At 40.9% G+C, this 71,881-nt stretch overlaps 3 protein-coding genes across 8 annotated transcripts in view; 1 reads left to right on the top strand and 2 right to left on the bottom strand.

Moving 5' to 3' along the window:
* LOC117881375 (C-type lectin domain family 2 member B-like) overlaps positions 1–13,232 on the bottom strand; it is a 15,320-nt gene extending 2,088 nt beyond the window's left edge. The window contains exons 1-5 of one of the 3 annotated variants that reach the window (XM_034778541.1): positions 12,867–13,232; positions 10,533–10,607; positions 3,276–3,436; positions 979–1,082; positions 531–683 (exon numbers count right to left, since the gene is read on the bottom strand). In XM_034778541.1, the coding sequence (XP_034634432.1) occupies positions 566–683; positions 979–1,082; positions 3,276–3,436; positions 10,533–10,607; positions 12,867–13,203 (795 nt within the window). In that variant the 5' untranslated portion in view covers positions 13,204–13,232 and the 3' untranslated portion in view covers positions 531–565. Of the gene's footprint in view, positions 1–301; positions 684–978; positions 1,083–3,275; positions 3,437–10,532; positions 10,608–12,866 lie in introns of those variants that run through there. The other 2 variants (XM_034778532.1, XM_034778552.1) reach the window with 2 other exon arrangements.
* Positions 13,233–26,218: 12,986 nt separating this feature from the next.
* Positions 26,219–49,115, top strand: HCFC2 (host cell factor C2). Of its 2 annotated transcripts, XM_034778509.1 has the most exons (16): positions 26,219–26,404; positions 28,714–28,862; positions 29,285–29,445; positions 31,736–31,944; positions 32,551–32,635; positions 34,941–35,044; positions 35,540–35,728; positions 36,663–36,842; positions 37,562–37,611; positions 38,685–38,844; positions 39,597–39,797; positions 41,278–41,354; positions 42,224–42,364; positions 43,764–43,949; positions 44,933–45,218; positions 46,069–49,115. In XM_034778509.1, exons 1-16 carry the CDS (start codon positions 26,230–26,232, stop codon positions 46,092–46,094), a joined length of 2,379 nt encoding a protein of 792 aa, XP_034634400.1. In that variant the 5' UTR covers positions 26,219–26,229; the 3' UTR covers positions 46,095–49,115. The 2 variants fall into 2 exon arrangements, with proteins under 2 accessions (XP_034634400.1, XP_034634393.1); XM_034778502.1 differs by lacking the exon at positions 46,069–49,115 and having other exon boundaries at positions 44,933–46,058.
* An 8,198-nt stretch (positions 49,116–57,313) lies between these two features.
* The window catches only part of NFYB (nuclear transcription factor Y subunit beta), a 20,801-nt gene continuing 6,233 nt past the window's right edge, over positions 57,314–71,881 (bottom strand). For all 3 annotated transcript variants that reach the window (XM_034778473.1, XM_034778481.1, XM_034778489.1), the window contains 6 exons: positions 66,429–66,522; positions 65,396–65,526; positions 62,568–62,765; positions 60,238–60,319; positions 58,696–58,775; positions 57,314–58,483 (listed from right to left, as the gene is read on the bottom strand). In XM_034778473.1, coding sequence (XP_034634364.1) covers positions 58,451–58,483; positions 58,696–58,775; positions 60,238–60,319; positions 62,568–62,765; positions 65,396–65,526; positions 66,429–66,522 — 618 coding nt within the window. In that variant the 3' untranslated portion in view covers positions 57,314–58,450. The remainder of the gene's footprint in view (positions 58,484–58,695; positions 58,776–60,237; positions 60,320–62,567; positions 62,766–65,395; positions 65,527–66,428; positions 66,523–71,881) is intronic.

Here is a 71,881-nt window from a genome sequence, read left to right as displayed (position 1 = left end):
TGACCTTAAGTTCTGGCTTCAGCTGCTAACTTGCAACACACGCATTTATGTCACGCGTACGTCATTCATACTAGCCCTCAATGACCTATAACATATTACATGATATATGAATCACAATGTGTGCGCGCACACACACACAATTTTGGGTGCTGACTCTTCAGGACAATGTCTTCATATGAGTTTATACAGCATCTAGCATAATCCAGATCTTGACTTTGAACATTATCATAACACATACGTGTGTGTATATATATATATATATATATATATATATACACACATACATACACACACACACACACACACAGAAATAAATAAGCGCAGATGTCCACAGGAGCCGGATTTTGCTTGTCATGGCACATCAGCCACAGGCATACCCCGATGCACCATGCAACAGGCCTCCAATCACAGCACTTTAGATCTTATGATTCAGGAGAGCTCCATCTACTACATTTCTCTAAAAACTCTTGTTAGAATTTATAGCAAGTTGTAATAAACTCCACTGGAAAAAAATCAGATTATGTTTGTACCTTGCACTACTAACTTCACTGGAGATGAAGACGACTCATTTGGACTCTTTGACACAGATCCAGCGTCTTGAAGATGTGCAATCTACAGTAACAATTTTGTCACTGTTTAGGAAGGAACACTTCAGCTTTGCGTCTTCATTTTCCAATTGGATGCTAGGGAGAAGAAAAAAATAAATGGAAATGAATCACTTCCATTCTGAAGATAAATGTTTGTGAAAAGCCAGGATCACCAATCATTTCTACAGCTCCAGATTTATGCAACTAAAGACAGAAGGAATCAGCAAACAACCTATTTTTTGCTGTTGCAGAAGTTAAATGTCTTGGTGAATTAAAAATAATCACATACAACTTCTCTCAACTCTGCTTTGACAGCAACTCATTTTCTTTCTGATTTCAGACATATGCCAATACCCCCCACCACGTTTCTAGTTACAGCTGAAAAACATACACATCATTAGTAAATAGAGATCCATCGTCCCACTGCCATCCTGCTGCTTCCTTTCTTAGCCCAATCCAGTAGTAATGGTTCTGTCTCAAGCGTTTGATGTTCTCCTGTAATTGAGAATAGCAGAAAATATTTTTCTTCGTGGCCCATCCTAAACTGAACCTTCCCTCTTATGCAATTTGCTCTACACAGGACAGGAATAGAAGCTTTCACTGTTGATTTGAATTAAAAAAAAAACAAAAAACAAACAAACAAAAAAAAAACCTTACTCATTACCATCAAAACAATTATTCCTTTGGGGAAAAAGGGACCCCAGGCCTCAATACATGAATATACTTAAGAAAACTAGATTCCAGGCAGTTGACAAAAAGACGTGCATGAACATTTACAAAGCAGGAGTCAACCAATACCAAGTTAAGTCTCTGCATTTCCCTGTGTAAGCTGCTAATAAACTTACTATTTTCACTGGGGATCGGGCGGGGGGGGGGGGGGGAAGCGTGTCAACTATGGCAGCAAAAAAACTCACTGGATGCTATTCAATCATCCAAGAAGCCACTGTCAACATGGAATATTTCCCCCCCACCACTCACTGCTATGGATCCCTGGGGGAATGACACTCCCTCACAAATCCTACTCTAGGTTCATGAGTAAGACTAAGGTTTAGTCAAGGGTATTTTTAGTAAAAAAGTTATAGACAGGTCACGGGCAATAAACAAAAATTCGCGGCCTGTGACCTGTCCGTGACTTTTACTACAAATACCCATAACTAAACCGTAGCTGCTCTGGGGGCCCTGGGGGCCAATGGCTGGTCCCTGCTCCAGCGGCAGGGGCTGACTGCCACCAGCCACCCACTACTCTGAGGCCCTGGGGCCGCTGCTCAGGCAGTCCCTGGGACCAGCGGCTCTGGGATCAGCCACATCGGCCACTGTGGAAGTCCCGGAGGTCCTGGAAATTCACGGAATCTGTGACCTCCATGAAAGACTCACAGACTTATTCATTATGTATTGATTATTGGCATTATGACTTGAAGAAGTGGTATTTCAAACGAAGTAGTCTACTTATTAAAAAAAGACAGCGGATTAACTTCTTTCTGTTCCTAATCTTAAATCCAAAGGAGATTTCTATTGAAATCCATTTGCTTCCTCCTTACTCTTTTCAGTATTTTATAGGGCTTGTAGATAAAAACGTGTCAGCTCAACTCGGGATAAATGCAGTCTTTGAAGGCCGGCATTGTCTCTACAGATGGAATTAAAAAGACCTATTTTGAAGGGGAAGACTTGCACAGTATGGAACTAACTTCCACCCTAATTCACAAAAAGACATGTCATTTCTATCAACAGAGAGGCTAATGAGATTGTTTCCACATAGTCACCAGTTTATTCTAAAAGTCCTCGGAAAGCCCCAGCTTCAGGTCTCTCACTACCATTCTTTCCTGCACATCTCCACAAATTCCTCTTACTTACCCTATTCAACTGCCATTATTCCTAAATTTGCATCCCATTGCCCATACTTATCTCTTGTCTGCACAATAAACTTTGATTGTCATTTTATCACCAATGCATGGGAAGGAGATAAATACATGGAAAAGCCCAGTGGCTAAGAACAGATTTTCAGCAGGCACTCACTCTTTAAATAACAAAGATTTTCTTGGTTGACTGATCCCGTAAACACTATTAGGTCATTTACTGCATCTCCAAAGGTCCAGTGAAGGACTATTCCCTATAGTTCATTTTCTAGTGTTTTGTCAACTCTAGTTTTGAGGTTTCCAAGCAATGGGGTTGCCATCATTTCCCTTGGGGAAAACTATTTCATATCCTATTATACCCCATACCCAAATATTCAATCTCCACTTTCTTTTTTATGTTCATTCTATTACTATTGGCTCCACTCTGAGCCCCAATTGTCCCATAAGTCCTTGATTTCAAGTGGAATTATTCATATCCTGCAGTGGAAGAATAGGGCCCCAGCTTAACATATTTTCTCCTCTGAATATTTGTTCCATTATTTTACTAGTGACTGTGAAGATAAATGGTCCATCCCAATTACCTATTAATCCTCTCTCTGACGTGCCACACACTGACTTTCTGAAACATTCCCCACCCCCTCTATCTCTAGAGGATGATAATGTAATATTTTACCATTAGTTTACCATTGTCTTGTCTATAATTCTCCCACAGACATTTATATTGCTGTATAAATAATCAATATAGGAAACCTCCAGAACAGACTTCATTGGGTACAGAAGATAAGTCAGTAATGGGATGTTTGTTAAAACAGGTAAAATAGTTTCACATTCTCACCAGTTGCAGTTTCTCTTTTATCACAGGAAGTGTTGCGCCATGTGAGGCGCAGTACTCCTTACTGTCTTCCCAGCTCTTTGTATCAGTGGAAAAGTAATAACAGTTCCCTCCAAAACCTATCCAGTCTTCCGGACACTGCCTGACCTTTGGAGAGAGAGTTCCTGGGAGACATAAGGCAAACAACATAGTCACATTCTAAGACATGTTATATTCTCCTTAGCCATCATATTACAGGTTGCTGAGATAGAGCAGAACAGCTGAATATCACTAAACCTTAGTCTGAGTATCATTGAAATTCCAGCTGAAGTTTTAGAGTGCCAGTTGTTCTGGACAAACTAAATTGGAATAGGTACCTACTGCAACCAACCTACCTTTGTCTTGCAATTTCAAAAGGACACAATGTTCTTCACTAGGGGCTCTGCTACCCCAGTGATAAGGTGTGCTATGAAAACCATAAAAAGATAGACCCACTTTCTGTCCCAAATTTTCTGCAATGTTGCTGTGTATTGTTAAACAGCTGCCACATAATATAGCTGCATTTCCCTGGTGGGAGAAGTGATTCCTCTCTCTATAGGCTGTAAAGCACTAGTTTGTGATAGCTTCAAAAATCCAGATAGGACATTGTCTTCACAGGGAGTTATTCCAAAATAGCTATTCCTGATTAACTCCATGTGTGGATGTTCTTATTCCAGAATAAGAGTGCCTAATTTTTCAGAATACTTAGCTTTTTTTTTTTTTTTTTAATAAATAGTGCTTTATATGTTCAAAGCACTGTGCATATATTAATTAATCTTCACAACCCTAGGCAGATGGGCGAATATTATCTCCATTTTGTAGATAGGGAAATTGAGACAGAAGGGCAAGTCATTTTCCCTAAGGCCAGAAGACAGCAAGTCAGTGGCATAGTGCTCCCTCTTCTCCTTCTGAAGCTAGTAGCAGTGCTGCTCTCTGCTGGCAGTTAAGTGACAGTCATTCCCTCTGTGCTGCACACAGGATGCAGAAAGAACAAAATGCTGCATTTGACAACCTGGAACTGCAGCTAAGTCTTGACTTGTGTCCTCACAGACTAAAGGAGAAGGAAAGCAGCTTTTGGTTTTCCTCTGAATACAACATTTGCAGTAGAGGAGGAGGAGGAGGGAGCATGGAGTGAGGAAGAAGGGACAGGAATGGAGGGAAAAAGGACAGGAAAAACTGGTTAAAGGTGACATGCAAAGAAAAGGGTGGGGAAGTGGTCTTTAGTTTCTTATGACATATAAAAACCTAGAAAAAATTTTTTTTTTAAAGTTATTCCTCTGGCAACGTATCTTATGCCTAGAGTTCACAGTGTTTTCCCGAGAAGGTAAGATCTGAAGTTTTAATTTAAAAAAAACAAACCAACAAAAAAAAAAAAAAAAACAAGCAGAACAAACCCCTTTATTTAAAAATAATCTCATAGTCCTTCTCTATAAATCATAATGCAGCAGGGAATAAGGTGCCCATACCCCTTATTTTAATTTTGCAGTTTACCTCTAAAGCTAGAAGGGGGGAAAAAATGAAGAAGCACAGTGGAGAGTAAAGAGTAACGTGAGAGAGAAAGAAAGTAGCTAATGAAAGGAAAGAAAAGAAACAAAGTGTTACAAAAGAAAGCATCAGATGGGACAGAAAAGCGAATACACTGAAAAAAATGAAGCAAGAGACAGGGACCAAATTCCGATCTCAGGCCTTGGCTACACACGGGACTTCACAGTACTGCCGCGGCAGCGCTGTGAAGCGCGAGTGTAGTCGCGCCGCCAGTGCTGCAAGAGAGCTCTCACAGCGCTGTATGTACTCCACCTCTCCGAGGGGAATAGCTTGCAGGGCTGCGAGCGAGCGTGCAGCGCTGCAGGCTCGGATTACACTGGCGCTTTACAGCGCTGCACGCGCTGCGCTCAGGGGGTGTGTGTTTTTTCACACCCCTGAGCGCAGCAAGTTGCAGCGCTGTACAGCGCCAGTGTAGCCAAGGCCATAGTCATACCCACATACCTCCACTGCAATTCCCAGTTGCTTTCATGTAGCATAATGCTTTGGTTACCAGCTCTGATAATTTGACATAGCAGCTACTAAAATCAGTTCAGAATTGAGAACTAGGAAGAAAAGGGATTATATTAATGAATCGTGTGATTTAAAGGCTTGTATCTACAGCGATGGCATACAACATTTGTTTCCGGCTTTCCACTAACATATGCTGTTTATTTAGTACAGTACTGCTACTCAGCTGGAGAATATTGTGCTTCGGTGTGATTAAGCTCTCCCTGCACAACGCTAGTTAATGTGCAATTGAATCAGACAATGAGAACCAAAAAAGGGCTATGAGACCAACCAGTACAGAGTGGCTGCCAGTCCTTTCAAATATTCCATCACCTAATTCAGGCATTATATTGCAGCAAAACCCCTCTTTGACACCACAACTGCCACTTTTCAAAGATATGTGGGAGGCACCTTGTCACAACTCATCAGCAGAGCACTAATCTGTACTACTTTATCAACCATCTCCCCAGCAGATGCTATCACACTGTGGTGAGCAGAATGGGAATAAGGCCTTGGCTACACTTGCGAGTTACAGCGCTGTAATGCCACCCCCAGCGCTGTAACTCACTCCCCGTCCACACTGGCAAGGCATTTGCAGCGCTGTATCTCTGTGACTGCAGCGCTGCATGTACTCCACGTCCCCCGAGAGGAATAGCGTGTATTGCGCTGCTGCTGCAGCGCTGCCGCTGCAGCGCCAGTGTGGCTGCCCAATGCGCTGTGACTAGCCTCCAGAAGCATTCGGCAGTATCCCACAGTGCCTGTTCTAGCCACTCTGGTCATCAGTTCAAACTCTACTGCCCTGGCCTCAGGTGGCCAACCATGTGACCCACCCTTTACATTCCCTGGGAATTTTAAAAAATCCCCTTCCTGTTTGCTCAGCCCGGCATGGCGTGGAGTGCTATCAGTGAATCTTTCCAGGTGAACATGTCTCCACGCGCCAGGTGAGCCCCAGCATGGAGCAATGGCGAGTTGCTGGACCTCATCAATGTTTGGGGGGAGGAAGCTGTACAGTCCCAGCTGCGCCCCAGCCGTAGGAATTACGATACCTTCGGAAAGGTATCAAAGGACATGATAGAAAGGGGCCATGACCGGGACGCCCTGCAGTGCAGGATTAAAATGAAAGAGCTGCGGAGTGCCTACCGCAAAGCCCGCGACGCAAACAGCTGCTCGGGTGCTCCCCCCGCGACCTGCCGATTCTACAAAGAGCTGGATGCAATACTTGGGGTTAACTGTTCAGTGTAGGTGCCCCCTGAAGCTGTTGGCTCTCCACAAGGCACAGAGACCCAGAGGACAGTGCAGCCCTGAAACAATCAGTCCCCCTTGCTCACCATTTTGAGGCTCCCGTGGGATGTGTGTGCTCTGTTTCAGACGGGAAAATTATGCAATTGTGTAGACCCTGTGTGTTTTCTACTCCTTAAGTGTGGAGGAAATCATTACTCTGTCTGGTATAAACAATGCTGCCTCTGTTAAATGTTGCATTTTGCCTATACAGCTGCATCAAACTTGAGACCTCAGCTGTCACTCTTATCACCTGCTCAGAGACTGCAAAGACTCAGGAAGAGACCGCAAAAAAGCAAAGAAGAGATGCTGCAAGAAGTGATGCAGCAATGTATTAAGGAGAATGAGAAAGCACAGAACTGGAGGGAGAGAAAAAGCAGGATCCGCCAGGAAAACGCAGCGCGCCAGCGGCAAAGCATGGAGCACCGGCAGCAAAGCACTGATAGGCTCATAAGCATCCTGGAGCGCCAAACAGACGCTATCCAGGAGCTCATAGCCATGCAGAAGGAGCAGTATGGCAAACGCAAACGCCACCCCCCCCCTACAGCCCTTGTCCCAAAACTCTTTTCGTTGTGCCCCACTGTCACCTCCAACCCACTTTCCCCAACTTCCGTGTTCTTCACGCCACCAGCTGCCTCCAACACCAGTATCTTCACCACCCAGCCCTGAAAACCACGACCCTTACCCTCTGCACTCAACCCCCGTCACCATGCAGTATAGCTATCCTGAAGTGCAGCACTCACTGCACAGCACACCAGACAGGACATATGCGAATCTGTGATTGTACTGTTCCCCACTCCACCCCCTTGTTTCTTTTCAATAAATGGATTTTTTGGCTTTGAAAACATTCTTTATTATTGCATAGAATAAAAGACTCCTTAGCCCAGGAAATAAACAGGCACTGCAAGTCTGCTTAGCAAACACTGATTCCTAAAGATTGGAACTACTGCACTTCACTCCCCTGCCGGGCACCCGATATCACTGCTGGTTTTCAGCCTCAAATTGCTCCCTCAAGGCATCCTTAATCCTTGCAGCCCCAGGCTGGGCCCCTGTGATAGCCCTGCTCTCTGGCTGTGCAAATTCAACCTCCAGGTGTTGAATCTCGGCGGTCCATGGCTGAGTGAAGCTTTCACCCTTCCCTTCACAAATATTATGGAGGGCACAGCATGCGGATATAACCGCGGGGATGCTGTTTTCGGCCAAGTCCAGCTTCCCATACAAGAGATTGCCAGCGGGCCTTTAAATGGCGAAAGGTACACTCCACAGTCATTCGGCACCAGCTCAGCCTGTAGTTGAACCGTTCCTTGCTGCTGTCAAGGCTCCCTGTGTAGGGTTTCATGAGCCACGGCATTAACTGGTAAGCGGGGTCTCCAAGGATCACAATGGGCATTTCAACTTCCCCTACCGCGATCTTCCGCTCTGGGAAAAAAGTCCCAGCCTGCATCTTCCTGAACAGCCAAGTGTTCCGAAAGATGTGTGCGTCATGCACCTTTCCGGGCCAGCCTGTGTTAATGTCAATGAAACTCCCACGGTGATCCACAAGCGCCTGGAGAACTATAGAGAAATACCCCTTCCGATTAACGTACTCAGATCCTAGGTGGAGTGGTGCCAGAATAGAATGTGTGTCCCATCTATCACCCCTCCACAGTTAGGGAACCCCATTTGTGCAAAGCCATGCACTATGTCCTGCACATTACCCAGAGTCACGGTTCTTCTGAGTAGGATGCGATTAATGGCTCTGCAAACTTGCATCAACACGATTCCAACGGTCGACTTTCCCACTCCAAACTGGTTTGCGACTGACCGGTAGCTGTCTGGAGTTGCCAGCTTCCAGATTGCAATAGCCACCCGCTTCTCCACTGGCAGGGCAGCTCTCAATCTCGTGTCCTTACGCCACAGGGTGGGGGTGAGCTCCTCACACAGTCCCATGAAAGTGGCTTTTCTCATCCGAAAGTTCTGCAGCCACTGCTCATCATCCCAGACTTCCATGACAATGTGATCCCACCACTCGGTGCTTGTTTCCCCAAGCACAAAAGCGGCATTCCACGGTGCTGAGCAGGTCTGTGAATGCCACAAGCAATTTCGTGTCGTACGCGTTACATGGCTCGATAGCATCATCGGACTCCTTACTCTCACTGTCACTTTAGATCTTAAGGAATAGTTCGACAGCCAAATGTGATGTGCTGGCGAGATAAGTCAGCATACGCCTCAGCAGTTCAGGCTCCATTTCCCACAGACAGATCGCGCTGCACAGAAACCGTTGAAAGATGGTGGACGGAAACAAAGGGATTTCTGGGATGCGAAGCGATGCATCACGGGGCGTTGGGACAGGATCCAGAATGCCCTGCACCCACACCCCCTTCCCACAACGCCAGAATGGGAAGAGGTGCTCTGTGGGATAGCTGCCCATAATGCACCGCTCCCAATGGCGCAGCAAATGCTGCAAATGTGGCCACGACAGTGTGCTGGGCAGCTGTCAGTGTGGACAGACTGCAGCGCTTTCCCTACTCAGCTGTATGAAGTCAGGTTTAACTCACAGCGCTGTACATCTGCAAGTGTAGCCAAGGCCTAAGTTGCTCCCTTTGTAAGAAACTCCTTCCACATCACACATCCAGATCAGAAACTGCCTGGCTTTGAGCTGCCATGCTATCTCTGAGGCAAGCTCAACCAGTTCAGATGCAGGGTGAAGTGCAGGAAAGATCACATCTGGGGACTCAGGAACAGCCATCTGTGAAGCTGAGGTGCATATGGAGACGCCATACATCTACTGAATGGCTGCTCATCTTCTGCTGGTCTATCAGGAGGACTTTTCATACTCCATACTGATGACCCTGAAGCTATCGAATGGCTAAAATGTGTCATGTCTACCTAGCCCTTTTGACTTTTTTTTATTAATACATTTCTGTTTTATCTCTCTCCTTTATATTTTGAACCTTTTCCCATCTTTATTGTACCACTTATGCATTTGCTAATAATGGGCACAACCTTAAAATACATAGCAGAACTCTCTAGCCCTGCTGGTTTTCTAAGGTATCAGACCTCAGAACTGTGACTTGATTGGTTTCTTAGACTATCATTGTTTTCTAGGCATTTTTCGGGGGAGGGATAGCTTAGTGGTTTGAGCATTGGCCTGTTAAACCCAGGGTTGTGAGTTCAATCCTTGAGGGGGCCATTTGGGGATTTAGTTGGGGATTGGTCCTGCTTTGAGCAGGGGGTTGGACTAGATGACCTCCTGAGGTCCCTTCCAACCTGATATTCTGTGATTGATTCAGGATTTTATATCAGTTACCAGACCTTGTAACTTTGTAGTTTTCAATCCTTTCTGGTTAGCTGCACACAGAACACTATAAAACAGTTAGAGGGGACAAAACGACTACTGAATCCAATTAAACTAATGAGGGGAATTTCAGAGAAAGAAAATATAGTAATTCAAATTGGATCTAGAATACTTTAAATATTTTGGATCATGAACTGATAAATCAATTTGAATTCTGCTGCTGTTTAGAAAGAAGTATACAAAAGAAAAGAAAATGCCAAATTTGAACTCTCCTGGAGTGAGCACACAATACAAATTAACAGGGAACTGCTACAGTAAGAATTTAGCGATCTCAAAAAAATCAACTTATTTTAGTGAATTGAGTATGGGGTAGAACAAACATAAGGCTGAGAAGCTTGAATAAAATGGAAATACCGATACTTAACATGAGATAGGTGTTCAGATTTTAAAAGTGCATCCGATAATCATGAAGTGTCATGCAAGTGCTATACATTACTTAATGTATCATCAGGAGTTTTGACCAAGGATGCAAGGGAGAATCTAAGCCTTCTGCATATTGTGAGCATTTGCATTAGTTTCACTCCCACAGTTCTATAAACAAGCCAGAAGATGAAAATGTCCAAGGATATGTTCTCCCCTTATTCTAAAGCCCTTACCTGTCAGAAGCAACACCAAAATAACCACAGCCAGTACACCAGTTATTACTTTCCAGACGATGTTGGAGCACTGACCTGAAATCAGAAGAGTTAGCACCCAGTCTTATTATACTGAATATAATGCTTATGATTGCCTTGCCTTTCTACATTACTTTCCATTGGAGGTTCTCAAAGCACTTAAGGAGTTAAAATGACTACATCTACTTTAAACAGTGACATTGTTGTCTGAACATTGTAACAAGTAATCCCAATGATGATTATAAGTGAAAAATTAAAGAAGAATTTAGTTACTTCTATTTTTCAATGTATTTTATTCATGTGATAGCACTCTTCATTGTCAGTCAGTGTCTGTGTTACTTTCAGAGAGCAAGAGAAAACATTTTAAAAACAGAAAACTATAACTGTAAAGTTAGAGACACTATCATGGGGACTCTAGATTAAGTGTGGGACCAGAAACTACTTTTAAAGTCTTTTTTGAAACTGACTAAGTTTCAGGTAGACACTATCTCTTTAAGGCCTACAACATCCATGTGAAGCAAATATGGGTAAACAGAGATATGGCGATTTAAATATATGGGAGGTGCCTCGCCACAACACATCAGCAGAAGACCAATCTGCACATTACCACCAACCATCTGCTTGGTAGAGGATATCATGCTGCAATGTGCAGAATGGGAACAAGCTGCTCCCTCTATAAGAAACTTCTTCTACATCACTCATCCAGATCAGAGACTGCTTCACTTTGAGCTGCCATGCTATAGCATGGTAGCTAGATCAAAGCTAGCTTGAGAAAGAAGTGCTGCAATCACATCTCCTGATTGCAGTGTAGACGTACCCTTGACATACCCGTAGTCACTTTCCCAGGATCACTATCGTGAGGCCAGGCCTACACTACTAGGTTTTGTCAGCCTAGCTATGAGGTCAGGGATGTGAATCCTCCTCCCCAGCAGACACAAGTATGCCAGCAAAACCCGCATCACAGACCCAGCTGTGCTGACACAAGAGAGCTAACATCATGCATGGAGGTGCCACTATGGTAGTGGCAAAAAATCTTCTATTGGCATATCCTGCATCTACACTAGCAGGCTCTGCCAGTCTATACCAGAACAGTTATATTGGCAAAGCATTTGCAGTATAGACAAGGCCTCGGTCAGTGGCAGAGCCAGGAACAGAACATCGGCCTTGTAAGGATAAATTCCCAGATTGAAGCACTAAACCAGTCTTTTTGTTGTTTAAAAAGAGACACCATTAGTTGAAATCTAGTCATTTAAAAAGTTCAAAAGTAGATTCAGCTATTAGTTACTAGTTGTCCAAGTTCCATGCTTGCATGGAACAATTTACAGGACTGGAGTTTCATACATCTCTGAATTATTTTGTCTACTATTAGAACTACTAGAATTCAGAGATTAGAAGAAAACCCCCTATTTTTTCAGATTTTTTGTGCATTTGTCATAACTTTGTACATATCTCCTTTGACAGTCTGTTTCTCCCTTGCTGATGAGACATATACATATATATGTATACACATACATACACACACACTCCACTGTAAACCAGGGCACAAACTCAGGTTTGAACCCAAACCTCCCTACCATCTACACACACACCTGTCTGACTCACCTCAGCAAGCACTCAGGACCTGAGTCCTAGGACCCATCCAGGGGGTGGGTCTTAGCCCAAGTCCCACTATGACTTGGGTTCAGGCCCTGTCATTTTACAGTGTGGATACAGGTCAAGTCATAGACCTGAGTCAGAAGGTCTGCATGGGTACATCTACACAGCAAAAAAAAAAAACCCAAAAAACAAACCATGGCAGCAAGTCTAAGAGCCTGGGTCAACTAACTGCAGCTTGTCCTGTGGGGCTAAAAATAGCAATGTAGACATTTGGGCTCAGGCTGAAACCCAGCAAGTGGGGAGGGTCTGGGAGCCAGGAACCTAGCCCAATATCTATACTGCTATTTTTAGCCCCCCAGTGTGAGCTGAGCAAGCCTGAGTCAGTTGACTGGAGCTCTAAGAGTAGATGCTGGGGGGTGTTGCTGTGTAGCTGTACCCATAGTGCAGTAGGCTCCAAGCCAGGACAGGAGCAGAAAAAACCCTTATTTGAAGTAGAAAAGATTTAAAGGCATTTCAAGGGGCAGCTCCTCCTAGAACTAGGTTTTTTTAAAGCTATTGAACTCCCAGCCATTTAACCTGGGACGGTCCTCGAGGGGGACCCTGTACGAACCCCCGTGCCCTCCCCACGCGGGACACCCACCCACAGACCCGCCAGCACCAGGATGGGGGGGCGGCTGGAAAGTCACCCCCAAGGAGCTGCTGCCTTCCTCCTACTCTCACCGCAACGTGTCACCGACGGACAGGCACCAGCTGCGCTACGCTGTTCCGGTGAAGCCACCCGCACTCCAGGCTCCTCATCCTTCGCCAGGAGGCTGCAGCCGGACGTAACTACGTGTCCACTGCGGCCCGAGTCCGAGGCGGCCGCTTCGGGGCTATTGGGGCCCGACTCGCACTCGGCTCCGGAGAGCGAGAACTTTTCCACCACAACCTCGCCCGCCTCAGGCGAGTCCAGCGGGCGCTGCGAACGCCGGTGGATGCTGGAGCCGTAACCCGAGTCCAGGACCGATCTTTCCCAGGGCTTCGGTCCTTGCTCAGGCGTCCGCAGCTCCGCCGCCATCTGCAAGGCCACCCGCTCACAGAAGGCAACACAAGTTAAATTCCGCGCGCACCGCATCCTGACGCTTGTAGAAAGTGCTTCCTGTACGCATGCTCAGTGACACCTCCTGAAGCCGCTGCCCTTCACTTGCACTGATTAGCCTTAAGATTCTGCTGACTGCTTTTTACAGGGGTTAAAAAGGGGCAAAGGAAGCAAATCAGAGGAGGGTCTGAGCAGGGGGTGAAAATTGACTGGTCGGGGGGGTTAAGTAGCTGGAAGCAGGGTTAGGATAGGAGCTGAAGGCAAAATCAGGGAGGGGAGATGGAGTTAAGTCCAGGTGTGAGGCTTTGCCAGAGGGTAAAACCCAGCACAGGCAGGGGAAGAAGGGGTAACAGTTACCCCAGTGGACTGAGACACCAGTGTTTGGCAAAAAATAGGGTAGGGGGAGCAGAGGGGCTTTTTTATTTCACCTCCCACAGACAGTACCTCTCAACATCAGCTTCCCAGGGCAGGGTTCTTAAAGGCACAGGCATCAGAATGCCTAGTCCAGGGGTCAGCAACCTTTCAGAATTGGGGTGCCAAGTCTTCATTTATTCACTGTAATTTAAGGTTTCATGTGCCAGTAATACATTTTAACATTTTTAGAAGGTCTCTCTCTATAAGTCTATATTATATAACTAAACTATTATTGTATGTAAAGTAAATAATAGTGCAGCAAGGTGAGCAGAGCTGGCACCTGGTATCCCAGGCCAGCAGTGGGCTGACCGGGGCTGGTGGCCAGGACCCCGGCTGGCAGGGGGCCGGTGACCGGAACCCCAGACTGGCTGCGGGGCCGGCGGCCGGTATCCCAGTTCAACAGCGGGCTGAGCTGGGCCAGTGGCCGGGACCCTGGCTGGCAAGGGACTGGCAGCCGGAACCCCAGACTGTCAGCAGGCTGAGTGGGGCCAGCGACCAGGACCCCAGACCATCAGCGGGCTGAGTGGCTCAGCCTGCTGCCGGTCTGAGGTTCTGTCTGTCGGCTCCTGCCAGCTGGGGTCCCGGCCGCTGGCCCCGCTCAGCCCACAGCTGGCCGAGGGTTCCATTCATCCAGGCAGTGGGCTGATCGGGGCTGGCGGCCAGGACTCTGGCTGGCAGCAGAGTGCCACTAAAAATCAGCTCGCGTGCTGCCTTTGGCATGCATGCCGTCGGTTGCCAACCCCTGGTCTAGTCACTGCAGCTCCTCTTTGATGTAACCTACTAAGGTGCTGCAACAGGTGACTTAACTCAGTGAAACCGGGCCTTCCCTACACTCCCCGAGGGGGCTGTACACCCCCTGCCCTGAATTTCCCCAACACCCCCCCCCTCCCGCCAGTGGTCAACTAGTTACAACAGTGTTGCCAATTTTGTCATTGGTTGGAAGTTTGAATTTAAATTGAAATATTAATACACACTTTAAAAGCATATACAATGTATGATAAAATACTTGTACGTGAAAAAGTATAATAGGTTTAAAACGTATGAACGAAGACAAGCTTCCTCACACAGCTGTTGTTTTTTCTGACAGTGTTGGCGCATTGGTTTCGGCAATGTTGGCCAACCTTAGAATTTAAAATTATGATTTATAAGCAAGGTCTGTGTGATGGGTTGGATCACAGAAACCCCCTTGGGAACTGCCAACTGATGTGCCAAGACTACTTCTGCCCCTGCTTTCCCTGCCAGTGTGGGACTCCAGCACCCTGTCTTGTTGAGCCAGACATGCCAGTCTGCGCCAACACAGACCCAGGGTCTGAACTATGTGCCCCAAAGCTGCAGACTTAACTGAAAGCAGCTTACAACAGGGTAAACTCATAAATTGTTCACCCTCTATAACACTGATAGAGAGATATGCACAGCTGTTTGCCCCCCCAGGTATTAATACATACTCTGGGTTAATTAAGAAGTAAAAAGTGATTTTATTAAATACATAAAGTAGGATTTAAGTGGTTCCAAGTAATAGCAGACAGAACAAAGTGAATTACCAAGTAAAATAAAATAAAACACGCAAGTCTATGTCTAAGAAAACTGAATACAGATAAAATCTCATCTTTAGAGGAATTCCAGTAAGCTTCCTTTTACAGACCAGCCTCCTTCTAGTCTAGGTCCAGCAATCAATCACATCCCCTGTAGTTATTGTCCTTTGTTCCAGTTTCTTTCAGGTATCGTTGGAGGTGGAGAGGCTATCTCTTTAGCCAGCTGAAGACCAAATGGAGGGGTCTCCCAGGGGTTTAAGTAGACTGTCTCTTGTGGGTGGAGACCCCCTCCTCTCTCCTATGCAGAGTCCAGCTCCAAGATGGAGTTTTTGGAGTCACATGGGCAAGTCACATGTCCATGCATGACTGAGTTTCTTACCAGCCACGCCACATTTCTGGGAAAGCTCCGATGTGGATTGGCATCTTTGAGTTCATTGTTGGCTTAAGTGGTTCTTGATTGGGCACTTAATTTGCACATTCCTTTCTCGATAGAAATCAAGCAAGTATACTTCAAGTACAAAAGTGATACATGCATTGTGACAGACCCAGACCAGTGGGGTACAGGAGTCTGGTAGAGGGCAAATATACTGGTCACTGGATGAGTAGTTTTCTGTTCCCTGAGTGACCAGAGCAGGGGCTGTACTAGAGTAATCAGGAACCTGCTAGAACCAGTTAAGGCAGGCAAGCTAATTAGGACACCTGGAGCCAATTAAGAAGAAGCTGCTAGAATCAAGTAAGGCAGGCTAATCAGGGCACCTGGGTTTTAAAAGGAGCTCACTTCAGTTTGTGGTGTGAGTGTGAGGAGCTGGGAGCAAGAGGTGCAAGGAACTGAGAGTGAGGGTGTGCTGCTGGAGGACTGAGGCGCACAAGTGTTATCAGACACCAGGAGGAAGGTCCTGTGGTGAGAATAAGGAAGGTGTTTGGAGGGGGCCATGGGGAAGTAGCCCAGGGAGTTGTAGCTGTCATGCAGCTGTTACAGGAGGCACTATAGACAGCTGCAGTCCACAGGGCCCTGGGCTGGAATCCGGAGTAGAGGGCAGGCCCGAGTTCCCCCCAAACCTCCCAATTGACCTGGACTGTGGGTTCTTCCAGAGGGGAAGGTCTCTGGGCTGTTCCCCAACCCACATGGTGAATCTCTGAGGCAAGAAAATCCGCCAATAAGCGCAGGACCCACCAAGATAGAGGAGGAACTTTGTCACAGCATACAAATAGGAGGAATGTATTCAGTAGATCATAACCTTTAGATAGATATGTTACATGGCATACGTAGCATAAAACATATTCCAGTTATATCATATATACATTCATAAGCATATTCCCATGAAGCCTTATGGTGTAAACCGTCACTGTTTGAATGAGGTCTCCCCTGACAGCCAATGATGAGACAGGTTGGGGGAAGGCTTCAGGACCAGATTGTATTTACATGAACTCACCTACTCTGCCTAGATATCCAGCAGACAGAGCTGTGTTGCCCAAGTGATCAATTTTGGCTGGTGTTTGGAGTTTCTGTACTAACCATTTTTATTATATTATAATTTTTACATAAGAACATAAGAATGGCCATATTGCGTCAGACCAATGGTCCATCTAGCCCAGTATTCTGTCTTCCGCCAGTGGCCAGTGCCAGGTACTTCAAAGGGAATTAACAGAACAGGGCAATTATTGAGTGATCCATCCCCTGTCGTCCACTCCCAGCTTTGGGCAACCAGAGGCTCTCAGAGCACGGTGTTGCATCCCTGCCCATCCTGGCTAATAGACATTAATGGACATATCCTCCATGAACTTATCTAGTTCTTTTTTGAATCCTGTTCTAGTTTTGACCTTCACAACAGCCCCTGGCAAAAAGTTCCACATATTGACTGTATGTTGTGTGAAGACTTCCTTTTGTTTTTTTTAAACCTGCTGCCTATTAATGTCATTGGGTGACCCCCAGCTCTTGTGTTATGTGAGGGAGCTTTTCACTTTCTCCACACCAGTCAAGATTTTATATCCACCCCGTAGTAGTCTTGTCTAAGCCTGAAAGTCCCCCAGTCTTTTTAATCTCTCCTCATATGGAAGCTGTTCCATATGCCTAATCATTTTAGTTGCCCTTCTCTGTACCTTTTCCAACTCCAATATATCTTTTTTGAGATGGGGCGACCAGGACTGCACACACTATTCAAGATGTGAGCATACCATGGATTTATATAATAAAAGTGGAGGAGCTTGGTTTGCCAGGCTGATCAGCAAAGCCAATACTGACAAACTGTGTGAAAAGGCTGCAAAACACCAATCCCCTGGACTGCATCGACATGCAGAAAGCCTTATAAGCCAGGCATTGTCAAAGCCAATTTTAAAAGTACTTAATGAGGCTGTTAAGAATGCTGGAGACACAACACAGTTTATGCGACCAAACATGGCTGTCACATCATACTTTCTCTTTAAGCAAGAGATACCACACACACACACACACACACACACTAAAAACTGGAGGCCAATGTTAAGTGCATTGTCATTTGTTAATCCGGAAGTTGGACACCGTTTCCGACCAAGACCAGAAAACGCTCACTATCTTTCTGCAAGAGACTCAACTGACTGGTTAGAAACATGCAGTGCAACAGTGACTCAGCAGTTGAAAAAGTGAAGAACTCTCACTGCATTCAGAAAATGTGCATATATGGCTGATGAATGCACCGATGCAAATGGGTGTCAAGTATTAAGTCACTGCCTATGTTTTCTTGATATCAGTGGTAGGTCAGTAGATGAATTCTAGATGGTCAGGTTATAGAAGACACATCGACTGCATACCTGAAACCCATATGTTAGAAGAGTTAAATGCTTGTCAGTTGAACCCCAAACAGATGGCTGCTTGTGCAATTGATTGAGCTGCAAACTTCTCTGGGAAACATAGTGGAGTACAAGCTTTGCTCAGAGAAAAGTGTAACTCTAATCTCTCCAATACACACTGCAGAGGCCATCTACTCCAACTAGCACTAGTAGAAGCTGCAAAATCTTCAAAAGGCATTTAAAAAGCTATAAATGTAATGTCTTAATTATACTCTTTTTCAGCAAGAGTCCAAAAGGACTGAATGTCTTAGAAAACATAGAAGATACATTGGGACAGAAGTTCAAATTAGTCCAACCTGGGAAAATCCACTGGCTTTCTCATGAGCAATCTTTGGCTGTTGTCTTAAAATTACCGCAATCATTATTATTGATTTTGGAAAGTATCTACCGAGATGGGATGGATCTAAGTAGTGAGGCTAGTGGACTACTTTTGTTACTAAGTTCAGAAAACACAATCGCTGCCTCTCTTGCAAGTCTACTGTTGAAACCACTTAGGTCATTATACAAAGCCATCCAGTGTTTAAGACAGCTGAAAAAGTAAAGTACACTGACTCGATTCTTACAACAACTTTTGGATTCCATCACCAGTGTAGAATAAATGTAGTAGCATACACTCCACACAGTCCATGGTTCCTCTGGGGTGCTCAGTATAGCTGGCAGTGCCTTCTGCCCCTACCCGTTTGCCATCAGGGTATTTAGGCAGCAGCAACATTATGGCTTCCACGTGCATGGGAGTGTTTGGGGGAGGGAAAGGACTTTTTGGCCCTCTTCTCACCTCCACCACCACTAATGCCTCTGTGTGATGGCAGCCATATTTTGACCCTGTAATAAATAGATAGGAACTGCTTCTCCCAGGAAAAATTCCTCAGTAAGGGAAATAGGAAATCCAAAATACTTCTCTCTCCTTTCTACCCAGCCCCCAGAGAATAAAATATAGCTGCATGGAGACAAACCCATCTGGCTCATCTTTACCCTACAAACTTCTAAATCTCTTTCTGAACAATCCCTTTCTACTCCAATGAGATATTATTCCAGGAGCTTGCTAGAATCTACACTCCCTTTGATCAGAAACCTTTCTCAGTTAAGGCAACAGGACAAGTGCATTGCTGCCTGTGCCTGCCTGCTGAGTTGATGAACTGTAATGGTCAGAGATCGCACCAGCATAGAAGTATATTGAAGGCGAACCCTAATGAAATTAAGAGTTTAAATTATCCTCCACATGTCCCGTGTTCCACTAACATGAATCCAGGCAGGGTCATTTGGAAGCTGAATGCTTTATGCTTCCATCCCACACCACTGTCAAGTTTTAGCAAATTAGGAGAAGACAGCACATAAGAACAACCATATGTATCAGTAATGGCTAATGGTAACAATTCACTACCTTTCCCTGCTATAGGTAGCAAATTCCTACCGATAGCAGTTTCACACACCCCAGAGTGTGAGAAACTACATCAGATAGCAGTTTTTAGCAACATAGGACCTGTTGCTACTACAGGTAGCAAATTCCTACATATAACGATTTCACGCACCCTATAATGTAAGAAACTGCTATCTATAGGAATTAGCTACATCATATACCAGTTTTTTGCAAATTAGGACAAGCCAGCAAATAAGAACAACCTTATGTTCTTGGTGGTGATGGGGGACTTCAATTACCCAGACATCTGTTGGGGAAATAACACAGCAGGGCACAGATTATCCAACAAGTTCTTGGAAAGTATTGGGGACAATTTTTTATTTCAGAAGGTGGAGAAAGCTACTAGATTTGATTTTGACAAATAGGGAGGAACTGGTTGAGAATTTGAAAGTGGAAGGCAGGTTTGGTGGAAGTGATCATGAAATGATAAGAGTTCATGCGTCTAAGGAATGGTAGGAGGGAGAACAGCAAAATAAAGATAATGGATTTCAAGAAGGCAGACTTTAGCAAACTCAGGGAGTTGGTAGGTAACATCCCATGGGAAGCAAGTCTAAGGGGAAAAGCAATTGAAGACAATTGGCAGTTTTTCAAAGAGACATTAACAGCACAAGAGCAAACTATACCACTGCGTAGGAAAGATAAGAAGTATGGCAAGAGACCACCCTGACTTAACCAGGAGCTCTTCAATGATCTAAAAATCAAGAACGAGTCCTACAAAAAGTGGAAACTAGGTCAAATTACAAAGGATGAATATAAACAAATAACACAAGTATGTAGGGACAAAATTAGAAAGGACAAGGCACAAAACGAGATCAAACTAGCTAGAGGCATAAAGGGTAACAAGAAAACATTCTACAAATACGTTAGAAGCAAGAGGAAGACCAAGGACAGCAAGGCCCATTACTCAATGAGGGGGAAAAAACAATAACAGAAAATGTGGAAATGGCAAAGGTGCTTAATGACTTCTTTGTTTCGGTTTTCACCAAAAAGGTTGGTGGTGATTGGATGTCTAACATAGTGAATGCCAATGATAATGAGGTAGGATTAGAGGCAAAAATAGGAAAAAAAACAAGTTAAAAATTACTTAGATTAGACGTCTTCAAGTCACCAGGGCCTGATGAAATGTGTCCTAGAATACTCAAGGAGCTGACTGAGGAGATATCTGAGCCATTAGCAATTATCTTTGAAAAGTCATGGAAGACGGGAGAGATTCCAGAAGATTGGGAAAGGGCAATTATAGTGCCAATCTATAAAAAGGGAAATAAGGACAACCTGGGAAATTACAGACCAGTCATCTCAACTTGTGTACCCAGAAAGATAATGGAGCAAATAATTAAGCAATCAGTTTGCAAACATCTAGAAGAAAATAAGGTGATAAGTAACAGTCAGCATGGATTTGTCAAGAACATATTGTGTCAAACCAACCTGATAGCTTTCTTTGACAGGGTGGATGGGGGGAAGTGGTCGACTTGGTATATCTTGACTTTAGTAAAGTTTTTGATACTCTGTTGCATGACCTTTTAATAAACAAACTAGGGAAATGCAACCTAGATGGAGCTACTATACGGTGGTTGCATAACTGGTTGAAAAATTGGAAAATCGTTCCCAGAGAGTAGTTATCAGTGGTTCACAGTCATGCTGGAAGGGCATAACCAGTGGGATCCTGCAGGGATCGGTTCTGGATACGTTTCTGTTCAATATCTTCATCAATGATTTAGATAATGGCATAGAGAGTACACTTATAAAGTTTGCAGATGATACCAAGCTGGGAGGGGTTGCAAGTGCTTTGGAAGATAAGGTTAAAATTCAAAATGATCTGGACAAACTGGAGAAATGGTCTGAAGTAAATAGGATGAAATTCAATAAGGACAAATGCAAAGTACTCCATTTGGGAAGGAACAATCAGTTACACAAATACAAAATAGGAAATGGCATCCTAGGAAAGGAAAGGGATCTGGAGGCCATAGTGGATCACAAGCTAAATATGAGTCAACAGTGTAACACTGCTGCAAAAAAAAGGGAACATAATCCTGGGATGTATTAGCAGGAGTGTCATAAGCAAGACACGAGAAGTAATTCTTCCACTCAACTCCGTGCTGATTAGGCCTCAGCTGGAGTATTCTGTCCAGTTCTGGGCACCACATTTCAAGAAAGATGTGTACAAGTTGGAGAAAGTCCAGAGAAGAGCAACAAAAATGATTAAAGCTCTAGAAAAAATAACCTATGAGGGAAGATTGAAAAAAATGGGTTTGTTTAGTCTGGAGAAGAGAAGACTGAGAGGGGACATAACAGTTTTCAAGTACATAAAAGGTTGTTACAAGGAGGAGGGAGAAAAATTGTTCTTCTTATCCCCTGAGGATAGGACAAGAAGCAATGGGCTTAAATTGCAGCAAGGGTGGTTTAGGTTGGACATTAGGAAAAACTGCCCAACTGTCAGAGTGGTTAAGCACTGGAATAAATTGCCTAGGGAGATTGTGGAATCTCCATCATTGGGGATTTTTAAGAGCAGGTTGGACAAACACCTGCCAGGTATGGTCTAGATAATACTTAGGGCATGGCTACACTTGCAGATGTAGAGCGCTGTGAACTAAATCAGCCCTCGGAGACTGCAGCAGGAAAAGCGCGGCAGTGTGTTCACACTGTCAGCTGCAAGTGCACTGGCGTGGCCACATTTGCAGCACTTGCAGCGGCACTGGGAATGGCGCATTATGGGCAGCTATCCCACAGAGCACCTCTCCCCATTCTGGTGCTGTGGCTTGTGGGAAGGAGGCAGGGGTGTGTGCGGGGCATTCTGGGTCCTGTCCCAATGCCCCATGATGCATCGCTTCAGATCCCAGCAATCCCTGTGCTTCCATCCACATTTGGCACCATCTTTCAATGTTTTTTGTACTGCGCGCTCTGTCTTCCCTTTCGGTCTGTGGGAATGGCTCCTGAACTTGTGAAGAATATGTTGATGGGTCTTGTCAGCCTGTCACGAATTGCAGTCGAGTTACTCCTTAAGCTACAGACTGACAGTGAGGAGTCCGATGATGATGTCGACTCGCGTAACACATGACACAAGAATGTTTGTGGCACTCATGGACATGCCTCCCCACAGTGGAACGCTGCTTTTGGGCTCAGCAAACAAGCACTGAGTGGTGGGATCACATCGTCTTGCAAGTCTGGGAGGATGAGCAGTGGCTGCAGAACTTTCGGATGAGAAAAGCCACTTTCATGGGACTGTGTGCTGAGCTTGCCCCCACCCTGCGGTGCAAGGACACGAGATTGAGAGCTTCCCTACCAGTGGAGAAGTGAGTGGTTATTGCAATCTGGAAGCTGGCAACTCCAGACAGCTACCAATCGGTCGCTAACCAGTTTGGAGTGGGAAAGTCGACTCTTGGAATCGTGTTGATGCAAGTTTGCAGGGCCATTAATCGCATCCTGCTCAAAAGAACCGTGACTCTGGGTAACGTGCGTGACATTGTGGCTGGCTTTGCACAAATGGGTTTCCCTAACTGTGGAGGGGTGATAGATGGGACACACATTCCAATTCTGGCACCAGCCCACCTAGCCTTCAAGAACATAAATTGGAAGGGGTATTTCTCTATGGTTCTCCAGGTGCTTGTGGATCACTGTGGGTGTTTCATTGACATTAACGCAGGCTAGTCCAGAAAGGTGCATGATGCACGCATCTTTTGGAACACAGGCCTGTTCAGGAAACTGCAAGCCGGGACTTTCTTCCCAGACCAGAAGTTCACCGTAGGGGAAGTCGAAATGCCCACTGAAGACCCCGCTTACCTTTTAATGCCATGGCTCATGAAACCCTACACAAGGAGCCTTGACAGCAGCAAGGAGCGGTTCAACAACAGGCTGAGTTGGTGCAGAATGACTGTGGAGTGTGCTTTTGGCCGTTTAAAGGGCCACTGGCGCTGTCTGTATGGGAAGCTGGACTTGTCCGATGACAACATCCCCTGGGTTATACCCGTGTGCTGTACCCTCCATAACATTTGTGAAGGGAAGGGTGAAAGCTTCACTCAGGCATGGACCTTGGAGGTTCAACACCTGGAGGCTGAATTTGAACAGCCAGAGACCAGGGCTATTAGCGGGGCCCAGCACGGGATCAGGGATGCCTTGAGGGAGCAATTTGATGTTGAAAGCCACCAGTAATGTGTGTTTGCTATGTATGATGCACTGACTTGCAGTGCCTGTTGCTTTCCTGAGCTATAGTATCTTTTACTTAATGCAATAATAAAGAATGTTTTCAAAGCCAAAGAATTCATTTATTGAAAAGAAACACAACTGTTTGGGAAACAGAAAGGGCATGACAAATCTGTGCTGTGTGGGATGAGGGAAGAGGATGGGGAACGGAACAATAAGAGATTTGCGTATGTCTTGTTATCATACTCAGCTTTCCTGTTTGGAGTGCCGTGCAATGAGTGCTGCACTTCAGGCTGGCTAAAATGCATGGTGATGGGGGTTGAGTGCAGTGAGTAAGGGTTGCAGTTTGCAGGGCTGGGTGGTGAAGCTACAGGTGTTGGAGGCAGCTGGTGGCGATAAGAACCTGGATGTTGAGGAAAGTGAGTTGGCGGTGACATGGGAGCACAAGGGAAAGAGTTTTGGGACAAGAGCGGGGGGTGGGGGCACGGAAGTGCTCTGTCTGCATTGCTATGAGTGCCCGTATCAAGTCCGCTTGGTGCTCCATGATGCTTAGCAGCCACTCCATGCTTTGGTGTCGGCAATCCACATTCTGTTGGCGGAGCCTCCTTTCACTCTCCCGCCACTCCTGCACTTTTTGATTTTCATTAAGTCATGCAGCAGGTTCTCTTTGCTTCTTTGCAGATGCTTCCTAATTCTTTGGAGTCTTTCAGACGTTGATAACAAGGATGGCTGGGTTCTTAAGGTTGCATCTGTAAAGCCAAAATGCAACACTTAACAGAGGCAGCATTGTTCACACCAGACAGAGCAATGATTCGGCCGTACGTAAAGACAAGTACAGTGTACACAATAGCAGAAATTGCCCATCCCAAAGCAAGCACACATAACCCACAGGAGCCCCAAAATGGTGAGTAAGCACAGGGGCAAGGGCGACTGATTGTTTCATGGCTGTACTGTCCTCTGGGGTTCTGTACCTTGGGGAGAGCCAACAGCTGCAGGGGGCCCCTATACTGAACACCGTCCCCACATTTTCCACAGGATGAGTTCGTCCTGGAAGATATCTCGCTGCTGAGGGTGACCTGGGAAGCAAGGGAGGGTCTTCTACTACAATGCAGCTTCCGCCCTGGCCCAGATGCAGCTTGCCTGTGTGCAGCAATCGTCCCCCCGCCCGTCACGACACAATGGTGCGGATATATTAGCCTTACGGGACAAGGAGCACAGTAGCTCTGCCAAGGAACCTGCGCAAGTGGATTGCCCAACTTCTGCATGAGACCTTTGAAGAGATCACTGAGGCCGATTACCGCGATGTGAAAGAGCACATCAACGCCCTATTCCGCATCTAGGCATGCATGAAGCCCTAACCTTCCTCGCCCCAAGAGCCCGCACCGAACAACTACCTTCCCAAAATAAAAGCCACTTACCGGGCACCTCCTCTGATGTTTGTTCTTCCCCAAGCACCGTCTGCTGTGACTGGCTACCTTCCTCCTGGTTTGAAAACAGCTCCTGGCTGCATGCATCTAGGGATATTGGGCTGTCCCTCTCCTCCTCAGCATCCTCACTCCCACTTTCCTCCTCCTGCCTTGTTGAACTGGCCTCTGAAGTGTCCATGGTGGTCTTCGGAGTGGAGGTGGGGTCGCCCCCAAGTATTGCGTTCAGCTCTTTGTAGAAACAGCAGGTCGTGGGGGCAGCATCTGAGCAGCAGTTTGCCTCGCGTCCTTTGCGGTAGGCATTCCGCAGCTCCTTCACTTTAACCCTGCACTGCTGTGCGTCCCAGTCATGTCCCTTGATATCTGCCTGAAGGTATTCCTACGGCTGGAGCACAGCTGGGACTGGACAGCTTCCTCCCCACAAACACTGATGAGGTCCAGCACCTCGCGATTGCTCCATACTGGGGATCGCCTGGCACATGGAGGCATGGTCACCTGGAAAGATGCGCTGAGAGCACTCCACGCCTGGCTGAGCAAATAGGAATGGGATTTTCAAAATTCCCAGAGAATTTTAAAGGGCGGGTCTGACAGTTGGTCACCTGAGGGCAGGGCAGTAGAGTTCAAAGTGATGACCAGAGTGGCTAGAACAGGCATTGTGGGACAGTTCTGGAGGCCAATCAGAGCACATTAATAGACGAGGGCGTCCGCACTGGCGCTGCGGCGCTCCAACCGGGGCACAGCAAGTGTTATGCTCCTCGTGGGGCGCTCCAGTCGCAGAGTCCAGGTGCTCCATGTGCCTTGCCAGTGCGGACACCTCAGGCGTTAGGGCGCCCGGGGCTGATTTAATGCACTTTAACTTGCAAGTGTAGCCAAGCCATTAGTCCTGCCTTGAGTGCAGGGGACTGGACTAGATGCCCTCTCGAGGTCCCTTCCAGTCCTGTGAGTCTACGATAATACTTTGTCCTGCTAGGAGTGCCAGGCACAAGTTGCTATCTGTAGGAATTTGCTACCTCAGGGAGCAGTTTTTTACAACAGGAGTTTCTTACACTCCACCACCGCTCAGTCACTGCTGCGGGGAGCAGAGCCCTACAGGGCGCAGTTCCCTGCCCCACACGCTACGCTGGCGTGGGTCTGACGCCATCAAAGGGACGTTCCCTTGGGGCGGCTGCTGCGCGCGCGCAGTCCACACGCCGCCTCTTCTCGCCACCCGCGGCCACCCTTCGCCCGCGCGGTGCATTGTGGGAGTGGCGCCAAGATGGCGGCGGCCGCCGCCGCTGCTGCTGCCCTGAGCTGGAGGCGGGTCCCTTCGTCCACCGGGCCGGTGCCCCGCTCCCGCCACGGGCACCGCGCCGTGGCCATCCGCGAGCTGGTGATCATCTTCGGGGGCGGCAACGAGGGCATCGCCGACGAGCTGCACGTCTACAACACGGGTACGGGGCGCGGCCCGCTGCGGGCGGGTCCGGAGCCGCCGCCACGGCCGGGCTGGGCGCGCTGGGGCTGAGCGGATCTCCCCAGGGAGCCAGGGGTGCGGGCGGGCATATGGGGGTACACGTGTGTGAGGGGGCGGGCGGGATGTTTCCTATCTCTGCTCCGCTGATTTCCGTGGGACTCGGGTTCAGCCCTGGGTGCCTGGCGGCAGCTGCTGTTGTGTGGGCTGCAGGCCGCTGAGAGAAAAATCTTCCCTAGATTTGGGTCCTACTGGCGTTGTGCCAGCATTTGAATGCCGAGGCTGGGTTTACTCCCTCTTCTAAGGCAAAGGAAGTTAAGTCCCCACGTGTGAATCTGTCATATTCTCCTCTTTAGCTAGGGAGGGTTGGATGGAATTGACTGAGAAGGTGCCTGTTGAGCAACTGGAGAGTAGTTTATTCCTCTTGTCTCTCCTTCATCCTCCAAATCCCACTTGTTCCTTCTGGTGGCAGCTCAAGGCACTGAATATGAAGAGAAATAGTTCTGGGTTAGAAAAGTGAATGTGGCTGCATTGGGAGTTTTTCTAGATAGCCACTCCTGAAGACTAACTTTATATTATTCATGAAAGTTTAGATGCTGAAAGATTTACTGCACAGAATCCCATCCGACTGGGATAGTTGTGTAGAATTTCAGTGTGTGGCATAAGATGGGGAATAAGTAGGCTGCTTCTGCTGGTTGGGATAAGAATTAAAGGACACCCAAGTTGAGAAAATGAGAGCTATACCATCATTTTACCTCTCCAAATGCAAGTACTCTAGAAACATATAAAAAAAGCAAAAAAAAAAAAAAAAAAAAAAAAGGTTGTATGATTTTTGTGAAAGCATTTTAGCTGAAGTCAGGGATTGTGAAAATATTTTGAAGGTAGCTCATTAAGAGGAGAAATGTTAGGTTTTCTTCTGAGCAAAATTTTACCATACCAGCTTGCAGATAGGACTTTGCTACACTTTAACAGATGCAGTCAGTTTAAAAACCCCACTTTTTAAAATGTCCTAATCTTCTATAGTGTTATAAATAACACAGGAGATTGGGGAAAGTGTTATTTACATTTTACTTTGTGTATTTACTGTATTTCTTGTAGAATTCGTTTAATAGTTTCCCCTATTGTGTGCAAGTGTGTGTGTGGGAGGGGAGGAATCTGACAGCAAAAGGGGAGAAAAATATTTACAATAAGAAAATTCAAATGTACATGTATTACTGGTAGGGGTAAATATAACAGAACTTTTTAACTCTGACTAGATGTCAAATTGACTGTCCCTTTAAAACACTGTATGGTAGTAAAAGGGTATGTGACTTTGACCTTTATTTCATTCACAGTAGAAAGATGTCTTTTCTTTGGGAAAGAGTCTGTGGAAGTCAGTGAGTCTGAGTAGTGTGAGAGACTTTTACTAGTTACCTGGGCCATGTCTTCTCTAGGGATAATAGTGAAGAATTCCCTGCAGTTGTTAACATTAATTCAGTTTCTGCACCAATCTAGTTAGACTTTGTGATAGCAGGGTTAGATGACATAGTGCTGAAAACAGTGTCAGTAATGGGAACCACATCTTCACTAAAACTCTGAAAGTTGCTAAATTCGATTAATCTGAACTGGTGTTGGCAATAATGGGAATTTTTTCAAAAGGTTCTCTAGTGTCGACAGGGGCATAGAGTATGTGATCTAGAACTTAGTATAGGAAGCCAGAACTATTTCTGTTGTGTGAGCTTGGGCATGACAGTTACACACTTTGATCTTGTATGCTCGATCTGGGACAGTTCCACAGATTTGTCACCAAAAAGAATGTCTCAGATATGGGAATCTCCCTCACATCCTCTGCAGTGAAGACTGATACAAAGAATTAAATTAACTTATCCGCAATGGCCTTGTCTTCCTTTAGTGCTTCTTTAGCATCTCGATCATCCAGGAGCGCCACTGATTGTTTGGCGGGCTTCCTGTTTCTGATGTGCTTAAAATATTTTACTATTAGTTTTTGTTTTTTGCTAGTTGCTCTGCAGATTCTTTTTTGGCCTGACTAATTATACTTTTACACTTGACTTGCCAGAGTTTATGTTCAGTAACACCTGTTTCACAGAGCAGTGATTAATGTGTTGTTTCCATCAATTGACTTGCTTTTTTATTTTATAACCTCTTTATTGTTATCCTTTCCCATTCAGAGCCACCTACAGTCAATAAAGAAGAAAAAGTGTCTCTTATGTGTCCCTCTTTTGATGGCAGAGTTGTTAAAGGAGCATCAATTCACTCTGTTGGTGTTAAAAAATTTTTTTTTTTATACTATAGCTACAAATCAGTGGTTTCTTCCTGCTGTTAGAGGAGATATTCCTCCAGGCTGTGCAGCCCATGGATTTGTCTGCGATGGTACCAGAATATTAGTGTTCGGAGGAATGGTTGAATATGGAAGATACAGTAATGATTTATATGAATTACAGGTAAGAAACGCAATAAAGACCTTTCAGTTTTAAAGATAGCAAAATGGATAAATGCAGCAAAAAGATTCCACTTCTATTTAAGTAAAATAATACATTGAGTTTGGAATGATCTGACAGGCTGTGACTCTTAGAAAGCTGGCGTGGATAAGCATTGTAATTAGGTTTTACTTCATCATTAATTTATTATCAGTTGTTACTTAGCTTTATTCCTGTTTGATTTAGGAGGGTATCAGGAAATATTCAATAAATTAATACTCAACTAAACATTATACAGAATATATGCAAAGAATAGTCCATGATGTTATCATCTTGACTCTCAAATTACACTTATTGATTGTATGTGAGCAGATTTGATTTCTGAAGCTCTTTTTTCTTTTTTTTCCTCCCTCTTTCTCTCTTTCCTCCCCCTCCCCCCCCTTAAGGCAAGTCGATGGCTGTGGAAAAAAGTAAAACCTCAGCCTCCATCTATTGGTTCACTACCTTGTCCTCGACTTGGCCACAGCTTTTCTTTATATGGTAACAAGTGTTATTTATTTGGTGGCCTGGCAAATGAAAGTGAAGATTCAAACAATAACATTCCCAGGTATGCTGATTTGGGTTTAATCAAAATATATAAATAATAGATGTAACAAGACACAAACCAAAAAAGCTTCCAAACTGTTCAATGAAGAAGAAATTTTTTTCATGTCCCAGATGGTAAAGTGATGGAATTATTAGAAATGCATGTTAGATAGCCTTTGCAAACTAAACCTTTGCTATAGTCTTCCCATTAGGCTTGTTGCAGGGAGAACTGGCTAGAACAGAGGTGGGCAAACTACGGCCCGTGGGACCGTCCTGCCTGGCCCTTGAGCTCCCTGCCAGGGAGGCTAGCCCCCGTCCCCTCCCCTGCAGCCTCAGCTCATCGTGCCGCCAACGCTCTGGGCGGTGGGGCTGAGAGCTCTTGCCGGGCAGCGCAGCTGTGAGAGCCGCCGGGTGTAGTGTATTAAATTGCTTCCCATAGGAATGTGCTACTTACGGTGTACTACTTATGGCTGCCAGTCCTGAGGTTGGATAAGGGGCAGGGGGTCCCTGGGGGCAGTCAGGGGACAGGGGTGGTTGGATAGGCATGGAAGTCCCGGGGGGGCCTGTCAAGGGGCGGGGGTGTGGATAGGGGTTGGCGCAGTCGGGACAGGAAGCAGGGTGGGTTGGTTTGTCGGGGGTTCTGAGGGGGGCAGTCAGGAGGGCAAGAAGTGGGGGGATGGATAGGGGATGGGGTCCAGGCTGTTCGGAGAGGCACAGCCTTCCCTACCTGAGTGTAGTGTATTAAATTGCTCCCCGAAGGAATGTGCTACTTATGGTGTACTACTTACAGCTGCCAGTCCTGGGGCTCCGTAAGTAGCACATTCCTATGGGGAGCAATTTAATACACTACACCTGCCCTCCATACCGTTTCGGAACCCCAATGTGGACCTCAGGCCAAAAAGTTTGCCCATCCCTGGGCTAGAAGCTCTGACATATTTGCAGTGGAAGCTGAATAGACTGCCGTTTTGTGGAACTCCAGGATTAGCTACTAAATTTCTGAACAGTAGTCTCTCTCCTTCAATCTCCTGTTGGAAAAACATCAGATGACCTTATTGGGTATGTCTACACTGCAATTAAACGCTCATGTGAACTGACTGGGGCTCAGGCTCAGGGCTGTTTAACTGTGATGTAAGTGCCTGGACTCAGACTGGAGCTTGGGCTTTGGCAACCTGCAACCTGGGGGGATTCCAGAGCCTGGGCTCCAGCCCAAACCCAAATGTCTACACTGCAGTTAAACAATCCCTTAGCCTGAGACCCACAAGCACGATTCAGCAGATATGGGCCAGCCACAGGTGTTCACTTATAATGTAGACATACCCATATATATCTTTATACAGTGCTTTGGTATGCTATTAGTATTTTTAATTTAAGTTACTTTAATTGAAGTTCCCATGAGTCTTCCTGCTTCAATGGATTTGGGTTGGAAGATTTGTTCACTAGGAGGTTGTAGAGAACCATGGGATGTGCTGCATTTACAAACACTTCAAAGTACAGTTAATTTTAAATCAACACACATTGGATATCAAAACTGAAAATACTCTTTCTCCCCCCCCCCCCCCCACCCCCCGTGATCTGCAGTTAAGACCACTTGCAACTGGCTAGCTGCAGTAAAGTGCCAAAACTCTATTCTCCCTATTAAACAAGATTTGACTGAAACAAGTATCAGAACTCGGACAGTTCTCTAAAAGTAACTTGCAATAAGTGGATTTCATTTAATTCAGCAATAAATGGTGAATTCCCCCTTCACTGACCAACCCAAGGGCATTCTGCTCATATTCTGCTGATGCACCATATCAGAGTGTATTTATCATTTACAGTTTTGCAAGCAGCTCTTCCATTGCTGAGGAAATTTGTTCAGATGTAGTGAATCATGCTAAGAATCTTGGTGTCACTTTTGAATATGGCTTTTTTGTGGAATGCCACATGTCAAAGATGGTATGAAAGCAGACTTTCTTCAATGTACAGTTTGTGCCTGATATCTACCCATATTTTGTTCCTCGTTAAATATCATCTCAGTATTTTTAGAATGAATACTGGCCCTATGTTTAGTTTCCCTTTTATAAATTGGATCTTCCTCCTTTTTGCTTGTTTGAAAAGAATGCTATTTTGTGGAGTTTGTTTTTATTCTGTTTGTAGAGCCCCTACCATCAAATGTTTGGGTACTGTAAAAATAAAATCATTATAGCTCTGCTATGATAACCTTTTGGGGAAAAAAAAAACAACAACTTAGAGGTGAATTTTAGACCCTCAGCAATGTTCCCTTTTATAATCCTTCAGTTATATTTTTCAATATCTTCCTAATATTACACTAGATATTTAAATGATTTCTATGAACTGGAGCTGCAACATGGTTCTGGAGTTGTAGGATGGAGCGTTCCAATGACCAAAGGGATCTTGCCTTCTCCTCGAGAATCCCACACAGCCATTGTGTATTGCAGAAAAGGTTTGGGAAATCCAAAGATGTATATTTTTGGAGGGATGTGTGGCTGTCGACTTAATGACCTTTGGGAGCTTGACATAGGTGAGTTCGGTCAATGTGTGAAGCAGTTTAAGTGCATATCTGGTGTTGAGGAAAGTGAAACCCTATGACGACCACTGATATGATATATAAGTGCAGTTAACACATGATTTACTGACATCCAGTGTGTAGTTTTAATGCCATTTTATTCAGTGGGACAAGATGTGTCAGATTTCTGTGACTGTATTACTTTTACCACTAACATACTGCAACATTCACTTGCACACCGAGATCATTGGTTTTGCTAGGATATCTTAAATATTCTTACCAAAATAATTAAAAATTTATTAGCCTTAGTGAAATTTGAGATTATAATCCCATTTCAAATTGGTAAACAGGTTTGTCAACCTATTATATAACTCTGAAAAGGACAGTCAACATAAACATCATCTTAGTGTGAAGTTCTTAAACTGTGTAAATATGCATATAGATATTAGCTTGAAAGGGGCTACCTTCCTGCTTTGTTAAAATCTAATTAATAGTAGGTACATGCACAGTATTTTCTGAAATCTAGGAAGTGATATGCACAAATAGCTATATAGGATATATTTATTACTCTACTGAAATGCTATCTTATTTTTTTTTTTTTTTTTTTTTTTTTTTTTTTAGAAACAATGACCTGGTCAAGACCAGAAACTAAGGGGACGGTGCCACTTCCTCGCAGTCTCCATACAGCCAATGTAATAGGAAACAAGTATGTCTGTTGTTAAAAGCTCAACTATAGAAAGGTACACCTAGTAGGAGAATGATGATATAGTGTTTCTGTATTGGATTACCCTTACCCACCACTGTACAACATAAAACAGCTTTGGCCTTGTGGAATGCTCTTCTGGATGTTGTGCCTTTGTGGAATCTATGGAAATAGCAATGTGCCATCATCTAAATTAAGGCTGTTAGTGAATTTTAATATTATTACTATGACTATTACATCCTTCCCACGCCAATGTTGGCGTACAGGGCAGAAACCAGTCTCTTCCATTCCTCTCTGTCATTAGCTGCTGCTTCCATCTGCTCTGTGGTATTGAGATCAACTCTTCTGCTCTCCCTGCTAAAGGGTGGTCTTAAGGTTTCTTTTGGCCACCCTCATTTCCTCACACTCGTTGGCTTCCACTTAACAGCATCATGTGGGAGCCTGCATATTGGCATCCGGAATACATGCCCCAAATATGCCCAACGCATCCTTCTAATTCTAGTGGAGACGAGCTGCTGGTTGGTAATTTCTTGGATCTCTTTGTTGGTAGATAGTAGTAGGTACATAGTTTTCTGTATTCACAGCTTTTCACCTCACGCCATAACATTTAACAAATTTCAAAAACTCATGAAAATAGAGACAGCTTTTAATACATGTAAATAACCACCCATGCGCTTTTGCGATTGCATAATGATAATCCATAAAACAGGTAGTGTAATATTTGAACATATGGTAACACATACAATTATCTGAAAGATGGGTCATTCTATAGCTTTTTAGGGACTTCAATATTGTAATATACTGGAGTTGAAGAAAGAAAGGAGAGAGAAACATTCCAGATACTGAGTGAGAGTAGGGAAGGGGGGGGGGGGGAGTGTACGTTGAAATGCTAAACTTTAGAGTGATATTTTAAAAAGACGTATAAATAACATTTAGCTTGAATAGATGTTTCCAGGCAATACTGCTGCTAACAATTTAGGGGGAGAGAGGTAGAGCTTGATCATTACTTGTACCTTTTCATTTCATAGGCCATCAAAGTGCTGTGGAAATATATACACACATGCATGTGCACCCTCCCCCCCTGCCCCATAAACTTCCATCAACAAAACTGAATTCTGTATCCAGAATCATTTAATTAGACTGAGTCATGCATGTATCTAATTCTTTCCCTAGTTCCTTTGTATAACTATACAAAATAACACCTAAAATCTGGAAAATTGCTGTGTATTCTTTTACTCTCTAGATCAGTCGCTCTCAACCTTTTCAGACTACTGTACCCCTTTCAGGAGTTTGATTTGTCTTGCATACCCCAAGTTTCATCTCACTTAAAAACTACTTGCTTACAAAATCAGACATAAAAATACAAAAGTGTCACAGCACACTATTACTGACAAATTGCTTACTTTCTCATTTTGACCATTAAATTATAAAATAAATCAATTAGAATATAAATATTGTACTTACATTTCAGTGTGTGTATGTGTGTATATATATATATATAGCAGTATAAACAAGTTGTATGAAATTTTAGCTTGTACTGACTTCGCCAGCGCTTTTTATGTAGCGTGTTGTAAAACTAGGCAAATATATAGATGAGTTGCTGTACCCCCGAAAGACCTTGGAGTACTCCCGGGGATATGTATATCCCTGATTGAGAACCATTGCTCTAGATTACTCTTTTACCTGCTAGCATAACTCAGTCCATCAGATAGCTTTAACAAAGTAAATATACTTGCTTCCAATTTAATCTCCGTACAGGTTGTATGTATGGGGTGGGGGAAGAAGAAGAGTGCCCTCTGAAGCAAGATCACAACTTCTGATTTTTGTTATTCCTAAAAAATGTTATCAGATTGTATTTCATACAACGCATTTCTAATTCTGATATCTGACAGTCTTTTAAAATGGTCTGTTGTGAACAATACATGGAAGGGCTGTAAAAGTTCTGTGTAAATGTTTAACGTCTAAATATCTAGCAGTTTCAGGTGCCTTTATTGATAATACAAAATTAATACACCTCTGGCATATTTCTTAAGTGTCCTGGTGCATAATGTGGCATATTTCTCGTAGTTATTTTGCTCAACAGTTGATAAGTGTAGACCTGTAACAGCACCGATTAGAAAGAGACATGGGGCATAAACAAACTCTTGTAAACTATGATTGAGACACTAAAATCCTGTAAATATTCTGTTTTTGTCTTAGAGTATGTAGTGAGATGGAATGATGCAACAGGCCTGGGAATGTTGTTAATTAGCTTTGTCTTTGTCTTTTTTTTTTTTTTTCCCCCCCATCCCTCTTCCCTTATTTTTAGAATGTATGTTTTTGGTGGATGGGTTCCACAGACAGTGGAGGATGAGATTTCTGCTCGTGATGGTGAATGGAAATGTACCAGTTCATTTTCTTATCTAAATTTGGGTTAGTGTTTCTGCCCTTCTTGATGATGATGATAAATTGAACACTTGTTTTAACAGATGTAAACCTATGAGTAAAGTCTTAAAAAAAAAAAAAAAAAAAAAAAAAAATTCTTAGGTGACTTTAGAACTAGACACAAGTTTCCTTTTAGTTATGCACACTAAACTACCTTAGGACCCATTCCTTTTTACTCTACATTTCCACATGATGCAACCAAAGATCAGGAAAATGGCTTCTACAAATTTGTCTCCTCGCAAAAAAAAATCAATTTGAGTGTGGGCTCAAATGACTTGCCTGCAATGTAGATGATATCTGGTTTAACTTCAGAGGTTAGAGAATATTGGAAACATTAATGATTCAAATGAGTAAATATAAACATATGTATATTCTCACAGATGATCACTTTCCCTTTGACTAGTTAGGTGGATTATTATCTGTATTCCTTGTTTTGAAAACACTTATTGAATGGTACTGATTATTTCAAGTTTCACTTACTAGACACCACGGAATGGATAGGTCTAATCTCAGATTGTCAGGAAGACAAAAAGAACTTGTTACCCGGGCCAAGAGCTGGACACTGTGCTGTGGCAGTCGGCACTCGTCTGTACATCTGGAGTGGTAGAGATGGTTACAGAAAAGCTTGGAACAATCAAGTTTGCTGCAAAGATCTTTGGTATTTAGATACAGGTGTGTAAGAACATAATAAAAGTACTATAATCTGTTGTACATCTTACTACAATAGAAACTTGGCATCATACCTGCTCAGAAGTTTTGGTCTATAGCAAATTCAGTGAACTTTTAAATCTCAGATTTTTCTAGTAAAATATTGCTTCAGTGTTGATGCATTTAAAGATTATTGTTATGGCTTTCTGCTAAAAACAATGATCTATTTCACAGGCCTCAAATTCCACAGGCCTGCAAAGAGGTTTTATGAGGCTAAATTCAGTAAAACACCTCTAAGATTCTTGAGTACAAGATGCTGAGGGCATATTATCTAAACATTTGTAATTTTTTTTTCCTGATGTGCTCTTTACATTTGCCTTAATTTCACTTTATTGTTGCTCCTACTGCTTTCACCACGCTAAACAATTGCTATATTTGGTGTTTGCACAATTCAGGTACTTGTAAAAGGTTGTGTTCCACTCTTAGTTGCTTAATGAAACTATAATATTCTCACGTTTTCTCATAGGTCGTCTTCTGCTGCTTAGCCATTTTTGTTGAATTCTGTCCAATTGCATTCAGTGCTAGAGATACTTAGTCCAGTCTTCTGGGTGCATCCTCAATAAAGCTGTCTAGGGAGCCTCTGTTCTCCGTGATCTTTGAAGTGATGCCTCTGCATGTGCAGCATAAAACCTCATTGTTTTTTCTGCTGCCAAATAAGTAAGAAAAGGCAGGAGACTTGAAAAAATGTGCCTTGTATGACACTCGAGAGAGACAATTTAGTGTTTTCTGGCTTTATTTGATAACCAGTTTGAAAAATGCTTTTTGTCACGTGGCCTATGCCATATGTATTTGGAGAAATGAGAACCCGTTGATGTACTGTCATTACACAAATATCATTTGAACTGCAATGAAAGAACAACTTTAAATATTCCAATTGTATTTAATTGGTGTCTTTTAGAGAAACCACCAGCACCATCACAGGTACAGCTGATCAGAGCTACAACTAATTCTTTTCAAGTAAAATGGGATGAAGTTCCTACAGTTGAAGGATATCTTCTTCAGTTAAATGCTGACTCCCCAGCGCCTACAGTGACAGGTGGAACTGTGGTTCCTGAGACTGCACTGCTGAATTCACAAGGTAATACTGCAATATTTCCTTAGATGAAACGACATTTCTACAAAGGTTCCTGTAGATACCTTAATTTTAAAATGGATAGTTACATATGTAAGATAAAGAGGCAGATCCTTGGCTATGCCTAGGGAGTGCACACACTGCAACTCAAGAGTTGAAAATCTGATTGTAAACTGCCCTTGTGCTTCCTGACCCTGAGTTGGCTGAATGGTGGAGTGGTTCCTCGATGTAAGCTAGAACTTCATGAGCCTGGAAGTGCCTTACAGAGTCAAACTTTTGATATGAGGCCGGAAAATACAATGCTCAGAATGGATTTTGTACTTTGTTATATGATATCCTGAAATCTAGCTGCGACTTTGGCCAGTACGTGAAGTAGTGGGGAATGAGTTCAAAGGTAAGTTTAACATCCTATTTGTATGTGACTTGAAGGAGAAGGTAGTGGGAAAAGGATTTCCATTGATTTTGTTTGCTCTTACAGTTTCATTTCAGACTTAGTGCTACTGTAACTAGAAACAGGGATTTTGACAGTAAGACAAAGGGCCTGATTCTCATTTATACAAAAGTGCCTTCATACTGCTCTGGCGCTTGCTCACTGGGATAAAATAGACTCCATATAAAGCATTTTAATGCTTCATAGAATCAATGGGTGTTTGTTTTTGTTTACCTGTAAGGTGGTTCTACTCAACAGCAAAGTCTATAATCAATGACTATCATCCTTCCTCCAGGAATCAAGCTGGATCTTCACAGCCAAACAAATCACATGGTTCCTAATCATGTAAGTGTAAACTGAAGATTCTCAAATCAGGACAATGTTTTAATGATGGTCTCGCTTCCCACCCTAATTTGCCAATTTTAAAAAAGTCTGAAATATTTTTAAGCTTAAAAAATGTACTGCTTAATTTCATTACTTTTGTTCTAATGATGCTACCTCACTTCCTGATTGAATGGAGCGTCTTGAAAAGCCATTGCTGATGATACAAGAGGGAAGCTGCAGTTGCACTGAGTACTTTATGGTAGCTGGGAGCCTGATCTCAAGAAGAAAATCTTCTTCGTCATCAAAGTCCCAGCAAAATGGGTACAGGGAGGCAGAGAGGATATGCTACTTTATTAGAGCCTTGGTGAAATTCCTTTCTTTGTAGCAGGCTCCTAATATGGTGTTTTGGAAGCCTGTCAGTAGCAGCTGGCTCCTAATATGGCCGTTGGAAATCTGTGAAAAGCAGTGTGTGTACAGCTGACTTCCCTTCTGCCCTGTTAACAGTAAAAGAAGGGTCATTAAAAGAGAGATTCTGGTTAAAAAGACTTAAACTTTCAAAAATCTAGATTAGATCATAAATGTTTAAGGCCTTTTAAAACAGGCAAACTTGTGTGGAATCAAAAATTGAAGACACTTAAAGACTACAACTTGTTCCTCAAGACTAATTGGGGATCTTAATGAAATACAAGTTTTCTTTAACACTATAGTTTCCTGCAGGAAGCCTGTTGGTATGAGTATGGAAGTGGGATTGCTAATAAAATTTCTTAATTTTTTTTGGGATATAGTTGAGCCTACGTAATTGTACTTTATGTGATTATTTGCAAATAAACTAAATGTACCTGATAACTTTTAATGTGCACTTCCATTTAAGAATATCAGTGGTTTCCAAAACAGAGCTTTGAATGTTACAAGGACACTATCAGATCAAATTTAGAATTTATGAAAAGCTTGTTTTACAAGTTTAGTTACTTCCATCTTTATTTGAAATTCCAGTGCAAAGGTTTTATGAACAAACATGTCCTTGCAATGTTTGCAGCTCAAATTGTAAACTTTAACCATTATTGTAAACAAACAATTGCTTTCTTTTTGGCTAGGTACAAGTTACATCTAATTCACTACTAAAACTAGAAGCTAAAGAAAATATTACTGAACCTGAAAACATTGTTACACAAGAAGCTACAAAGAAAAACCATCTAGATTCTAGAGGATTCAAAGAGTCAAATGCCCCCTCGCTTTTGCCAGCGTGCACCTTAGGTAAGAGTTTATTCAGTAGAGACTAAAGAAAAGTTGGAGTTAAAATCTTGCAAATACAGCAAAGCTAGAATATTTGTGTGTTTTTAAAATTAAGCCTTTCATGAAGTATTTATTACTGTACATATTTATAACAGTGGGGAAAGATGAAACCATAATTTGTCCCTAGTTGTGCTTTAAGCAAAATAAAGTGTTTAGTTCTGTCACTATAATGACAAATACTGGCTATAAACAGCTCTCTACAAGAGAGAGATCTGTTGCTACAGGTTGAAAATTGGCATGCCAAAGTATCAACCCAGAAACTAACTTCTACAGTTTATAATATTCCTGGTCACTTAAATTGCATGCACTGGCAAAAATTTAGGATTTCAAGGTTGCAGATGTTTTTGCTACTAGGAATTGCTTTCTGATCAATGTTAAAATGTTTACCTCCCAGATTTAATGCTTAGCAGAATAACAGAATTTAATCAGATGGGCCTATTTTATCAATCAAGGAACTAAGAAGCATCTCACGTACCTGTCTGTAGTTAGGTATTTTTGTGTTTTGTGTAAATATATCAACTGGTATGGGGGGAGAAATTGATATTAATTAAATAACACCAAAGTTGGTGTCTGGCAGGGATCTTACCAGAGTCATTCTAGTGTGAATCTGGCTAGCATCAATTCCTATAGCAGACTAAAAAACAACTAGATTAGGCTGATATTTATCAATTGACATCAATATTGAAGTTGAATTAATATTTTCCATATTGCAGGTCCTCAGACTTCAGCAAATGTAGCTGAATTACATGACTTGGACATACGAACTGTAAATCCTGATGCTTCTGTATCCAGTACTGTCTCCAGCACACAAACTATGGTAACCCAGCAGGCTGTTAAAACTGAGTCATCAAGTACAAATGGGGCAGTTGTTAAAGATGAAACTTCACTAACAACATTCAGTTCAAAATCTGAAGGTTTGAAATGTGTTTCACATACTGTATTTTGAGCCATATTTATCTAAGGCCATCCAACTTCTAGTGTGGGAAATTTGTCATCTTTGAATAGTGGCTAGGATTGAAATAATGGTTCAGGCATTGATGATATTGGACAAGCTGAAAGATCTCTGCCCTGGTCTTACTTTAAAATGAGGATAATCCTTAAACACCTTTGTAAACCATTTTGATTTGTGTGGGTGAAAAGTGCTACAGATGTTCATTATAAGTTGACAAAAATCCACGTTTTAGATAATGGTAGCCACCAATTAACCAAATTTATTATTTTAGACTGACCACCTCATAATGTATGATTGAAATGTCTGAAATGAGCAGGTTAAGTAAACTCCATATATAAACAATGCCAATACAAAATTTCTTGATGGAAGTGAATATGCAATATTTGCCATCCCCTGGGAGCAGTAACTACTGGTTGACCCTCTCCTGGTGATGTCTTGCATACACAAGCCTATTCTAAAAATTTGACACATAAGCACAGAATACAAATGGAATAATTAGATTTGTCTGAATCTTAAATAAAATTATTATATAATGTAGTGAATTAGTTTTTTTTTCTCTTCCAAATGGTGGATTATTTTAAAAATGTATTTTCTGTATTCCTTGTTTAGAGTTCACATGATCTGTACTGATATGCATGAGTAAGGCTCAGGTTATGTGACTTCAGAGACTTCCATGACATTTTCCACTTCAGCCCTGGGGCGACAGCTGGAGCTGTCAGCCGGTGGGGGGACTCTAGCACTCTCAACCAGCCTGGGGCATCCCTGGTGGTCTCAGGAGCAGCGGGGGGGACCATGGAGCCGCAGCAGCTGTGGGTGCTGGACCTCCCTCCCTCCCCATTTTGTCACGGTTATTTTTAGTAAAAAGTCAGGGACGGGTTACGGGCTTCCATGAATTTTTATTGCCCATGACCTGTCCGTGACTTTTTACTAAAAATAACCATGACAAAATCTTAGCCTTATGCATGAGCAATACATTTAAAAGTATTCATTGCCTAGGTTTAAAATTTAGGTTGTTCATACTGGGTAGGCAATTTCTGCCCCAGTCTGATTTGTTTGTGTACAGTCCAATACTGATGTAAACAGAATTTATATACTACTTTAAGCCATAACTATTAATAATGCCACTGCCTTAGAATTGTGTAGGTCTAGTCTCCTGTTGATGCTACCATTTTAACTGCAATGGCATGCAACACCAGACACTCTTAAGAGTTGTTCTGTAAATTTAAAACCAGCAGTTAGTTTAAAAAAGCTATTAAAATTGTCAGGTTGTAAATAGCACTGCATGTAAAACTTACCAAACTACGTCTTAAATACTGAAGAGACTTTTGCAAGAGACACTTCTCACTGAAATCCATTTACAAATTTTATAAGCTATGAAGTTTGTCTTTACATGTCAATTGTTTTATGTGAACTAATGTTTTTAATATAATTCTTGTTTCCAGTTGCTGAAACTACTTTTATAATGCCTTCAACCAAGGTCAGCACTGGTCACACAAATAACTCAACTGTGCACTTATCTGTAAGTATGTGACATTGCATAATAAAACCGAATAATTACATCTCTTCTTAGTCTCAGGCCCCTCCCAGTAGTTAGTTATATTTTGTTTGAAAGAAAAACATGATGCGTTGCTTAGTAGGTTGCTGTGAATAGTACTGATGAAAATTATACATTGTATCCAGTCTCTCAAAAAATAAGAGCTGTGTTGCAAACAGTTTGGTTTGAGAGAGTGTAAATGAAACAACTACTCAGGAAAGGTGGGAGGAAATTTAACTACATTTCAAGTGTAGGACCCCATTTCGTATCACTCAGTATAGTACAACTATGTGCATATAGCTGGTATGTGTAATAAAGTAATAAATGCATTCTGTAATTAGTACTTCGATTAAAATAGAAGTATGTAGTCTTGCATACTTTAGATTAGGCATTCTGCATAGTGTCAAACCTATAGATAATTTAATTAAGTTCTTTTTGAACTCTGAGATGAGCTAATATAGAACTACTTGCCCCTTTGGAGGTGACAAAAATTCGAATGTCCTTCCTAGAAGAACCTCTTTTCTGGGGCAGTACTCTTAGAAATGGCATCAGAACATCAGTCAATTTGTATTTCTAATTTGTATATGTTTTACTAACATATCTTGGCACATACTATCTGCATACCTTTCACCTTATGTGTTTGGAAGTACCAGTGTTTTTAACAAGTTTAACCACTCAGTATTTTAACTGCATTTGTGTAGTAAATGTATATTTGTTCTTTTGAAGTACAGCAACGTGTAACTTACTGGAGTGACTGGGAGTTCTTTTTTCATACATTTTAGTTTTGTGAAATGTGACTTTTTTATGTTGTGTTAAAGTATGTGTGGTCTATATAACGTGTTCCTCAAAATTAGAAAACTACTCCACTAAGGCAGATGGCAACAGTGAAAACAAGAGAACGACAGTGGTACGATGTAGGAATTTTTAAAAGCAACAGTGCTTTGGTGAGCCAGTACTATTTGTTGCCAGAAGAAAAATTAAGCATCTCCAACAAGGTAAGTGCTATTTGTGTATTCTTAATTTTGGAATGTGTTTCCCATGTATATTAACTGGTAGAGACTAAAGGTTTGGGAATTTCTTGGTTTGGCACACTGTGGAAGGAGCTAGTGCTAATAGGAGTTCTGGATACAAAGGATGCTGGCAGATATCTTGCTTACTTATGGTTTTTCTGAGGCTAAATCTTGAACCAGCTGAATAAAATGCATGATTATAGGGAAGGCGCACTTAAGTTTTTACTAGTTTTATGCCAGCGTTACATAGGAAATAGCTCTCAAGCTGGTAAATTTTCAAACCAGGAGGAACTTTTTGTGTGTGATCACTGGAGGTATGAAAACGTAGAAACTGCAACTGGATTTCAAAATTAAGAAATGGTGTGGTTTAGCTATACATTTTTAATCTAGTATCTGTTTAAATACAACTTTGAAACTTATTCACTGAGGTCTCTTCTCCTTTAATTGTGACTCTTTTTAATGCTCATTAACATTGTTTGACATTACACATGTCCTTAAACAAATGAATGAATTCTGTATTGGTTAGCAGCATAGTGACTTAAAGATTTATACAACTTTATTTTCATGTCAAGTCAAAGTTATATCTCATGACTATAAACAGCAACTTTTGAAATAAAAAAAAAAAGTTAAGGGACAAAATATAATAGCTTGGGCATAAGACTATACATTTTTTCAAATGCATAACTTAAAAAGCTTACTTGTGCCAGTCCCTTCACTGTCTTTTTTTTTTTTTTTTTTTTAAATCATTTACACTAATGCGAGAAAGCAATCAAAAAGCATTTTTCAGGAAGCGAAAATAGGGATTACAGTTTTAATTGTTTTTTACCTTATCTATCATTCCTCTGCAGTAGGTCAGTGCTTTAATTAGTATGATTTTTGTAAATTACTGAAATAAAAATATATATTTAGTTTGTTTAAAGAAAACTCATAGAATTGTGCCACTAATACAAAGCAATGTATGGCAACTCCTGTGTTCCCTGCCAAAGCAAATAATTTCTCTTTAGTCCAGTATCCTGCCTTTATCGCTGACCATAATCAGATGGAAAAAACAAACAAGCCATAATATGTTGTGTTCAGTATAACAGAGCACAATTCACAGTGAAACAGCAGCTGAGGATTTCTTTATTACTTCTGGGGATTATAAACTTTCCCTAAACGCTTCTGTTATAAGGGCTTCTCTTTAACCCTTATAACAGTTTGACCTAACTTCTTGGATCTACTGTGTACATACTGTTCACGCACACTTCTAAAATCACTTTACATTTAGTTTTTGCTTAAACTGAGCCTGCCAGCTGCTAATCTATTAGGTTAGGTGTGATTTTTTTTTTATAGTGTTTTACAGGTAAACTTATTTACTCGAATTTTGCATTATTTAAATTTTCAGGTGGAAAATGCAGATGTTCCAGACTACAGTTCACTTAAGAAACAGGATCTCTTTCCAGGCACTGTGTACAGGTTCAGGGTTGCTGCAATTAATGGCTGTGGTGTCGGCCCTTTCAGTAAAGTCAGTGAATTTAAAACCTGCATTCCGGGTTTTCCTGGGGCACCTTCAACAGTCAGAATCACCAAGGTGAGAGAGCTGGTTAGGATTTCAGTTTGTATAGTGTTGTGTTGTCTCCCAAACCTAATCTGGTAATTTCTGGGATTTTTACTTAAAAAAACTGTCCTAGCATATATTGTCAAAAGTTGGTGGGTAAATTCTACGTGCTGTAACACTTTTTTGTGTGGCCTTCTTGTTATGAACCACATTCAGACACTTAACATTGAGATAGAGGTGTTGATGAAAATATTATTACCGGGTAACAAATACTTTTCTCTGATCAGTACAGACTTTGTCTAGTGTTGTGTTAAACTGTCTCTGTCCTGAGGTGCTTGCAGCCTAAAAGAAAAGGCCCGACAACAAGACATTAAAAGATCCAAAGAATGGTGATGTTTTAGAATGTTGGTTTTTTTATAAATCAGGTAGTAATCATGTTAAAATGTTGGTCACTCTGAGAAGTTTTTAAAATGACATTGAAATTTAATATTTGTGTCTCAATGACTGTTTTTATTTGTAAGTGTACAAATTTAAAGATGGGGTTTTTTTGTTTTTGTTTTTTTTAACTGCCAGCCCAACAAATTCAACTTGGGATCTGAAAATCAGTCTCTGCTTTTTCTGGCTCATGTTATATTACCAATAATACATTTTTAAATAGTTTCTTCCATTATTTACACTTACACCACCTCATTCCCTTATTTGTACATCTGGAATCCCGGTGTTTGTTCTGCTCTTTGTTTGTTTTGCATAAGCTAGAGTAGAAGTTTTGTTTTCCATACCTGTTTTAGCTCAGGCTTGCTATCAAGAGTAAAAGGTAGTAAATGCTTTTGTAAGTAAAGTAAGCAGCTGCGACTCAGAACAAACATAAGGATTGGTGGTCTGAGTAAGAATGTGCCTTTTCATTCTCTGTAGAGTATAACCACACTTAAATGGTAATGGAACTTTATGTAATGTGCTTAATTTACAGTTGAGTATCAACACATTGTGATACTATAATGTTTCAAATTTTTCTCCAGAGTGTAGACTGTATTCATCTTTCATGGGAGCCACCTGTTTCACTTTCTGGAAATATTTTGGAATATTCGGCTTACTTAGCTATTCGTACCACACAAGTACATGAAAACCCAAATCAGCTTGTATTTATGAAAATATACTGTGGTCTTAAAACATCATGTATGGTGACTGCTGCACAGCTTTCAAATGCCCATGTTGATTACACCTCCAGACCTGCTATAGTGTTCAGGATTTCTGCAAAGAATGAGAGAGGGTATGGACCAGCCACGCAAGTTCGATGGCTTCAAGGTAAAGTGGATACCAAATGTAGTGTTAAATGGGATTTATCTGTACTATGAGAAAACTATTTATCAAACTGTTGTTGAGTCCATTTTTCCTTAGCAGCATGCAGCCTCTTCTGCCTGAACGATCTGTAGAGTTTTTAGAAATATTTGGTCATTAATTTAAGTTCCGCTTAAAACTTTCAGACAACTTGTTCTATTAATTTGGATGCAAGTAGAAGCTAAAAAGTAAAAAAATACTGAATCATTATACTGGTTCACCCCACAGGTATACATTATCAGAAAGAACCCAACCAAACTTTAGATTCTAATTAGCTTCATTTCAACTTCAACATTTTTGTCCTGCTGATACTGCCAACTAACCTAGTAGCATCCACTGTTTTGATTGGATCCTTCTGTCCTTTTTCCTCTTTAATCAGAGAGTAATTTATTGCCTCTGTATGAGGTGTCCTGATTTTGTTCACTTCCAGTAAGAGCAGTGAAATCACTGCTTTCTCTTAAGGTTTCTGAAATTGTGTTAGTATCTTGGCTTATTAGGACAATGAGCCACTTGTTACTACTTTCTAGCCTTTACATTTAAACCAGTAGAACAATTGCAGGGCTCAAACCAAAAGTGAGCTATTAGAAAACAATATTGTTCACACTTGAAAACTGTTTCTCTAATCTGGGGGAAGACCACGTAGAAGAGTTCAGTTTGGCATTTACTATTCCAGCCCTGCTTTGAGGGTTTTGGCAATAATCTATATATTGAAATCTCTAGATACAAGCTTCAAGAATATGGTCTGTTTGAACATGTCAGACCACTTAAATGTTCCATGACTTCATATAGATAATAGTGTGTCTCCTTCTTTTCACAGAAATGAAAACATCAAGTTCAAAATAGAAGCACCATAATACAATTCAAGTTATGAATGTAGTGTTTAACATTTGTAATATTTTGTAAATGCTCCAAATATTTTATTTTTGCATTGTTTTTATCTTAAATTTATACGAACACTTTTTTTTATATTTTAAACATCAGCATTATGCAGCCTTGCTCAGGTTGAACTACCATATATGGAAATTCTTATAGTGAAGATAAATAATTAGATACTGACTATCTTCTATCAACAACCATTTTAATAATTAACGTTTTAACAATCACTGCCTTTTAAATCTGAAATTGACTCTTGAAGCAGAATTTAAATTTGTTACAATTGCAGGTGTACAAGATTAACCGCCACTTGTGCCAGTTTTAAAAGATTTCGTAGAGATTGCCCATGTTAAAATGTCATTGCACAGATAACTTTGTAAAGCCTCATGATCTCTGTTCAGTTGAAGTTCTTATACCACATTCATCACTGTGGTATCTGAGTGCAAGGTGAACATTTCCATTTATTATGGTATCTTAAAATGTATAGAATATTTTAATATATATACTTTTTGTAAAGAAATGATTTTTCTACTATTTGTAACAAATATTTTAATCTTTAAAGGCATTCCCTGAAGATATGCAAATACTAGGAAACTTAGTCACTTCTGTTATGAAAAATATAAATGTAATGTAAATGCACTACTATTAGTTGGGATTATCCTTTTGAAGTTGTACAAATCTTAAATCTGTAAATATTCTTAATGTTTACAAAGAGACCTCTCTGGTCTACTATTAAACCCTTCATGAGGATTCATCCATTTTTTTTTTTAAACCCATATGCTTTGCTTCCAGCATATGCTTGCTTTTTGCACTAATAAGAATTTAATGTACCTCATTCTTATGTTTGTAATCGCTTGTGTTGCTTCCATAACATTTCTGTAATATTTTAGTCTAAAAATTTAACCAAAGTTAAAATACATGGTAAGCAGTTTTGCACATATTATATGCTAATTCTTATGACATATTTATTCCAGTTAGTCTTCATAACTGCTTGATTGGTAAAATATACAGGTAAAGCAATCAGTTCAATACTCCCATTTACCTGTCAGTCATTTTTCATTAATTAGATAGCTGTTTAGCTCAAAAAGCACTGCTGTTAGGAATAGGTTGATCCATTCCTGTGCTAAAGAAAATAGAACAAATGTAAACATTTCAATGCTATTTATTTTTAAAAAATCATTTGTTTACCAAAGTCAGAGTAAAATGGCTGAATTGTGTGAGGCTACTAGGTGAATAGATTTTGAGGCAACTAATAATAATTTTTATTAAATGAGTTACTGCACATGTGCAATGAAGTTTATACTTTGCACTTTAAATTTTTCCTTCGATGCCAAAAGAATATACAGCAAGATGGAATTACTTGCCTTTTTCCCTTACATTTACGTTAAGAACATGCACTGTAAATATGTAATCTTAAAAATTAAGAATAGACTTGCCTGTTTATTTTGTTTTGGTTTTTAATGGGGGCATAGATATTTGGTAAAAGATTCTCAAGAAAAGATTGGCTAACCCAAATATGCTGAAGTAAATTTTATGGCCAAACTTTAGACTTCTAAAAGTCAGGGTTTATAATGGAAGTGCTGATACAGCCTTAACACAGCCACAATCTGTGATGCCATGTAAAAGCACTGGGGACTTTACAAATCTTCGTTGTAGAATTGATTGTGACACAAGAGTGTAGTATAAATAGTTCTTCTCATAACAATAGAAAACCTGACAAGAAAAAAACTTGTGCATATAGTGTTGATTTCAACAGATTCATTTGAAGCTGAGTATTCACATCATGAATTTTTATATAGGGTTTTTTCCTGCAGACAAAGTTAAATGGGCTTAAAAACATTAGTATAATGATCTACTTTATCAGTTATGACCTTGACACTACCCAGTAACTAAAATCTCCACTTACACGCAGGCTGTAACTAGAAAAGTATAACTTTGCTTTTCTTATTAGTACTGTGAAAGATGCCTTTAGAAAACATTTGTTGGTTGGTAGCTGTGATTGTAGTGATATTATTTAAGAATAAAATCTGTTGGGTACGTCCATGGATGGAGTTTTTGCACTTGGTTTCATATACTTTGCACATTTTATTTTTTAAAGGGTGTGTCACGTTGACCAAAGGTAAAACTGTGGTGTTTTCAATCAAAATACGATTTCTGTGTAAGTGTACTTACAGCTGGCTTTATGTAAGTTTTCACTCTCTTCCGTTATCCCAGTTGGGTAATGTTTGAATAGTGAACATATGCAAATCTCCTGTTCCGTGCTTTGCAGTTTTACTTTAAAATTAAATTACGTTATACACTGTGAAAATGCACATTGAGGTCTGCTTCTCAGAACTGTACTTGCAAAATGTCTAAATCCCACCTAAGTTTCATCTTAGAGAAACATTTTATTTGTTTATAAACTAGATATTGGACAAATATACTGAGATGTCATCTGTTCCAGTTTTTAAATTTATTTGAAATACAATTGAAATTAGCTGTTTGAGAAACTGCATCAGAAGTCCTCATTATTCCATATTTGTAAATGGTAAAATACATGTAAACAAAACACCCACATTGATCAGAATACAGTATCAGATTTGTAGAAATTTCAAGGGGTTTGGTAGACTTTTCATGAAAGTTCTGACTATATAAGTAGAAAAGTTATGCTAGTTGTAGCAGATATTGCAACAACTTAAGAATGTTTTTGTGAAATTTGAAATAAAATGAACGAGAACCAACATTTTGTGTTTTTAAAGTAATTATAGCAATATCTTCTAATATAGTTTGAAGTAGAGCACATGATGACCAAGCCAGAAACTTTGGAGATATAGTTAACGATACTATTGTTAACTGGTATTTCAAGGTGGTTGATTTGAGGTGGTTATAGTTTTATGGCTTGTTACTTCAATGATCTCTATAAAGAAAATTGACGTTTTGTACAATGAAAAAATAATTGAATATATCTTATTTCAAAGCATTGTTTATTCTTTGTAATAAAGTGGTTGTCCTATAAAATGAGTTGTGTGTCAGTACTTTAAATTGAGAACTACTTGTGTACAAATTTCAAAGGTTAGAGTCTTCTGAAAGATTTTGTTCTTTTAGGTTTTAAACTTAAGAATTTGCTTTAAGAGGTACAGAGAAGGAGGGCACTTTCATAATACAGACATGAATGTCAACATTCTGTACCTTTACCCAGAACAATTTTAGATTAAGAAATTTCTGGACTATTCAAATGCATCTCTTCTGCCTGTCCCAAAGAAAATTGGATGGATAAGGAAAGACAGAGCAGATGTGAGTAAATTAAAAAGTCTTTGTTTCTTCTTCCTGGTCATGACTGTAATAACTTTGACAACCTGACTTTTTTTTTTTTTTTATTTATTGAAAGCAAAATACTTCCAAATGAGAATTCTTCATTCTTATATAAGAAACATTTGTTTCCCAATGAACAGCAGATGTTCTATAAATGTTCATTTTGCAGTTAAGATTAAAATACCTTTGTTTTTGCTTATTAACAAACCTCAGGTGTTATGATCAAAAATAGGGAATGATTCTCACGGTCATCTAATTCTGACTTGGAAGCACTAGCAGCAGTGTCCTTTGAAATTTTTTTTTTTTTTTAATGGTAAAAATATCTACAGTTTCTTTGCCAGACTTGAGCTGTTTGCTTCAGTTCACTTGACAGTACTAATCTGTCAGTCAGCCTTGTTTTGATGTGCCACAACAGTATCTTAGTATTACCAGTTATTCAAGATTGTTCTACTTGGATGGTTCCAGGACACTTTGAAAATTGTGTAGAAAAGTTGTTTTGACACTGACATTCAGAGGTTGTTTGAACTGCATATTTTAACTGCAAGTTTATAAATAAACAAGAAAACACCGAAAGATTGACATATCACAGTGAGAAAAGACATTAGTGAGGGACTCATCCCAATAATTGCATTGACCATGTGTATGTGACTCAGTACTGCTCACTAGATGTTCTCCAAACCCATGAGTGGTTAGGTTATCACTGAACTTAATTTCTCCTCCTGGTCAATACCCATTATGAGTTTGTTTTCTATAGTGTTTATTACCTTAGACCTTAGTCCATCCCGTGCTTTGCTGCACATTGGGCTACCCACATTTGCCATCCTCGCCTGTCAATTGCCCTTTTCTCCAAATCTTCCCCTTTCACGTTGAGGTGCTTGATGTCGTTCAGAACTGTTTGTTTCCATGTTATTCGCGGTCGTCTTGTGTTTTTTCTGGCTTCAATTCAAGAGCGGTATTTGGTACGTGTCATCAGTCTACTGGAGGGACCTGAATGAGGAGAAAAACTGCTAAAAAAATTACCAGGTAAGAAGTTTCTTGGTCTGTTGCACAACTTCTCTCCTCATTCATCACTAATGGGAAGTAGCCAGCAGTGAATCACAGAAGTAGGGGGAAAGGATAAGCAGGTTTAATTATAGCAGAATAATAGGCAGGAATGGAAGTTCTCCCCTCCTTCCGTATAAAGCAAGGAATTGTAACCAGCCCAGAAGCATGTTCCTACCAAAGGTGGCTGCTGCTGCAGAAGACTGAAAATGTACTCATTCTTCAGGTGAGGTTCCTACGCTTTCCTAAATGCTCCTAGGGCAGAAGTGGGCAAACTACGGCCCGCGGGCAATGTCCTGCCTGCCTGGTCCCCGGCCCCTCCCCCGCAGCCTCAGCTCACCGTGCTGTGAGCGCCTGCCGGGCAGCACGGCTGCGAGAGCTGCTGGATGTAGTGTATTAAATTGCTCCTTGTAGGAATGTGCTACTTACGGAGCACCAGAACTGGCAGCTGTGGTAGTACACCGTAAGTAGCACATTTCTACAAGGAGCAATTTTAATACATTACGCTGGCCCTCCAGACAGTTTCGGAACACCGATGTGGCCCTCGGGCCAAAAAGTTTGCCAACCCCTGCCCTAGGGACTTCTGGGAAATTATTCACAGATGCCTAGCGTGCCAACTGGTGGAGATTTTAACATCTTGCTTGCAACAACTTTGCAGCCATCAGGCCTTGGCATTTTGGATAGAATGAGATGAACGGAGTACAGTTGGCATATGTACTCTCCATATGCTTGAGATGTACCTTTAGTGTGTTAGGAATACCTATTTATGGGAAACGTTCCAGACGGAGTGCTAAGAGATAGAACAAAGTGATGGGACAACTCTTTCCCAGGGATTGCGGATTGAGGCACTTACTCATGAACAGAGGTTTCTGGAACTATAAGAATATCCTTTTCCTCACACGTGGTTCTTGTATAGACAGGGGAATTAATTCCAAAAGTTGCCTGTTGGGAGGGAAGGACAACTAGAAGGGCTGGCCTGGGTTTGCATTCAATGTTTTGTTGGGTTTTTTTGAACATGTAAAATTTTAAAGATAGTGTGGCTGCTTTTTAAAACCCAAATAAAAAAAACCTTAAGGCTCAAATATTGTCTTCATAGAAAAAGGGGAAACATTAAAACCTGAGAGCTATAGTGAGTTACTGATGACAGTTTTGAAGGTTTTTATATCTAACAAAAAATGTGAAAATATTGCATGTCACATGTACAAGCGGTCAGTGTAAAAACTATTTCAAACTGGTTTTTGAAAATACACAAACTGGGTGCTTGTTCCATTCAAATTGTTCCCTTCAATTGTGAAAAGTGGAAAACCTGTGTCTTGGGTTGCAGTGTTCTCATGTTATGGTAACATTTCAGGATCTGGTATTCTGATTTTAGATTGTGAATACATGGGTCTTGTGTACAATGGGATTTAGCTACCACTGCAATCCCCTACATAGCTACAATTTACACCAATGAAGTGTGGTTTATTTGAAATGAGGGTAAGATGCCTTGATTATAAATCCTATATAGGCTAATGATAGGCAGTGGTGTAGCTACAGCTAGTATAGTATAAGATCTTGAAAATGTTTACTCCTGGTTTGTGTTTAACAAAAAGAAGAAAGAAAAAAAAATTATGGTAGGAAAACTTCTGTAAAATGAAGAATTTAGAAATAAGAACAGGAATTCTAGTTGCCCTAAACAATGTATCAATTACCTGGGGCTAGACTACTTCCTAGATAGAAAAATGAGGGAGATGACAGGGATATCGATTGGAAAACTGACAGTGTATACTGATGAACCTGAATTCTGATGCCAGTTACTGAAAACACAAAAGGAGTTGTAGCAGTATCACTACCTTATTGGAGAGCCTTGTTAATAAAGGACAAAGCAGCCAGAAGTATATGAAATGTTATAATCTTGTCTACACCGGCCTAACCCCAATCTTCACAATTATTGTGAAGAGGAATATCTGAGGTATATTAACCTTTAAATTACATAGGCATGTATCAAATGCCTGTGCTGTAAGAATTGGGCTTGACTTACCCCCCTGCAACTGCCTAATCCTCTGAAGATGCAATTCTGAGGAAGTAAGTAGTGTTGAGACAGATCGGTGACTTGTCTAGTGTAGAAGCCCTAGAAGCAAGCAGGCTGGCTGGCAGGCACTTAAATGTCCCAAACTAGGTTCCTAGCATAGAACACATCCTCCTCATGATTAGGAACTTTTTTGTGTTAAGTCTATGATTTGAGAGATTCCCTGTTGCTCCAGGTTGACTAAGCAATGCCTTTCTACAATGTGATCTGATTATTGCTGGAGGAGGGCAAGACATAACTACTGTGATGTGTCTTACGAGTATAGCTGGTGATACTCTCTCACTGTTTACTGCTGTCCCCATCGCCAGCTGATGCAAGAAGAGCTGTGGTGATGTGGTATGGATTCCTTTCAAACTTACTGGGAGAATTACTAAGGCAGTAACTGAAGAGACTTGTAAGAAAACCTAAACCTGCAGATTAATCAGCTCTACTATAACTAGTCAGAAGAGAGACTAACTGTGGCAGATCAGAGACAAAATGGCTAGCTCATAGCCTTAAGTAAATGAAACAGCTAGTACTGGGCTGTAGTTCCCCCTCCCATTATGTAATAATGAAATGCCTATGGATGAGCAAATCAGCAGGTATGTCACTATGTTGAGTAAATGAGGACCTGGCTGTTCCTGGCTCAGTCTACCTAAAGGAAATGAGGCAATAGCACAAGCAGTCCATATGAAGTCATTAAAGTTATGCCCCTAAATAATAGCTGGTATGCTCCTTCATGAAATTGGTTGCTCATGCTCAAACCCTAAGAGCAAGAACTGGGATATTAATTGGAGAAAATACAGTTCTTGCCCTCCGTGACTTAACCAGGGAAACTGACTCAGATCTACAAGAATGAGAACATTTACCCCCAAATTGGTGATGTTCTCAATGGTTGGGGATATGAATGTGACTCCTGCATTGTACATTACCAGAGAGCTTGGAGATGAATTTCTGATTGGAAATGAAGAGGTAGAGACTTCATCCAGTACTGGATTATTACTGGCTTGTGGTTGCAAGTACTAAAGCATAGACCTCTGGGGCATGTGAGGGGGAGAGGGGGAGTTTATATGCAAAACAACATTATAAGCTTTCAACTGTTAATACTTTACCAAAAGTAATCTAAAATCTGATATTTTGTGTGGGATGGCCCAGAGCGATTACCGGGGATGCAAGGGTTAAATTGTCAATGTATAAGCTGTTTCCCTTAGAAGAATAGACTTTAGCCCCCTGAGAGTATTGTTTCATACAACGGCAAACCAGATAGCATCACTTCCAATAAGTGCAACATACAGCCTGCTGTATTGTAAGAGGATATTCCAGAAATTGACCCTGGCAATTTGCCTGGAAGGGTTTCAGAGAAAGTGCATAGCAGAATCACTCAATACTGATGTCTTTCTTCTAACTGCACTGCACCCACAAATTGGAGACAGTTATTTAATTTACACGTACCAGGCACAAAATTTCAAAACTACAGCATGTATAGGAGCAGACTATGCTCCCACCCCAGGCCCCAGGGCTTTAGACAGCTGTGCATTGAACTAGCACTGAGCTTTCCCTTACCCGCCACTGATCAAATGGAGCAAGCCGGTCAGTTTCATGCTGGCCTTGCAAATAGGTAAGTTGACCAACATGCAGTTGCCTAGGATGTATAATTTACAAGCCTCTTGCAGTGTGCAAGTTCTGAATGGTTGCACCCTCTGATAAAAATGCAAGCTATTTCTGAAAAAAGGCCTTTCCTGTGGAAGAGAAAAGAAACCATGCATTCCTCTACTGTAACAGTATGCACATACTGTGAGTTGCAGTGGTTCCAATGTGTGCAATTCCTACTTTGTTATGCTAGTTGCATCCATCCTGGTTCACTTGACCCAACTAGTCTAAAAACAGCAGGGGTGAGGAGAACCTATTTTCCCCCCAGACTGGGAATATTAAAAACTCTATTTTACAAAATATTTGGGCCTCAAAGTACTGTATCTAAATGTAATTTTAAGATGAAAGTAATGTAAAGAATAGTAAGAGATTAACAGTTAAATTCATTTATTTCTCCTTTCCTTTTTTCATGATTTAAGCTAGAAATCAACTTAATGGTAATACTTTCCAGCTCTGGTGAAGAGACAGCTAATATTCAAGTAAACTGAAATCTATTAAGAAAAGCCATCGTCCTTCTTGCCCACATTTTACTCTGCACAAAAAAAGCCCTAGGGATTCAACAGTCTAAAAACAGATACCTGATCACTTTAAAAAAAAACAAAACAAACAAAAACCACCAACACTGCTCCATGTTGGTGAAGTAAGTTTTTTCCCCAGTGTTATACATCAGCCTCTGTTAAGATATCCCTCTGCAAGCCCACTTGTACTGTATATGCTGCACTGCTAAGGTATGATGAACCATATACTCCATTCCACTGGAGAAAGGGGAGCAAAATGAATAAGACCCTGCAGAAATTAAGGTGGTGGGCTTGGGATAGAAGAGCCACTGTGTTCTCACTTGCCAGCTGCTATTTGCCTATCCAGGTAGTTGACAAGTCACCCTATTTCCCCCCTCTCTCCCACAACAGTTATTGGCCTAAAATATGTTAATGCTGTGCAAAGCACTATTAACTACTCACCCAACACTCTGTGAATCCCATCAAAGCACTCATCTCTGCCTGAGGGGCAACACAGCTACTAAGGAAGCAGGGAGACCTGTAAACCTCAAGGAAGCTTGAGTGGAAATTGACTAATCCATACTACATGCAGATAGCAGACACATAAGCACAGGTCAGTGGATTTTACAATCTGTTTCCATACATACCAAAAATCCCCCCTACACACTTTGGCTACACCACATAATTCAATACACAGCAGAGACCAGAACAAGGGGAGTAAAGGCACATGCTAAAACTATCAAAACACACGTACTTAATGTTCAAAATAAGTGGGGTGATAGGCTGATGCTCAGCACTTTCACACAAGTTCCCTGCAGTTACCAGTAATGAAAATGGGAGTTAGAGGGCCCAACAAGTCAGGCCCCTTTGGGGGGCAGGGCAGGAGACTTTAAGCACCCTTATTTGACAACTCTGGCCACAGTAGTTTAACTCTCTTCCCCTTTTATATGTGGAAAGGGCCAAAAAGATGAAGTTTTAACCAAGAATTCCGTTATTGGGTGGATTAATATTAGGGTGTCACTACATGCTTTCAGCTACAAGAAGAAACTATTGTTTATGCCAGGGGTTCTCAAACCGGGGGTGAGGACCCCTCAGGGTTGTGACCCTCCATGTCGTAACCTCACAAGCTGTCAGCCTCCACCCCAAACCCCACTTTGCCTCCAGCATTAATAATGGTGTTAAATATATTAAAATGTGTTTTTAATTTATAAGGGTGGTGGGGGGGGTTGCACTCAGAGGCTTGCTATGTGAAAGGGGTCACCAGTACAAAATTTTGAGAGCTACTGGTGTATGCTGCATGAAGTGCTCTTTTGTACACTAGTGCTATTGTGAGGTAACATTAAAATGTGAAACAAGATAACACTGGTAACAAGCTAGATGTCTCTGGAAAGAATTGGTTACATTACTTCAGAAAAAACATTCAAAGATAAAGCTTTATTACAGAATTACACTTGAGATAAAGCATCAGATGACATGACCAAATTGATGTCATTTTAGGGTTTTTTGTTTGCTTGTTTTAAACGGAAGGGAGCTGGGGAAGAGAGAAAATATTGGGGAAGAGAGAAAATCTCTCTCGATATAGGAATGGTCCCATGCATTTCAACACCATTGAATTCATCCCTTGCCAGAGCTATGCTCTAGAATCTAAGCTTTAATTTAAAATAAATAAAATCCATCCCTCGTTTGAAGACGTAACCCTGAAAATATGCAGCCTGTGTGCAATGCTGCAGTGTTGTCTTCTTGACTTCAAAAAGAATAGCACGCGTGTGTGAAGTGCTCCATTCATCTCAAAGAGACTTGTCATCTTCAGTTTCAGAGTAAAGTTAAAGAGATTACATATTTCAATGCTGATATTTAATCAACACTATCCAACTAATGAGCTTTTCCTAGAAGTCCAAGATCCCTTCTGTGCACTCCCCAGGTGCCAAAACCGCTGGCTTGTCCCTCACAGTTTAAACGTTACCCTTTTTCAGTACCAAATTCTGCACATCAAGAACTGGAAATATGGGACTGGTCTAAAATAAATTGAACATAAAACATACAGGCTCCTGTACTGCTTGTGTTATTAATCTCATATTTAATGAAAAACTTAAGTAAGTTTAGCCATTGTTGCTGCAAAAATGACACCAGTCTGCCACAGCACCTGAGAACACTGCTACAGAAGATACGTCCACCTTGCCACAGAATACAGTGGACCTTGTCCAGTGGCTTGCCTTGGCATATTGTTAACCTACATTTAAATTATGACATTATTTCAATTAGCAAAGAAAGATACACCAAGACTTCTGGCCACGTACAGCACATAATTCTGAAATTTCATTTTTTTTGGTTGTTTTGTTTTAACCCAGATTATCTAGTTCATTAAGGTTTTAAACATCACATTTCCAAAATAGCCTCCAGGAAAACTATGGCACCAGGTCAAAGGTTTGTTTTTGTTTTTAAGTTAAAAAAGAGATGGGTGGCAGAGTGAGGGTTAATCTAACTTTCACCTCACTGAAATGCAAATAGAAATATTAAAAGGCTCCGAACTCAGCCTGAATACACTACCATCCTTACACCAACACAGTCTAGGACACTGAAGTATCTAACAAGATTACTCACCCAATTATTTAAAAAACAAACCAACCAGCAATGTTACTAAACCGCTCACTAAATATACAAAATTACATTATCTAGGTACAGTTTATTGCAAAATCAGGAAGGAGACAGCAAACTAGAAGTTTGAGTCTTTCATTTCAGATTTTTATCACCTATTCACATTTCAGTCACTCACACATGCATATGCGTGTACACACACACACACACACAATTTCTGAAACATTTGAGAGTTCCCAGAGTCTTGCAGGAAACCAAACCTTGTAATATTTCAGTTTAAAAAGTTAAATTGAGGTCATTTACCACAGGACTATAAAATCCTCCTATAACACTTGAGAAAACAGTTAAATTTTGGGATTTGGCTTTCCAAAAACCATGCATAAAAGGAAAGCGTATAATTTCAATAGCTCTAAGACTACTTTAAATTTAACAAATTATTTTTCAGAAGTCTGTACAGAGTTATTAAGTTAATATAATTGTAAAAGTAGCCTAATGAATGCCTGTAGTAGCTATCTCAAATAAAAACTATTGCATTATAGTAAACACTGTTGATGGGAACCAAATATCTAAATTTAAACAGATCTAACAATTGTTTGCTTCTGGATTAACATTAAGTTCTAATGTTACATTAAAAAACAATTCTAACAATTCTTTTGAGCTGCTAGAGTTTCATAAAAAAAATCCCTTTCAAATTTTCAATAAATATGTCAACATTAAAAATCTAGTTAAGACATGCAAGACAATTTACATTACCAAGAGCAATTTAAATTTTATAATAAAGGCAACTTGCATTCAAAATGAACTTTACCCTTATTTTATTCAAAGGGTAAACATGAATTAAACTCAGCTGTTTACTTGAATTACAAAAGTAACATGATTCAATATGAAAATAAGAAACTGTCTACAAATCTCTGACAGTAATAAATTGCAATATACAATGCATACAGGAGTTATACAGAGCAACAAACTCTTGTACAAAACAAAAATACTTTAATACCCTTAAAATCCAATTTTTTAAAAATTCATGAAAAAAGATTTGTCAGAATTCACATCTCCATTAGTCAAGCCTCAGGTAGCTACATTACAGCTATTTAATGTACAAAGAGACAACTCTCTCCTCTGTCATTTTAAACTAACGTCTCTTCTCACAAGTTGTACAGCTTTCTTGTCTCTCTTCCATTCCCAAATCCAAAGCCTTCTTCAAATCATGAGAACTGAATTTGTTGAACACCAGAGATCTAGAGAGGGGGGAAAAGAACATAAGCTTAGTTTCAAGTTTCCGTCCTCGGAAGCTGTATCACATTTAGTAATCTTTCAGGTCGTAGTGTCAGAAAATCATGACAGAGGTCTAAATACAAGTTATTCTCGTCTCTTTCAAACTGGGGGGTGCTGAAATAGGGCTTTGAATTTTAGCAACAGAAGGAAGAGAGCGGATGAGAGGACACTGTACCTGTTGATAAGATGTTGTATAAACCATAACATTTTGCTGCTGGCCATCTGTTGTTATTAAACCTGCTGGCAACTGGTTAGCTAAAAGAAAGAGCAGTTTAGTTAAGGTAGTTAGACAAAACTGCAGGATACATAGAACTTTTTTAAAGTATATATCATCATTCACAACAGAAAGTTCAGTTATGGTCAGAGGGACTATGGCATAACCTTCCTCATCATATCTACTCCCCGAGTACTATACACTCACATCTGTTTACTAACAAAAACAAGTTCGCTCCCATTAGCACTGCAGAGCTGAAACAGATTTTATTCTGCATCAAATCATTATCTGAAGTCAGCTTGCAAAATTTTTACTGCTGATGATGTAAGAAGGCAAAAAAACAGCTTTACTTTCCAATGTGAGGTGGACTTTACCATTCTGGCCACTTGAATTCTAAAAATATTTGTTAGAGCACTGAGCACATAGTCCAAGACACAATGGGAGCCTATCCCTGCCCTGACAGAGATGGGATTTGTTAGTGGAGAAAATGGGGCAGTGGTAAGAGTAATGGTAGCAATTAGAGCTGTGATGCAGGCTTGGATGGAATCGTGCAGTGCTCTGAAGGACATGATGAAGAGTTTGGACTTAACACAGTAACCTACAGGAAGCCAGTGAAGTAAATAAAAAAAATTTTGACTAGTAAACTAACTAAATGTGGTGTGGAAGTCAAGAGAACCTGTTAGGTAAACATTATCGTAATTGTGGGTCTAAGCCCTGAGACAATCAAAGAGTAGAATTATTACAGAAGTCATTAGGAAGCAAAAGGCTAAACATTCAGTTATAACTTTGATATTCTGCATTTGGAGAGAATAAGTGAGGAGCTGGTTTGGAAAGTCCAGAGACAAAAACAGAACAACTCTAAATCAGTTTCCCATGTAAAAAAAGTTTAACCAAATGTTTGACAGAGCTGAACAGCTTACATTTGAGAGATTAAATTTGGTCTTTACCATATTTGGTTAAAAAAAAAAAAAAAAAGACAATTAAGTTGTACCCAAACTAAAAGTTACATGCAAAAGATACATCAAGTCTGAAGTTAAACTCTTCAGACAAGATAATCCAGCACATACATACGTGACTTGCAAAGCACACTTTTTTTAAAATAAGAGATAGAGGTTCTGTCTCCTAGTCCTGCTTCTGCTGGCTCCTAGCCAGGGGCCTCCTGCTCACTGCCGAGTCCTACTATTCTCCTTCAAAACTGCCATTTTTAATGCTGGCATTAATTCACATGTGTGAAGTAACTTTCCCAACCTCTCAAGCTTTGAATGTCCTGAAGCCTCCAGAGCCTGGGAAATTTGAAATATGATTGGTGAGCAGGTGTCAAGGCATTTCTTCAGCCTTCTGCTTCCAAATGAAAATTCTGATTTTAAATCCCACCCAGCTAGTCTGACCCAGGCTCAGTTACTAAGAAGAAAATTCTGATGATTAACATTTTCTCAAATCTGAAACCTTTGAGGATCTACAAAGAAAGTAGTAATGAGATCTGAATGTAAAAGGTTTACTTACTAAATGCTTCTTCTGTGAGCTCCTCACTAAGACCATCTGCAGTTGTAACTGTTCCTCCAATCCCTTTCTCTCCTTTCATTGCCTTGAATGAAATACAGAAAATGTTTGCATTATAACAGTTACCTTAGAGTGCTCATCATCCTAGTTTCCTAAAACTGCTAACAGAGCCGGTATGCAGTAATGAGAAGTGTGACACTAACATCCAAGGACTCCAATGATCATTTCTTTAAAATATTAATACACACAGTATGTGAGCTTCCAAAGAGTTGGTTTTAATAGTTGCTATACTCCTTACATAACAGATTTGTACAAAGTATAAAGACTGTATTTTTACAGGAGATCCTTCAAATTCTGCAGAAGTAAGAGTTCTGTGGTAACTCACAAGGAATAGGTAGGTCTACATCAAGAGTAGGCAACCTATGGCACGAGTGCCAAAGGCGGCACGCAAGCTGATTTTCAGTGGCACTCACACTGCCAGGTCCTGGCCACCGTATTTACTTTACATACAACAATAGTTTAGTTATATATTATAGACTTATAGAAACAGACCTTCTAAAAGTGTTAAAATGTATGACTTGCACACGAAACCTTAAATTAGAGTGAATAAATGAAGACTCAGGACACCACTTCTGAAAGGTTGCTGACCCCTGGTCTACATTTTGCACGTACAATCCACAGCAGACTGCAGAATTCCAGGAGTACTCAAAATGTGGCAAACATATGCTGGTTACATAAGCTTATTTGTTGCACTTTATACATGGATATACACACTTTCTAGAACAGTTCTTGGGATATGAAGTGGGAAAGAGACAAGATGCAGTCTTGGGTTGTTCCACTAATTTGTATGCTATAGCTTTAATGCCTTTTCTAATAGCTGTGGGAAGTAATTATGTACAGTGCCAATGTCATACAATAGGAAGGTCACTTTTAAACCCAAGATATTTGATTTCTTCCCCATAGTATCCAACCAGAACCAGAACCTGAGGTCAGCATGATGAGTTAAGGCACACAATGAACTGTGTGCTGTTTCATCAGACAGGCTTTTTGTGAAAACATCAAAGCAAGTACTAATGTAATGACAAACTGTCCATATGTTTAATGAAAAAAAAAAAAGAAGAGGCAGTTTCCTTTGTATAGTAGTCTGAAGACAAGACTGGGAACATCATTTATAGCTGACAGGCAAAACCAGAGCCAACAAATCCAGATTTTAAATGCTAGCTCCATTAGCCTATTGACACCGTTGGTAGGGTAATCTATGTCACTGTAAAGAAGAGGTATGTTTGAAGCCAAACGGGCTTAAAAATTTTCTGAAGCGCTACTGCAACATACAAGCTAACCCAGCCTTCAGACAGTGCTACATGAACACATGGAAGAGGGTTAGAGTATGGGGTGTTCTGTGTGCCGCGTGGGTGTGCGGGGAAAAATGGAGGGATGTTGAGGAGGGGAGAAGCAGCTTATTAGCTAAAAGTTCCTATAACTTGTTTGGACAGACTCAGTTCTTGAGTCAATGTCTCATGCCACTGTCTCATAGGAAAACTCCCCGTCCTTTGGCATAAACTGCCACAGAGGGATGGTGGGTGAAGGAATAGAATATACATTAATCTCTTCAGACCCACCCTCCCAAAGTGGAAAAAGGCAGAGGACAGCTCTATTTTGCATGAAACTTAGGTTGCTGGAAGGAAGGAAGAAAGTTCATGCTAAATTCTGAGAAGACTAGAGGATATGCTCAATCTTGAAGTATCTTCTGCAATAAGAAATGCAAATCTTAATGCCAAAACAGGGTATTGGAAAGTACTTGACAACCAAAGCAAAATATGCTCAAACAGGCATGTAGTTGACAAGTTTTCATGTCACCAAAGTAATGTGTTAAAATATACCTTTCCCCTTCACAGATTAGAAATGCAATCTGACAAAATGTAGTGGGCTAGCTCCTCAGCTGGTGTGAGTAAGTATAGCTCCATTGAATGCCGCTGAGGATCTGGCTAAGTTCTTAACAGGAGCACAAAAACCGATTTACCATAATGTTTGAAAGGTTCTTCAAAAAAAATCAGTTGAACAATTTAGTTACTTTGGAACAACAAATTTGCCAATACTCTTAATTATGTTTTTAAGTGGTTTTTATCCCATGTCATGTTCTATTCTGATGTGTAACAGCCATGTCTATATCAGAATAGAACATGACATGGGATAAAAACCATCAGTCACTGGACAGAAGATTCTGGGGTATGGTGCAAACGAACCATTTTCAGCTGTATATGGAGATAATAAAAAGAGCCAACACTGAACACAGTAAGTTTGTCTAAACCTGTGTGGAAAGATAGGCTACCAACCTCTCTGAATTTTTGGAGATACAGCTTCAAAGGTTCAACATAACTATCAAATCCCAAGGTAGACATGGCAAAGAGAATATCCTCTCCATTGATAGTCTTTCGTTTCTCTTGATGACACCTCTCACTTGCTTCAGATGTTATAAAGCTGATGAATTCACTTACACACTCTTGCACACACTCCTTTGCATCTTTAGCAATCTGGTAAGAAAAACCATTACTAAAGTCACCTGAAGTTTGCTTAAGCTTCACCATGTTAATAAACTGCAAATTAAAGCTCTACTTACTAAGCTTGTTCCCAAAGCTCAGTTCAGAGATCTGATCCTGAAAGGTGCCGGCCAGCCACAACTCCCCTGGACTTCACTGGAAGTTAGAGGTGCTGAGCCCCTCTCAGGATCAGGCTGTGGGTTAAAGCTCTTAGGCTCACTAGTCCGGAGAGTCTTACAACATTACACTAAAAACCTGTAGTACTCCAATTCTTGGTAGCAGAATAATAAACTAGAAGATATGGGAATGTCCCCACAATAATTATCCACAAGTAATATGCATATATCAACAAAACTGGTGTGCATATGCGAAACAGCCACTGGATGTCACCACTGTTCCAGGTAAAATGCAGATAAAATAGCATTTTAAATGGAGTAAGACTATTATGTTACTACTTCAGGTGACACTACAGACCTCTACAATTTCCGTAGTATTTCACAGCTGCATTCTGTACAAGCTGTTATACATGCACACAGTTTAGAGACACTAGTGGGTTCCATGCTTCCCTTTCTTCTCTTTGGATACAAGCCATTATATTCACAGTCAGATCTGAATTCGTAAGTTGTAAGTGTAAGTGAATCTCATGGTACTATAACCCTCTGGAAATGGAAACTAAGAAAGGTACGAAATTGGAGTTATGATGAATCTGACCGGACAGCACTTTATAATGTCCTGTGGGACAAAGCATCTTCATGAATTTCTATTCTCCTTTAATTTGCTCACTCTGCCATTGAGTTTGTATCTCAGGCCTTCCAGAGCTAAATTTCTGCAGCTCAGCCAGGGATATTTTATCCTAATCAGATTCATAACTAGTGCTTACTCAGTTTGCCTGGTAGCAAGCCTCTGTAGTGGTTTTTAATATTCTAAGTTTTCTAAACAAGCATTCAAGTGAATAAACAGATATGTTCCTGCCAAGAATAAATTGGGCGAGTCAAAGTTTTTATCCCGTTAAAAATAAATTAGGTGATTTAGAATAGCAGAGGGGTGCTACAGCGGAGTATTTAGGAAAGTAAATAAGCAAGAATCCACTGAAGGATTATCCTTATTTGATGCTTTTTCATATGTGACAAATCTCTTCCAGATGGAATATGAAGAAGGAACCTTTGTATCTGAGAGTAATAGCAATCTTTATTCAGAACCCATATTCTCTCTGACATAATTTTCAAGCATATAGACACTTAGGGCCAGCAGCTCCCATCGGAATATTTATGGCCAGATTTTCAAGACAGCTTAGCACTCAATGTGCCAACTTCTTTTGAAAACCTGACCTCAACTGTGGGTGCTGAGCACTTTTGAAAATCTGGTGTAAAGAAAAGATTAATGAATATAACAATCTTACACTGGAACACTCAGGGGTTTTGAAAGCATCCATGCCTTGCCTATGCCAGGTTATATTTTAATGCCTTGCTAGCTGTCTGATTATTTTGTAAGCTGTACAGACGAAAAGGAAAGTTTCTGCAGCAAGACAAGAGCAGTAAGCAATACTCCAAATCCTATGTAATATTAGATAGGACTCAGACAGCAATAACTGTTTGGTTAAGATAAGTAGCTTACAGGGTTCCAATTCTTAATCAAATCTCAAGTCTGCAGAATTGGAGAACAAGCTCTCACAAGCTCTCTCATATCTCGTACTTCTAGTAAGGCCAGAAATTAAAGCCATTAGAACAGCCTATCTTATGGCATTTTGGCATCTTGCTTCTGGAAATCCAGAAGTTCAAAGATGAAAAACTAGATTTTTCCTCAGATGATTGAGAAGGAAGTTCTTATTTCATCCAAACTGGCTCACTCATTCCAATTTCCCTGCACTCCAATCAAAAAAAGTAAAAACAAACAAACAAACAAATAAATAAATAAAAATAAAATAAAAAAGAAAAGAAATCTCTTTCCTACAAGTTTAACAGTTCTTAATATTTGATTGCCATCATGCCTGACAACTTTTATGAGTGAACATCTGGTGGCTATTTTGAAAACATTTTGTCTATGTAAAGCATCGTAGACACTAGATAAACACAAAACCAACTTTGGACCCGGCTACTTCAGTAATTTACATTTGTCATACAATTTAGCAATCTCATTAGCCTGTTTAAGCGTGTCCACACTGGGATTTGCACCAGTTTAAATTGATTTAGAAACCTGCTTCAACCTTTGTGTTTAGATAAGGTCTAAGCAAGCCAGCTCAAATATTAGCCTCTATTTTTGACCAAATAAGTCCGCTCTTATGTGGCAGTTATGTATAATCTGCGTGTCTAAAAAAATACTACCAAACATCACAGCTATAGACTCCATAATATGGATGAATAATAAGTAGTTTATATTTTTTATGCAAAAGAGCAGTTTTAATCTTTTAATTGTTGGATTCCTGTAACTCAAATATAGTTCAAAATAAATTTTGGGAAACCTGGCCAAAAAAAAAATTGCTCTCAAAGAGCAAGCGTGCAGTTTCAGCAACTGAAGATAAAGATGTTGTACTAGAACCCAAGTTTGCCTAACCAAAGAATGAATGTAATACATGAATCTGTTCTCATTAGCAGAACAGCCCTGTTGGATTTAGCCATGGATATTACCTTTCCTGTCTGGGGTATGGCATTTTTCATTATCCTTGCCACATTTGCAATTGGAAGATATATATCTTGTTCTCTAAAACTCTCTTTTGAGCCATTTGTGTCTTCATGATCATTCATACTGTCCTCCGTGTCTAGCAAAATAAAGAAAAGTTAGTATTGGGTGCATTTGTCAAGCATCTTCTATCATCTTACCTGTATTCTACTTATTAATCCAGGACTATTAACATTCCAAACCTCTGATCAACTTCAAATAGCTGCCATTAAAAAAAAGCTTGCCACAGAAGTATCCCTTCTTATCATCCCCTAAAAGTGAAATTTCAAACCCCATCCGCAACAGCAAAAGAAAATGATACTGGTCTGAAATAGATGACTAGCAATATTCAGTGAGGTTTAAGATTTAACAAGAGTTGAAATGGGAGATTCCCAACTTCCAAGTGAGTACCACACTTGCTTACAGCTCTGAAAGGTCCAGGGCTCTTAAAAATTAACACATGCTCCCATGACATTGTGGTGCCTAGGAAAGTTGTTTTCTATCACACCTCACCAATATGTATTCTTTGTATATATTACACATGGACACATCCAATGGTGTTCTTCTGGATACCAGCTTCACAAACACTAAGATTTAATTTGTTTGTTGAACAATGTTATAAATTTATTATTTTTTTAAAAAAAGAGACATTCCTCTTCCAGCAAAGAGGCAAGCAACATCCTTTGATATTTAAACACACACCACCCCGTTACAGGTCAATGTAGAGCACGTTTGTGTGGATTACTTCTTTTACCCAGAACACTAGATTGCTTTCAAAGGGGCTCCGATGCTAACATTGAAAGTTGCAAACCCATTTTCAAATTGATCAAAACTGAATTGTATGCAGGGAGTCATTATGAATGCAGATAAATACCAATGCTTAGCTTCATGAACAATGGAGAATTAATGGAAGAGCTAGACAAGAAGTGACAGGACATTGTAACACTTAATAGTACTATGCTAAGACAGACAAACTTCCACTTTAACTGGTAGATTTCTTACCATCATGAGGCTGTATTACAAAGTGACTACCACCAATGTAATCTCCAGCAATTCCTAACTGAGAAGCATCTGTTGTAGAACTGTCACCGTCCATCTATAACAAAACAAATCAATCATATACTCCGGTATACCAAAATGCTACTGCTTAGCAGTAGATTAATTTAAGTTACCTTGAAAGTAAGGGGCCAAATTCAGCCCTGGCATAAACAAGCACTTTCTTATTAAAAAACAGTGTCCATTGCTCTTCAATTAAGGCTGAATTTGACCTGAGATGTTTTGGCTTCAGTAGCTCGTTCACATTTAAACTTATAGGAAGGTACTTTTAACTGTGTGGGCTGAAGTTTTCCATGTTTGGCCTCTGCCTCAGGTTGAGCTTCTGGAGGAAAGCTTCAGCAAAAACTCTGCAACCATTTGAGAATGAGAATAGGGAAACACAGGTAATTTTGCCAGTTTTTAAAAAGGAATTCTAAAGCAGTGGTTCTCTATCCTTTGAACTCAGAACCCATTTTTAAATCTTTATGGTCTGTCATGACCCAGTAAATAGTTTTAGTGCAAAAACCATCTGGCTTACTAAAACATTTCTTACTAACAAACAATATACAGTATATATATTAAGTACTAAATAAGTACACTCTGTATATCACAGCAGTAGCTCCTGTCCTGCAAGGCTATCTGGACTCAGCTCCCTGCTCTGGGTATTGCAATCTCTGGGATTGCAGTGCTATTCAGGTCTAGCCAGGCCAAATTTGTGAATGGTGCACAGGATCACAGCACCACTTGCTCAAATTTGGCCTGGCTAGCCTGTCATCATGGTGGAGGGGCAGCTGGGGCAAATCTGAGCGATGCTGTGACCCTTCATACCAGATCGCAACACTCAATGCTAGGACCTGAGTTCAGCTGGCCCCACAGGACCAGAGCTGTAGGATGCACCCCTGCAGGGTGAGAGCAGGGCAAAAATCTGCAACTGCCTACCCCAGTATCTCTCACCCTCTTCCTCTCCCCAGAAGCAGGACCCGGCCCCCTTGCCATCCTTTGACACATACTGGCAACCCGGTTTTGGGCTGAAACCCACTGGTTGAGAAACCCTGTAAAGCCTCATTGGTATGGAGCAAGAACTCAAAATTTGATTGGGAGTTAGTCCTGGGGCTACAGAGGTGTCTTTTCCTGTGCCCATGAAAATACATCCAGATTTGGCCAAGTCCCACTGAAAATTGCCATTTCCTTATAATTTTCTGGATGTTCTGTCTGCTTCTTGGTCTCAATGACTCTCTGGCTTAATTCTGAAGCAGACACAGACCAGCAGCTCTGGGTTGTATGCAGACCAAATGGTTTCACATTAATTTCTGTCATGAGCTTACCAAATAAAGTAACTGAAATTTCTGCAAGTTCAGAAGTGCCTTTCATTCTGTTTGTTGTAACGGTTTGATTTTTCTGCAGAACTATTTTTAAATTGAGTTTTTGATGATTTTTCAATTTTGGGGGGAAAAAAAACCAAACCAAAACAATAACCCATCATGGAATTAAACTTTGCCTGAGCAACACTGGTGATTCCCTCCCCCCCGCAGACAACATGCCAAAACGATTTCTCAAAACAAGCAGAAAGTTTTTTCACTTAAAGTTTTCATCAGAAGCTTTTTTAAAAAAATGAAACATTTTGAAACTGTTTTCATGAAAAAATGCTCTTTGCATAAAAGGCTGAATTTCAATGAAAAATTCATTTGAAAAATGTCAAGCCGTTCTGGCGGTTAGTATGTGCTAGCAGCCATGACAGTAAGATTACATCTGTAATAGGACTTACACTGCAAACAATGTATGGTAATTTTAATCAGTATTAATAAAATGTATGAAATTCTAAAATTTAATTGGCATTATTTCAAGAAATCCACTTTAGTAGAGTGCACAGGTGTACTAGGGCTTCTCCATTGCTTTCACTGTAGGGAAGCAGAAACACTCATCTGTCATTACCTTGTTATTGAGGAATAGCTGAGTTCCAGGCAACCATTTTAGATAAAGTGTGATAGCTGGAATGCTGTCCATCATATTCACTTAAAAATTAATTCCAGTTATTTAATGTTCAGCAAGATACATGCTATATCACCATTTCCATATCTGGAAATTAAAGTAAATGCTTCCTACCTTCAGGAGTTGAATTATCCTTGTTTGTTGTGGTTTTTTGTGTTGTTTCTTGTTTAATCTTACATAGAAAAACCCAACCATTCACATCTGGATTTCTCCTTAATGAGAGAATGAAAAGCAGTCTTACATTTGATCCTACAGAGGGATCCACCTCATGGATCTTTATGACCACAGAAAGGGTTTTCTTCAAGTGCATATTTCTATACCAGATTGAGTACTCATCTTACTGCAACCACCAGCAATATTGCAGATACCTGGTTGCTATCACTAGTGAGAGTTATCAGGATGAAAATGTTTGAGACCTGTCTACATCAGCAGCTTAGAACAGGTCAAACTGCACCAGTGCTGGCTGTTATAGTAACAGGGGTCCTAGTATATCTACTGTGGATGAATCCAAGGTGAACCGAAGAAGCAACCTTGTAACTACGTTGATAGGAATTACAAGATTAATAATGTTGCTAGTTTAACCACATGAAGGTTGTGTCTATCACAACCTGGCCGAGTCCCTCTCTGGGTAGACAACATTCTATTGTGAGTGAACACAACTACTGGATACTACATGTTTCTAAGCAATTTGGGTCTGGACAGTGACTGGTTACTGTTCCTAGCCCAGGGTCTTTAGACACTCCAAGGTGAAGGTCCTGATCTGACACCTCTCTTGGGCACTTAGCCCCCACAGTCCAGTCACCTCACACCCCAGCCCACCTAAGCCTCAGGTGCTTATATATGCTCCCTCAGAGTTCCACCACAGTGTGTTAACCCTTTCCAAGACAATGTGACAGGCAAGCAAGGAATACAGGCTTAGTAAAGGAATTTCTTAACCACAGACACTTTACTCTTAAAAATCACTTGAGTTACAGATCTTTGAAAAATAACAGTCCTGAATACATTCCCCGGTCTGATCTCATTCCTCCTGCGACTCCTGGATTTGATCAGCATCCTTAGGCTAGGCAGCCCTTCTTGCCTCTTCTCTCCTTAGCCTGGTCTTCTTGAATGTGGCACTAGTCTGACATCCCCCACCCCTTTCACAGGCAGCATTCCCTCTTGAATAAAGTCTCTGACCCCTTTGGCCATGTGCCTAGGTTGAGGATCATCAGCCACTTTTCCAGCTAGGCTTCGGTGTAGAGTTCATTGTTCTTCTGGATGGGCTGGTTGTTGAATATTGCTCTGTGCCATTTTCACAGACAGTCATTCAATTTGTGTCAAGCCTGTACTACAAACATTGATGCTCTAGTCCACAAAAGAGGATGCAATATCACATGAAGGTCAAACTCCAAAGTAAAGATAACAATAAAAAGTGGAGTCCCTGAAAAGTGGAATTAACATAAAACAAGATGGAGTTTATGATGACAGACTCTTCCCTCCCTCCCCCAATCTGCACAGGGGAATTTTAGGTGAAAAAATCCCTACCTGACTCTTGCTACCACCTCTAAGACCCCACTTGTGGTAATGATGTAAGCATTAATATATAGCGAGGGCACCAGACAGCCATCAACATTTGAGGCAGTGTTGCCTAACCCTGCTCAGAACAAGTCACAGTGGGTAAAATGTCAGTGCCTATACGGGTGATTTTACTGATTATATGATTGCTACTAAAAGTCAGTTGTACCAATGGGGGGGAAATTTCTGGGAAAAAATCCAAGCGTAGATAAGACCCAAGAAGATAATTTATTCCATTGGTTGAACTGGTGGAATTTGGACTTTTAAATTAGATGTTCTACCCAAAGACATCAAGAGTGCTTCTCAAAGTTTTCTCACTTCAATAGAAAAATGATAAAGAATATTCCTTATTCATGGATGAATTTTTATGCTTAGGGTTTTCACTTTTATAAGAGTTCGATGAACAGCAGACACAGGCTCTCAAATTTTTCCTCATAGTTCAACTGGGACTTTCATTATCCTGTTTTAATCCATTCCTAAACCTTTCTGGAGTAAACACTATTTGTTTTATGGGTTTGAGGTGTAGAGGGAAAGAAATAAACTAAATTTCAATTGTTGCTTAAACCATCTGGATCCAGGTATCCAGAGAAGAAATACCACACTAACATGACACCCTACTAATGTTTCTTTAGGTTCTGTTCCTGACATTAACATGAGCCTGTTTAAAGATGGCTGTTACTAACAGTTCGGTCACAGTGGATAGTCAGAATAAAATACTGGCGTTTTAAATTCAGACATGTTTAAAATTAACATTTAAATTTACAATAATCTGTCACTGGGGTTAAGATCACCATAAGTGTTTACTTAACACACTCAAAGTCAGCTCAGTACAAGGCTCATTCTATATATCATGACCTGATTTATGCAACAATAAAGCACTGTGGTATACAGCTATGTTAATTGGCTACAAAATAATTCAAAAGCATCCAGTTAAAAACTGAAATTATTCTAAACATGCACCAAAGTTCAATGTACCAGAGAAATGCCCCCAGCATACAGTAATCTGACTCCCTGACAAAGTGTGGGGGAGAAGGGCAGTGACTCCTGTCAGCCTGACACTTCTGGTAACAACAATGCAACTACGCCATTGCTGCAAGTGGGTGCTAATTTTCAGAACATCAATAAGCCTCTAGAAGGAGAACTAGACCTTGGTTAATAATTTCAAGAGTGCCTATGCAAGTTAGGAGCCTATATCCCACTTTCAAAGATTACTTATGCATTTAAATTCTTTTTGAAAATGGGACTTGGCATCTTTGAAAACTCTGTCCTGACTTCAAGGACTCAAATCCTGCATAAGGGGAATTTTACTGTGTTCCTACCGAGGTGGGATTATACGATATCCTTTTTAATAAAAAGGAGCGTATTTCCCTGTTTGCGTGGTCACATAATGGCATCATACATGGAGCCTCAAACACACTGAATTAGCATAAGAGGGGGAGCCGTGTTAGTCTGCATCCACAAAAACAACAAGGAGTCCAGTGGCACCTTAAAGACTTAAATTTATTTGGGCATAAGCTTTCATGGGTAAAAAAACCACTTCTTCACATTTGAAATGGGTTTTTTACCCACGAAAGCTTAGGCCCAAATAAATTTGTTAGTCTTTAAAGGTGCCATCGGACTCCTTGTTGAATTAGTATAATGGATTGCATACCTATGCAATAAAAACACAGCTACATTCTACATTTCTAGAGCCTGTTTGAAAAATGACTTGAAAAAACAGACTGGCTTGAACAGCAACACAAGCAAATGGAGCGAGCACAAATAAAGACAATATGGGGTAATGTATCAAATTGCGAATCATGAATTGGGAATTTGAAGTGGTCAGGTTAGTTCCATTCTGATTTGAGATTGTCAATGATTTGGAAGTAAACAGCACA

The sequence above is a fragment of the Trachemys scripta genome, chromosome 1 (genome assembly GCF_013100865.1).
Source record: "Trachemys scripta elegans isolate TJP31775 chromosome 1, CAS_Tse_1.0, whole genome shotgun sequence".
Classification (NCBI taxonomy): Eukaryota; Metazoa; Chordata; order Testudines; family Emydidae; genus Trachemys; species Trachemys scripta.
Note: the sequence above shows the minus strand (reverse complement) of the source record. Positions and strands in the feature narration are given on the sequence as shown.

Bases quoted from the DNA above. Each gene is read 5' to 3' on its own strand.
- HCFC2 (XM_034778502.1), top strand. From the start codon at position 26,230: ATGGCGGCGGCCGCCGCCGCTGCTGCTGCCCTGAGCTGGAGGCGGGTC. The intron at 35,045-35,539 runs GTTAGTGTTTCT...TTCACTTACTAG, and splicing joins ATTTTCTTATCTAAATTTGG to ACACCACGGAATGGATAGGT. The intron at 35,729-36,662 runs GTGTGTAAGAAC...GGTGTCTTTTAG, and splicing joins TCTTTGGTATTTAGATACAG to AGAAACCACCAGCACCATCA.